Source organism: Rhinolophus ferrumequinum, chromosome 9 (assembly GCF_004115265.2).
Source record: "Rhinolophus ferrumequinum isolate MPI-CBG mRhiFer1 chromosome 9, mRhiFer1_v1.p, whole genome shotgun sequence".
Taxonomy (NCBI): domain Eukaryota; kingdom Metazoa; phylum Chordata; class Mammalia; order Chiroptera; family Rhinolophidae; genus Rhinolophus; species Rhinolophus ferrumequinum.
The window spans coordinates 42,409,692-42,481,780 of NC_046292.1; the positions used below are offsets into that span (position 1 = coordinate 42,409,692).

At 37.5% G+C, this 72,089-nt stretch overlaps 1 protein-coding gene across 2 annotated transcripts; it reads right to left on the reverse strand.

Annotated features, from left to right (window-relative positions):
* Positions 1-22,196: 22,196 nt before the first annotated feature.
* Positions 22,197-57,919, reverse strand: MYSM1 (Myb like, SWIRM and MPN domains 1). Of its 2 annotated transcripts, none has more exons than XM_033114872.1 (20): positions 57,640-57,918; positions 53,920-53,995; positions 52,284-52,354; positions 50,580-50,657; positions 50,464-50,487; positions 49,258-49,336; positions 45,897-45,995; positions 44,692-45,464; positions 40,326-40,456; positions 39,096-39,199; positions 37,403-37,480; positions 35,724-35,812; positions 33,122-33,176; positions 32,725-32,775; positions 31,950-32,024; positions 31,050-31,238; positions 30,125-30,257; positions 25,978-26,083; positions 25,742-25,799; positions 22,197-24,705 (listed from the first exon to the last, which is right to left on the reverse strand). In XM_033114872.1, exons 1-20 carry the CDS (start codon positions 57,780-57,782, stop codon positions 24,538-24,540), a joined length of 2,580 nt encoding a protein of 859 aa, XP_032970763.1. In that variant the 5' UTR covers positions 57,783-57,918; the 3' UTR covers positions 22,197-24,537. The 2 variants fall into 2 exon arrangements, with proteins under 2 accessions (XP_032970763.1, XP_032970764.1); XM_033114873.1 differs by having other exon boundaries at positions 24,465-24,705; positions 53,920-53,992; positions 57,640-57,919.
* Positions 57,920-72,089: the final 14,170 nt, after the last annotated feature.

The following is a 72,089-nucleotide window of genomic DNA, read 5'->3' on the forward strand; positions in this document are numbered from 1 at the left end:
CCTATGCCTACCCCTTAAAACCATCTCCTAATTCCTCCCCTTATTCACCTCATTTCCAGGCACATTGGTCTTCTTTTTCTATTTCTAGAACACATCAAGCTTGTCTAGACCTCAGGGCATTTGCACATATTCCGCCCCCTCTGCTAAGAATGGTATTCTGCCTGATCTTTACATGGCCCACTTCCTCACTTCATCAGATTCCTACTAAAATGCTTCCTCCTCAGAGTTTTTGCTTGACTCCCCTAAACAAAATAGAGCTCTGCCCCCGTGTCACTCTCCATTCCTTCACCCAACTTTACTTCTCTTAATAACACTTTCCATTACCTCAAAGGATATGTCATACAGGTAGCTCGAACAATCTTAGCTGCAGAGGGAGCAGCTCACTGGCCCATGTGGGAATCAAACCAATGACCTCAGTGTTAGGAGCATGGCACTCCAAGATGCTCCAACCACCTGAGCCACCAGGCTGGCCCCTGTCATTGTTCTTAATTACAATATGAGTTCATGATGGCAGGGATTTTGTCTTCTTCACTACCAAATCCTCAGTCGCTGGGACAATGCCTGATACAGAGAAGACCCTTCAGTCAATTTTTTTTCAGGTGAATGAATGCATAGATGAATAAATTAATGAATGAAAGGAGGCAGACCTGTTAGGGGCTGGAGAAAGAGTCCAGATAAGAAATAATGAGGGGCTGAATCAGATCAGTGTAGTAGGGATGCAGAAATGGGGAAAGGGAAATTAGGATGACCAGGGAAGAATCATTGAATTAAAATACCTGGCTTGGGTGACTGGGTGTTTGTTTATATCATATTTCAAAACAAAAAGGTGTCTTGCAGACAGTTGGGCTCATTCGTTCTTTCATTTATACATTCATCTGGTCCAACCACCTGTTCCACATATAAGGTACTTGAAAGCCAAAGAAATGAGAAGATTTTCCTAGATTCACACACCAAATAGTTTAATTTGTCAGTTCATTTTTTTTTAAATTATTTCTTTGCAAAGTAATACAGTTTTCTTGATTTCGCCAGTGCCCAAAATAGTTAAGAAAGCTTGCAAAGGATTCAGCATGTGAGTGTCAGTTAAGAAAATGCTCACAAGTTCCCCAGTTCCTGATTTTGGTCTTTCCTTGTTACTTTCCAGAGACTCAACCCTTGTCATCACCATGCAGGTAAAGCCACGCTTTCTCCTCCTGACTGTGCTGCTGTTGCCAGAGCTCAGTTTTTTCCTCCACAGCAAATGGGCTAGTGAGGCTGTGGGTGGATTATGATGTATATCTAAATAATCACGGCCCAGAAGTCTGGAAAAGCAAAAGGCTCAGTGAATTATTGTTATTAATCCCTCTTCAGAAGGATGAGGAAAAGGATGCTATCTCATTGGAGAAGTGTGGGCTGTACCAGGTGATTGTCAGAAATGATGAGGCAAGCCCTACATAGAAGAGATTTCTTAACAAGTGAAAAATCTAACATGTCTTTACTATGCAGTTTGAAAAGTGTTTTAATGTATATTGTGCATTGGAGCCTCACAGCTACACTTTGAAGCAAATGTTTTTATTACTCCAAATTTGTAGCAAAAGAAACTGAAGATCAGAGATACTAAATTACTTCCTCAAAGGCCCAATAATTTACAGACCTAATAATTTTCAAACCTATGTCTTCTGATGTCTAATTGTGGGTACTTTTCTCTAGGACAGTAGGTTCCAAACATCCGAATCGAGCTGTCTAAATAGAAGAAATTTATGAAGTTTGGTAAAAAATATAGATTTCTCCACCCCTATAAGATTCTGGTTCAATAGGTTTTTGAAGCCTCCAAATCAATATATTTATAAAACACCTATCTTAGTTAGCTCAGGATGCTGTAACAAAATACCATAGATGGAGTGGCTTAAACAACAGACACTTATTTCTCACAGCTCTGGAGGCTGGAAAGCCCAAGGTCAAAGTGCCAGCAGATTTGGTTCCTGGTGAGGGCTCCCTGCCTGGCTTGTAGACATGAACTTTCCTCTATCCTTGTGTGTGGAGAGAGAGAGAGAGAGAGAGAGAGAGATCTTTGTCTTCCTATTCTTATAAGGGCACTAATCCCCTCATCAGACTCCCACCGTCATGACCTCGTCGAAACCTAATTACCTTCCAAGGCCTGCCTCCAAATACTACCTCACTGGGGGTTAGACTTCAATCTATGAATTTTGGGGGACACACATATTTAGCCCAGAACAACACTAAACAATCTCCGGTGCGGCCAGGATGATAACTAAGCTCCTACTATGCATACTGAACTATGCTGGATATAAGAGCTATAGGAAGGGAAAAAAAAAGCAGGGAACAAATATGACATCGTTTCTACCCTTATGCAACTTTCAGTGTCTTCAGTGAGACACACATACTCAATAACCATAAGAATAAATGGATATTTTTAAATTGTAAACATAGGGAAGGAATCAAAGAAGGTGATTAGAAAGTTAAAATACTTGCTTTAGATCGGGGCAACAGGAAAATTTCCTGTAAGAAAACGACATGTAGGAAAAGAGCGAAAATGATGAGATGGGTTAGATAAGCCAAGATGGGAGCTATGCGTTGCTCAAGGGAAAGAGAAGAGTAGGTGCCCATGACCTCCAAGTGAGAAAGAACGTTGTGTGTTGCAGAAATTGAAAGAAGGCCAGTATTGCTAACAGCTGATGAGCAACAAGGCAATTACAGTGAACGGAGGCCAAGTCATCCGCGGCCTCCAAGGTAAGAGATTTAGACATTTAAGTGCAATGGGAAGCCAACTGAGGATTTCAGGTAGGAAAATGTCAATCAAATTTGCATTTTCAAAAGATTTGGATGAACTGATGGTTGCCAGGTAGGAAGGAGGTTGGCAGAATGGGTTGGAAAGGTGAGAGGATTAAGAAGTTCAAATAGGCAGTTACAAAACAGTCACAGGATGTGAAGTACAGCAGAGGGAATATAGTCAATAGTATTGTAATAACTATGTGTGGTGCCAGGTGAGCATTGGACTTATTGGGGGAAATCACTTCCTAAATTATATAAATGTCTCAGCACTATGCTGTATACCTGAAACTAATATAAAATAATATTGAATGTCAACTGTAGTTGAAAAATAAAATAAATCAAGTATTGCAACAACAGAAAAGATTTGGATGAAGAACAAGGAAGGGAAGAAGGATAAGAGGACATTCAGGGAGGCATGTTAGGTAGTTATAGCAGAAGTCCAGATGAGAGACAGTGATGATTTAGAGCAGAGTGGTTAAAGTAGAGGTGAAAGGGAGAGGATGGATTTAAGAACTATTTTGATGAGAGAATGAACATGATTTGGGCAGTAAGTGAGGGGGAGTTATCAAAAATGGTCCTGGGGTTTTGTCATGAGTAACTGGGGTAAAGGAGTGGGTTGAGCTGGGCCAATGTGGAGAAGCAGTTTATTTAGGGACATAGAAAGATTAGAGTGTAGTTTCTGACATACTAAGTGTGAGATGTCTATTGGTTATTCAAGTGGATATGTCAGGTCTTGGCCCAAGATGAAATTTTTAGAGTTGTCATCATAGAGGTGGCATTCATGGCCATAGATGTGGGTGAGATGTCTTGGGAAGAGAGTGCATGGTAAGAAAGGTAGAGCCATGAGAGACCGCTGAGGAATGGGGCTAATGGCGGAGGCCAACAGGTGGCCACCCAGACTGGGGTGTCATTGCTCCTTGGTCTACCAGAGGCTAAAGTAAAGAACACTGTGATAGCACTTGTAGTGAAGTGTCTGTCTAAATTGCCCAATAGACAATAAGTTCTTCAAGGGTGAAGGATGGGATCATAGTTCATTTACCCTGAAAACCCCAATACTTAGCACACTGGGCACCTAAAAGGAACTGTGCATGCTGCTCAGAGCTTTACATTTGTCATATCAGTTAATGCTCCAAAATGATATTATCCTCATTTTACAGAAGAGAAAACTTGAACTCAGAGAAGTTACATTATTTGACCAAGCTCACATAGCCAGAAAATTGCAAGGTCATATTTAGAATCAAAGTCTATCAGACTGACAAACGTGACCTTCAAAATCTAGTGGAAGAGAAATTTTTGACAATAGCCAGTGATAAGCATCTTTTGTTGTCCATTTTATCAATCTTTATTTTATGACTTACGCATTGTGTCCTATTGAAGTAATCTTCCCCTACTCTGATGTCATACAGATATTCTCTTGCATTGTCCCCAAGAGTTATAAGGATTTTTACCTTTAGTGCATCTGGAATTTATTTTTGTAAATGAGGTAAAGCAAGGAATAAATTTTATTATTTTGTGTATGTATTAATAGTAAAGTTATGCCAGACCCATTTGTTACAGGTTCTTTTTAAAAAATCTCACTTCGTCCGCTGCTTTACAATGCCACATCTGACTTTCAACAACTACATATTAAGAGCCTACTATTTTGCCAGGCATTGTTCAAAGCACTGGGGACAATGCTGAAACCCAGAAGGCTAGTTAAATCTGGACACAGTTGTGGAAACTGGAAGGATTTTAATATACCAGAGCAGTTATAAGCATTTTGAAAAATATCTTAGATCCATTTTTAAACAATATAGTACATAAACAAATAGACATGCATTCTCATTTTCTTAGGCTCATTTTATGCAGTCCCAATTCTAGGAAGCCTTCTAAGAGCTCCCCAAGTTGGATTAAGTCCTGTATTTTTGTTGTTTGTTTGTTTGTTTGTGGTCTTCATTTTGGTGGTCTTTTACCTCCTTATGAAGTTTCTACTATCTACTGTAATATTGATCACATTATGTCATTGCCTGTTTATATATTTTCCCCAACAACAAAAAAAATACCTTGAGAGTAGCATCCCTGCCTTTTTGATTTCAGATCCTTGGACAAGGACTTTGGTTCTAGCTGATTTTTGTTAAATAAATGGATTAGTATGTAACACTTGGTTATACCTGTTGAACTTCAGGAGTGTAAACCACCTTATTAGGAAGAAAGCCATTTTGCTATTTGCCAACCCTAAACACATATGGATTCCAGAGGATGATGCAAAGAGAAAACTTACATCCCGCCCCACAAAGTTCCCTTTTGAAGGATGTGCTTCAGCAAAACTAGGGAGAGAAAAAGACATGAAATACAGGCAACAAAGGATTCTACCCACGAGAGCATCAAAGAGAATTCCCCAGATGGTAACTGTACAGTTGGTCTAGAGAGAGCCTGTCTGGTCTGGAACAGGAGGACAGAAAGTCCTAGAGAGATGTCTGCATGTTGGAGGTATGAGATCAATAAAGTATCCAATATGAGAATGTTTGAAAGCAATAATCAAAGGATAGGTCACTGGAAATCTGATGAAGAGTTTGAAAAAAATTAAACAACTATATTTACACAGTCATTCTAATGTAAGCCCTTATTTCCAATTTAACTAAAACCATGGGGAAGATTGGGGATGAAAAGGCGGTCTAAGAATGCTAAATGTTTGACTCATAATAGAAAGATAATAGATGGTGTCTAAATTTGATATAACAAAAACTAGTAAAGTAAGCATGTTGCTTAGAAATATGGACATAACTGTCTGGTCAGATAGCTTAAATGTGGAACCAAGGGATGAAGAAGGGCTCACCGTGTTTCATTAGACGCCTCAGGTATTCTTATTCTGTCTCCCTTTTTAAAAAATTATGTGTATGTATAGTTTGATGAAAAAATTTTGTCAACTATGTGAACCCCTAATTTATAAGGAAAAGAGTTTTAGGTAAATCAATTTTCCATCTAGTGATGTGAAAGCAGACAGACAGAAAGTTTGCTCATTTGGAGAACTGGTTCATCCTGAAGTGTTCTGGCCCAGGGAAGCTGTTCTTCTGACACCTTACTCCTTGTTCAGAAGTAGAAAGAAAGTCAAGTGACCACTTTGGGCTAATGACATTGTCCCGTGAACAAGTGCCTGAAGCGATCCCGTCTCACCTTGACAACAGCTCTTCAAAGCAGGTATTATTATCTCCATTTTACAGATGAAGAAACAGATCCAGAGACATTATCTTATCCAAGGTCTATCAGCTGGTTAGTGGTAGAGCAGGGACCTGAACAACTCAGATTTGCTGACTCCAGAACACAAGCACATCTGAATAGCATAGTGTCTCTAAAATCCCATCCAAATATGTTCCCTGCACAGCCACCCACCCCATCACGCCTGCCCACAACCCCTTCTATGCCCATCTCCTCAAAGCAAGGCCAAGTCCAGCTCTGCCGGGCCCCCCATTCTCCCTGGTTGATGCCTGAAATCAGAGTCAACACGTTGATGATATAGCCTTCCATTTATCTTCTGATAAAAATACAATGAGATGTCTTTCAAAAATAAATGATATCGCACGATACATGTTATCATACCCTTTGTTGTTTTTCTTCTATGTGTTGTTCTCCACCTCAGTTCAGGTTGTTCCAGGTCATTTAATTTTTCACACATGATCTGCACTATTCCCCAGTATAGATGACACTAATTCTCTTTATCACCGTTATATTTCTATAAGGTCGCTTAGCACCATTTTATCATTCTCGTCCTTATAGCAACACTTTGGGCAGAAATATCATACCCTGGCTGGTAAGATAAAGAACAGATGCTTAGGCAGTTAATTTTTTCACATCAGCTAACAACCCTACAAGAGAGGCTTGACAGGAAATACCCCCGTCCAAAAACAACACCCAAGACTCCAAAATGTGCCTCGTACTGGGCATCACCATTGGCCACAGTGATAGCCAGGGGACATACAAAGGCCTGGCCCCGTTGCCTCAACTGGAGCCCCCTGAAGAGTCCTCTCGATTGCAAACTCACTGTAGTATCCACTGAGGGTTCAGATGCAGTCACATTATGGTTCAACTTCTGTGCCCAATCCTGAGCTCCTCATTTTCTTACAGGCCTATTTCCTGACAGTACTTTCCAATCAGTCTTCTGTGAGCAATCTCAGGCTCAGAGTGTGCCCCCAGGGAATTTAGATTAAGATACTACTGCTTTGGAATGTAGACGCATCCATTCTTTAAATAGTGCTCCCTACACACGCTCTTTACCCTTGTCCATCGCATTTACCGATACCTGATATAGTACATATTTATTCATTACTTTCCGTCCTCTGTCCCCTGGGCATATGCTCCATGGAAACAGAGATGTTATTTGTTCCCTAGCATATAGCCAGCACTTACAATAGTGTCTGGTGCTATTTAACAATAAAGAATTTTTAAATTAATTGAATAAATGAATCCTTTGAGAACCGTGGAGGCAGCATTGAGAAATGGATCCAATCATATGCTCTTTGGTAGCAGAGAGACTGTTGTAGTTCAGCCCCGTTACCAGGAACAGCTTTGGGCAAGATTCTTAACCTTAGTTTCCTCATTTATAAAAGCAGGCAAATAGGCCCTACCTCCCAGGGTTGGTTTTTGAGATAACCAAATGAAATAATGTATACAAAACCCTTTGAATAGTGCCTACACCAAAGTTATTTCTCAGTCCTGTTAGATGATAATTACAATTCTGAACAGACCCTCAAAAAAGGTAATTATAAAAATCACAATTCTAAATTATTTTTCCAGATCATTGGGTTAAAATACTGGGGGAAAAAATACAATTAGGCAGTAATTATCTCTCCAACCGGCTGCAGGAATATTCTCCCTAATTACAATGTACATTTCATGGGCTGGTTCTGCAGCATTCAGTCCAGGACACAAAAAGCCCATTGGACAAATTACCACCTTGTACACACTAGGCAAAGAGCTCTACATCTGAGCACCTGGAGCTCTCAGGGCATATTATCATCATTTGTAGTAACATGCAGTGACAGGTGTAATTTGGGGAACCTGGGAGGTTGGAGAACTGGTTTTCAAGATAGGTAATGCAGAAGTAAAAATATGGAAAGAAGGTTTAATTTTGAGTTTTTGTTACACCATCTGCTGGCCATACCATCTTGAACAGGGAACCTGTTCCATCCATCCATCCATCCAACGTTTACTAAGCACGTACTATATGACAACCACTGTGTTAGATACTGGAAATAGGGATGAGTAATTTCAGCTCTCAAAGAGCACACTTCCCAGTGCGAAGGAGAGAAAAACAACAATTTCGTATCCAAGTAGCAAGTATTGGAGTTCGGTTGAACATGCTACGGGACTTAGTCCTGTGTTGGGACCAGGGAAATCAGGTGAAACTTGCTGGAGAAGTTGATGGTAAGTCAGTCAGGTGGAAAGAGTAGGGACAAAATTCCAGTCAAAGGGAGTGATACATGAATAGGGATGGAGTCTTGAAAGATAGGGCACATTAGTGAACTATGAATAGCTGAGTAAGACAGATAGAGAACGCAAGTTAGGAAATAAGGAGTGATGAGTACAAAAAGGAGAGCTGAGTTGAAAACAGAAGGAGCTGTGATAAGCTAAGGAATTTGGAATTTATCTGAATGATAATAGGACATTGAATGGTTTAAAGGAGAACAGGAATATCATCAAATTGATGTTTATAAAAACCATGCTGTCAGTGCTGGGATGTGTTGTCTAGAAGGGAGGGGAGCTAGAGCCGGGGTGGGGTAGGAGTGAGATTGGCAAGACAGAAGGTCGAAATAGCATCTAGGCTAACACATTAGCCCAGGAGAGATGATTAGGACCTGAACTAACACAGGAAGAGTGGTTTGGAGAAGAGGGCTACCTATGGGAAAAATTACACACAAAAATAACTTGTAAAATATGAGAATACATATTTATGAGCTTAGAGTAGAAAATCAGCTTTTCCCACCTAAAACCACTTACATCATAAATTACAAAATACTTTCAACTATTTTGAAATTTTAAAGTTATATATACAAAGAAGTCTAAGAAAATTGTGAGAAACTAGAGAGGGAGGTAATTTTGCTATGCGTAGGACCAACAAATGATCTCTATTTAGCCCAAATATAAAAGCCTCCTAAATCAATAAGAAAAGCCAAATGACCTAATACACGAATGGGCAAAAGTATGAACAAGTAATTCCCAGAGAGGAATATGCCACCATCCTCCACAAAGACAAAAAGATCCTCAAGCTCACTAGTCACCAAGCAAACAAGGAAAGCAACGATGACATGCCATCTCCCTCCCATCTGATTGGCGAACATTTGAAAAGTCTGACAGTACCTAGTTAGGTGTGAGAAGCAGGCACTGCGATGCACGGCTGGCGGGAGTGTCAATGGATAACACAACTTGGAAGAGAAAGTTGGTAATATCTATAAACTTGGGAGCTGCAAGTATCTTTTGAGTCCGCAGATCCACTTCTGGGTACACATCCCAGAGAAACTCTCACACGCGCTCATGGAGCTATCGTTCCAGCAGGCTCTAGTGGTGGCCTCAGCCGTCCTAGCAACTTCAATTAGTCAGTAAGAACCACCCAGTGGTCATTCCTCGACTAGAACCCACACCTTCACTCCTTTCCATTGGTTTTGTAAGCATCTAATTTCCTGTGCTAAATTCCCTCCTGCATGAAACACCTGCAGTAGTTTCTGTTCCCCACATTGAAACTTTACCAGTGTGGTGTTTAAATAACGATACTAACAACGTTACTAATCATAAGAAAGATAACAGCAATAATGATAGCTAACATTACGGAGTGCAGGCTTCATTTCAGACGCTATTCTAAGTACTTTGCATTCATCCTTGCAACAACCTTACAAATGAAGTACTATTAGTGACTCCATTTGACATACGAAGAAACAGATGCAGAATGAACGCCCCAAGTCACACACACGTAGTGAGTGGTGGCAGGGCTTTCAACCTGGGCAGTCCTGGCATTAATACCTCAAGAATACCAATAGCCAGGAAGGTGCGTTTCTTAGATGTCTTCTCTGTTTCTTCCATCTGACCCGAGGACTCCAAGGCCCCTCACCGTCTTTAACATGCTAAAAGCACTTTATTAATTACTAGTAGAGAACAAGTGAGATATGATTACAGAAAATGCAACCCCACTGTTATGACTCAGATCCAGTCTCTCCTCTGAATTTGAATTGCAAAACCAGCTCAACAAGTGTCATATAGGGCCTTCCCAAAATCAGGTCTAAATTGGACAACAGGAAAATTTGTCTATTGCTATTGAGAAGCAACCATCAAGCTTTTAAGTACCCCAGAAATCTCCAGAAAGACAGGCCAGGTCTGGGCTTAATTGAGGGATTGAGATCTATTTCACGGTAAATCTGGAGTAGCCATCTCAGGTGAAACGTTTCTTCGTCTTACATCTGAATCATTACCTCAAGCCTCCAGGAGTGGAGATGGTGCTGGCTATTTTAACTACCTTTTGATCATGAAAGGGGAAAGCAGCACTTTGCTTCTGGATGGGTGGTGGGGGGGGTGTCTTGAGAAACATCAAAGAGCTTATTGTAGAGGATTAGTAGCAGGTAACAGGAGTCTAGCTAAAGGTTTGGGTTCTGGCTTCGATTTCTTGGACCTGTTGGAAGGTCCAACCATGTCCAGATTAAAAAATATGTTTGGGTAGGCAAGTGCTCGAATTGGGGTTTAAAGTGGGGCCTTACCCACTGGAGGATTATTAGGATTGAGGTGTGAGTCAGAGAGGAACTCTGTGGCTGGGGTTACTGAATGTTTAACACTCCAGAGCTTAAGGTGTCTTATATTTCACTCCACCCCCAATAAAGTCAGAACTGGTCCCAGAATGGAGAGAAGGGCTGAGTCTTGGGAGGAGAATCAGCAGGGTGTCAAGTGACTCTAGCTTCCAAGGTCAGAGGCGCCTGGGGCGTTGGGTCAGGCCTTGGTCACTCTGGAAACTCAGTCTTTCCCTTGTGGTCATAGCTCAAAGACAAATCCATTCCCTAAGAACAGAGCAAATTAAACTCTGGCTGATCACCATCGGACCGGTTTCTGGTCTCTGAGTCCATATCATTGCCAATGGCACCCCCATCCCTCATTGCTGAGTTCTACCAGACTCCTGCTTTGCTTTCACATCTCTTTGCAGTTTCCAGGTTTTTTTCAGGTCAATCTCCAAAATGCCACAATGTCCACCTTTTCCCTTCCCATTTTCCCCAATTATAAAAATAATGTATGCAAACTGAAGGGAGTTTAAGGAAGATGGGAAAGCATGGTGGACTTTGGGTGAAAGATGAAGCATGGAATATGCAGGTGTGAGGATGCCGCACTCATTTTCCCCATTGTCTGACAGAGAAACCCCACTTGCCCATTTCACTTCCTGACCTCAAATTACTGAGGCACCTTTGTCATCTTAAAATGGATGCTACCTCATTGCCTGCTTTTTCATTCCTAGTAGTTTTCTCCACCTGTAGGTGCCATGGAAAAGAACACAAGGTGATGGATCAAAATGTTTGAGCATCCCCTCCCCCAGCCTGCAGTGATAAAAATAGTCCGAATGGAGAGTGGTGAAGCTACGGAAGCCTCCTAATTATCTGAGTTATGTCACACTTCTGATGAGAAAATGAAATAATGTTTACAGTGTTATAATCTCACCTGCCCTCGTGTTTTGGGGAAATTGCTGGAGAATATATTTTCTGGAGCGAGCTGTCCTTGCTAGTCAGTCGATTCACGTCTCCAGAAGCCCTCACGCACTGACGCAAATGAAGAGATGCTGCTTCTCCTAGGCTTTCAGCTCTCACCCAGATGCTGGGGCTCATTTTTCAGGATGAACAATTCTGCCTCAGTTCTTTTCTCCTCCTAATAGTGGGAAACAAGACAAATCTGCCATCTGAATGTAATAAAACCTCTTTTCCCCCAAAGGGATCTGCCTTCCATTCTTTCTGTTTTCCTTTATTCATTCAATCATTTATTCATTCCATCCAACTGCTAGTAAGTGCCTTCTTAATGTATGCTAGGTCTTCCATTAGGCACTGGGGATACAAAGTTTTAAAAGGCAGGGTCCATGCACTTCAGAAGCTCACGGTCCTGTGAAGGAGGCAGGAAAGTAAAGAGACAAGCCAGTGTAACTGGGGCTGTGATAGCAGTAAGACCATGGTTTTAGAGGGCCTCCACTGAAAGGCTGTAACCCAGTCTTGGAGTGAAGAGTGAAGAGGCAAGACAGGCTTCTAGGCAGAAGCAATGTTTGAATTTTGAAGGTGGCATAGAAGTAAGACAATGGTGGGACCAGGGAAGGTGTTCCATGCAAAGGGAAAGGTGTGTGTAGGCCTGCAGGGAGGGAGTCCATGTGTTAGGATTCACCAAATAGTTCAGTATGACTAGAACAAAGAGTGCAAGTGTGTGTGTGTGTTGGAAGGGGAGGAGGATTGGCGAGAGGTGAGACTGGAGAATGGATATAGACACATAAGGGTCTTCTAAGCTTCCGTGTTGGACTTGGTGCAGAAAGCGTGACTACATCCCCATAACCACTGTATAATGACAAACTTGTATTTCTTAATCCCTTCCCCTTTTTCACCCACCCCCAAACCCCCTCCCATTTGGCAACCATCAATATGTTCTCTATATCTGTGTTTGTTTCTGTTTTGTTTGCTTGTTTATTTTGAGCTTTAGATTCCACTTATAAGTGAAATCATAAGACATTTGTCTTCCGAGCTCTCTGACTTACTACACTCAGCACAACATCCTCTAGGTCCAACCATGTTGTCGCAGATGGCAAGACTTCATTCTTTTTTTACTGCTGAGTAATACTCCATTGTAGTTATGTACCACCTCTTTGTTATCCATTCATCCATTCAGGGACACCCAGGTTGCATTCATATCTTGGCTACTGTAAATAATGCTGCGATGATGAACTTATAGATGAGCATGTCCCCTTTAAGTAGTGTTTTGGGTTTCTTTGGATAAACACCAGGAAGTGGGATTACTGGGTCCTTTTTGTCACTTGTTATAGCCTTGGTTTTAAAGTCTATTTTGTCTGGAATAAGTATTGCTACCCCCAGCTTTTCTTCTTTTTTCGTTTCTATTTTCATGAAATATTGTTTTCTATCCCTTTACTTTCAGTCTTGTCTGTGTCTTTTGATCAAGTGTGTCTCTTGTTGGGCAGCATACGTAAGGGTCTTATTTTCTTAACACGGAAGCTTAGAAGACGCTTATGTGTCTATATCCATTATCCATTCAGCCACCCTATGTCTTTTGATTGGAGCATTTAATCCATTTACATTGAAAGTAATTGTTGATAGATATGTAGCTATTGCCATTTTATTATTCATGATTTTGATTTTTTTCCTTCTTAACATTCCTTTTAACATTCCTTGTAATACTGGTTTGGTGGTTATGAACTCCTTTAGTTTTTGTGGGGTACTTTTTTTGTTTTTCTTTTTTTTCCCTCTGGGAAGCTCTTTGTCCTTTGATTTTAAATGATAGGCTTGCTGGGTATAGTAGTTTTGGTTGTAGATCCTTGCTTTTCATCACTTTGAATATTTCTTGCCAATCCCTTCTGGCCTGCAAAGTTTCTGCTCAGAAATCGGCTGACAGTCTCATGGGGGCTCCCTTATAGGTAGGTAACTGCTTTTCTCTTGCTGCCTTTAAGATTCTTTCTTTGTGTTTAACCTTTGGCAATCTAATTATGATGTGTCTTGCTGTGGGCCTCTTTGGGTTCATCTTTTTTGGGACTCTCTGCACTTCCTGAGCTTGAATATCCATTTCCTTCACCAGGTTAGGGAAGTTTTCAGTAATTATTTCTTCAAATAGGTTCTCAATCCCTTGCTCTCTCTTCTTTTTCTGGTATCCCTATAATGCAAATGTTGGTGCACTTGATATTGTCCCATAGGTCCCTTAAACTGTCCTCATTTTTTTTGGATTCCTTTTTCCTTTTTGCTGTTCTGAATGGGTATTTTCTGCTACCTTATCTTCTAAATCACTGATTCAATCCTCTGTTTCATCTAATCTACTGTTGATTCTCTATAATGTAGTCTTCATTTTTGTTATTGTATTCTTTGTTTCTGACTGGTTCTTTTTATGTTTTCTGTCTCCATTTTTATGATTCCTATCTCTTTGTTGAAGTTCTCCCTGAGATCACTGAGTCTCCTTATAACCAGTGTTTGGAACTCGATGTCTGGTAGGTTGGTTGGTAGCCTCTATTTAGTTTAGTTCTTTTTCTGGAGCTTTGATCTGTTCTCTTATTTGGGACATGTTTCATTTTCTCCCCATTTGGGCTGCCTCCCTGTGTTTGTTTCTATGCATGAAGTAGGGTTGCTATGTCTCCCAGCCTTAGTAGAGTGGCTCTAGTAGATGTCCTGTGGGGTTCAAGGGCGTAGTCTTCCTGGTCACCTGAACCTTGTGCTCCAGGTATGTCCCTTGTGTGGGTTGTGTGCCCTCCTCTTGTAGTTGAGCCTTGGATGCTGTTTGCACTTGAATTGGAGCAACTGATCCTCAGGCTGACTGGTGATGAGGACTGGCTGTGACTACAGAGAAAGAGTTGCTGTGCGGGGACTGATCCTACAGAGCAGAATCTGCCTGAGCAGGGCTCTGGTGCCTGCCCAGTCTGCTCAGCTTGGTGATGCTCCAGCTCCTTTCAAAGTGGCCAAATCCCAGGGCCTCCTGGGAGGGTACCTGCTGCAGGCCAAATTCAGCCTCAGCCAGTGCCCCACCCAGCACCAGCGACAGGAGCCACAAAGAAATCTGCAGATGGCCACCACCTGCACAGTGTTTGGAAGTGCCATGAGAGGCCAAGCCATGAACAAACGGCAGCTGCTGCTAGTGCCGGGCTTAGGCCTGCTCAGCCAGATGTACAGGATAAGCTCAAGCCAGATGCTGCTTATCTGGGTTCCGTGGACCTTTGAGAAACCCTAGGAAAGTCTGCAGCATAAGCCAAAGCAGGCAGTTTGTATGAAATAGCCACTAGAGGTGGCTTGGGTGTGCCTGAAGGGTATGGCAAACTAATAGTATCAGCCAGCTTGATGGAGACTCAGATATGGCAGCCACCTGTGTCTGCACACCAGGAAGGGGGAAGGCTCAACAAAGAAACAATGGCTTCTGCCAGCTCCTCCATCCATGAGAACACTGCCCCTCTAGCCCTGGCCCTGAAGACAGCTCAGTCCACCTCCCAACCCCCACCCCATATGTCCCTGTCACCTCTCCACCTGCTACCCCAGCGCTGGAGCTCAGAGCGTGTGATTCTGTTGGTAAGTCTGTGCGCAGTCCCTTTAACAGGAGCGCCTGGGACTCCAGCTGCCCTCTGTCTCACTCAGCCAGAATCTCCAAAGGTTTTTCTAAACAGAAATTATGGGGACTTCTCTCCCTGGCACTGGAACCCTGGGCTGGGGATCCGGGTGTGTTGCTGGGATCCCGTACTTTTTGGGGGGACTTCTGCCGCCAAGATATCCCTCCCATTTTTTTAATGGTCATACGTGTGTGTAGGACCAGCCCGCTCCGAGTCTCTGCCCCTCCTACCAGTCTCAAGGTGGCTTCTTCTGTATGTCCGCAGTTGTAGTGCTTCAATTGAGCAAGATTTCAGGTGATTCTCAATGATGGTTGTTTTGTAGTTTCGTTGTAATTTTGATGTGGTCGTGAGAGGAAGCAAGCGCAGCAGTTTACCTACTTCGCCATCTTGACCGGAAATTTGATGGATGCTATTCTTATAAAATGCCTTCAAAAATGAAAACGGCTAACCTGGAGAAACCATGTAGCAAGGAAACTCACCCCTAAATCATCCAGTGCCAAGGAACTAGACAACTGAATGTTTTACAGTGTTTACAAATTCAGCCACACATACAATCTTTTCTGACTTTGTTAAGCCAGGCAGCATTACGAGGAGGGGATCATTGTACTCACACACTGTGACGGAGTGCCCTCTAGTGGCTGTAGATATTAACATTTTCATTAAGATGATTGAAAAAATGTAGCTTTGTGGATTTATAAGCAAACAGCAAGCATTTGGGGGTTCGTTAATCTTAGATAAAGCTAATAAAGCTAATCTTAGATAAAGCTAGTAAAGTGCCATTAATTACATCACTTCTAGTAATTCCTTAGTCAACTTTTCCATAAAAGTCATGTTCTGTGTATTTATTAGATCTTGCAGTCCTAAAAGACAAAATTACATTTTAAATTAAAACATAAATTATATTGAACATCTGAATTGCACATAAAATCTTCAGAGTAGTTCTTTATCCCATGAAGTCGAAAATAATTTGGAATCACTCAAAAGGATGGTACAAGAGCAGAACTGGGTTTTTTCCTAAAGGTTACCTTGTTACAAACTTGGCTGTGTGACCTTGGGCAGGTTGCTGATTTCTGTGGACCTCAGTTTCCTCATATTAGAATATAGGACTCTAAGCCTGAACATTTCTAAGGTCCTTCTGAGCTCTAAGGTTCTTTGATTTGAGGGGGATAAGTTATCCATTTCCTTTTAATATTGGGGTTCTGACTTCCGAGAAACTTGATGTCATGCAGGGTCTCATGTCCTGACCCCCACACAAGAACGCAGGATATGGTGAGTCCAAAAAGGAACACCAGCGGAGCCATAGATAGGGGATTCATACCACTGTATTCTCGCTGGCGGCTGGGTGGGAGACACAGGGAGCAGGAGCCACACGATGCGCAATCCCCTGTCTGCTTCTCTGCCAACCAACCAACTTGCTAGCTGCAATCCGTGCTTGCTAACTCAGCCACAGCAGTTATATTAGTGGCCAATGGCTAACTGGTTACAGCTGACGGCCATCTACTACCCGAGCCAGCACCCTTCCACATGAGGTCGAGAGCCTGGAAACTGCTCTCTGGGACTCTGTCCCCACACTTGATGTCAACTTTTCTTTATGAACTGGGGTCTCAAGCACAGTAGTATAAAGCCCATTTTGAAGATGAGTTTATAACATTTTATAAAACAAACCCTAGCTAACTGTAACAGAGGTAGCTAGTCACTAACAAAGATTCATATTCTATCCCCATAGTATAGAGTTTTGCAGAGAAGCAGCTACCCAATCAGGACTATATTTAACAGCCGCTTTGTTTGCATCCAGGTGAGACGATATAACTAGTTCTTGACTGTGTGGAAAGGACTGTTGAGCAAAAAATGTGTGTACTATTCCAAGCCACGGTTGTTAAATACCATGTGTGATTTTCATTCTTTCTCCTTCACTTTGTCCTCAAATTGATGATGCTTGGGCGACGTGGAGTCACAAGGTGGCAGAGCCACATGTGAAAGGAACCTGGATACCTAAATCACCCACTAGAGACTATCTGCCCAGGAGAGTCACTCAAGCAGAATATCTGCAATGGACTTTGTGTGAGCGAGAACTTACACTGTTAAAGCACTGAAAATTAGGGGTGCTTTGTTACAGCAGCTAGCTTTAAGTACCCTAACATACTCCAAGTCCATGATGCTGTCATCTGAGGCACTGGACCAAAGCAAACTGATTTTATAAAAGCAAATTCTCTCTACCCGCCCCGCCCTTCTCCCCAGGTAAAGGTGGGAGGATTAGTCCATTCATCATTTACATTTTGAGATTAATAGTTCTGTTCTGAAAAAGGTCTTATCAAGATTTCCTTTACCTATTACATTTTGTGACGCAAAGGGAGACTGAGGCAGACAATCTCTGTAGGTATAGATGCCACAATTACTGCTGGGGGATGCTATCAGGTATTTTGGGAACAAAGAAATTTCAGTAATCGCTGATCTAGGTAAAATGAACTACGCAATTAACGTCGTCGCTTTCTGACACTTTCCCATTCTTCTGCATTTTGAGAAGGTGGACCTTGTTAATGGGGAGAGGTGGGAGATGAATCGTTGCTTATACCCAGTAACAGGTATTGTTATTAATTGATCATTGGCTTGTTTTTTTCATTTACAGTTGCCATTCAGTATCATTTTTCTATTAGTTGCAGGTGTACTGCATAGTGGTTAGACATTTATATAATTTAAGAAGTGATCCCTGAGTAGTCTAGTACCCACCTGGCACTATACATTATTACCATACTATTGACTGTTGATAATTGTTTTTGATAGCAGGAAAAATATTGGAAGACAACACACATTTTTTATTTAGCTATCTCTCTGCAAATCCTGACAATATTTTATTTAAGCTAGCATTCTATGGGAAGATAACTGAGAATCAGTGATGTAGAAACACACCAGCAATAGTAAGAAAAACCCATTACAGTACAAATAGGACTGTGGGGCAATGCTGGTCTGGAGCCATAAGCTGAGTATGACACTGGTCAGAAAATTACAGCCAATGCTTCATTAGCAAGAACCCCTAACAGCTGTAGAGAGGAATGAACTTCCAATGAAAAGAAATCCCTCGTGGAATTAGAACTCGGAGGATTTTATTGTACTTTGCCACCTAACTTTTTAGGCGCCTGCGTTCAAACAGGTTCTGTAAACAAGATGAGTGTGGCTCTACTACTAACTGTGAGGAAAAGAAGCTTATAGAAACGGACATTTTTTTCTGCAGATACTAACAAAATTTAAAGGGTACATAGATCTTGTAGCAACTAAGCTTCTAGGAATCTAATAGAGAAATACTAACACTATGCAAAAACGGTAGATTTTTCATAGAAAAACGAAAACATAAAGTTGATTAACTGAAAAGTGATCGATTCAATTATGGCAAATCTGTACTACAGAATGCTATGTACCTCTTGTAAAAAATAAATAAATGTTTGTGTTGATGTGGAGGGCAGTCCTCAAAGATACATAATTATCCTGTTGTTTTGTAAATTGATAGGTTTTGTATATACTAGACTGAAAGACTAGAAAGTTCAAGATCAGTTAATGAGTTAATTTTGGTTTTAAGGTGAGATTTTTCTTTATACCCTCTGTATCCTCAGTTGACTGAATGTGAATTACCTTCAAAATTAACATCTTCATATACTTTTATCTTCCGGCCCAACACTCTCAATATTTCTCATTCCTTACCTTTCTGCCCATGCTAAACTTCCTTCTGGAACACCTTCCCCCAGTCTGCCAGGCTGTTTAAAGGTAATCTCTTCCAAAACATTGATCTCACTGCTCACATTCCAGAGAGTTATTTCTCATTTGTCTAAGTACCTATTATCCTTGAAGTCTTTCCCAGGCATTTAGAATCAATTCCAGTTTGTACCCTAGTCTTTGCTATCCATGTCAAATTTCATGTGTTTCCCACTGACTCGGTAATAGGCTTCTCCTAGAAGAAACCAAGATTTGCTCAACTTTGTGACCCCCTACAATGCTCGGCATGATAGATGCTCAATCAATGTATGCCGAATTAATGGGACATTTTTGCAATTCAGTGCTGCTAATAATTTATAAAGAGATCAAATAATTCACCACTTTATTTTCAAAACTTTATTTATATAGAATCTTCAGAATGTTTCTCTTTAATTTTGACGAGATAAAATCCCAAAGTTTAAAATCAGACATTTTATAATATGTCACACTTAAGTATGGGGAAGAGAGTTCAATCATTTTGAGAAAAAGCTTTCATAATTGTACAAATAATATTTACAATATTCTTTAATATAGATATAGACAACATGGCATCATTTTTAAATGTACAAAATAGTTTAAATCATTGTATTGTATTACAGAACATTTCAATATTTATATAAAAGAAACCCAATTAATATTGGTAACATTTAGGGAAAACAACAAGTTTATCAATAATCATAAACTTATACATAATACACAATTTACATGTCAAATCCACAAATTTAAAGATGTGAGCTACCTATTGAAATCATGCTAGAATCTAAATACTATTTAATTCATAGGTTGAAACAAACGTTCTGATATACCCTATGAAACAGGAATACAAACTATGAAAACATATTTAACATCCTTAACTTCTAAGAGACTACTTTAGGAAACCTCTAAGATAGAAAATCAGGCATTTCCCCTTGAAATTAAAAGTCCTTATGAATATATTCAGAAATATACTCAAAGAAAATAAAAACAAGCTATCATGACTTAATTAGGGGGATACAATATTCTGTCTTGTTCCAGAAAGGATTTAAGGTGGCTTAAGAGATTCAGAAAATATCAGAAGGCACAAATTACAGATTAGATGAAAAAAGAGAAACAAAGAGTTTGGAAACGGCACACATTAAATCATTTAAGAAAAGGTCAGGAATGAAGCTGAAGTATGTTACATTATTCTCCACAGTGATTTCCTGGAAATATTGCAAAATTTGGTATTGATAAGAAAATTATCAACAAACTACTGGTAAACTGGAGATGCAGATCAAATTTGTTAAATTTTATTAACCCTGATAGATCAGATGATGATAAAAATGTATGTGCTTTTTTCTGTGCTCAGGTGAAGTTAAGTTTTCCTAACTACCGTAATATGTGACTCTAGATTTACTTCTAGTATTGGCAGAGAAGAGTGTGGATTTATAAAAACCCAAAGTTTGGTACCCAGACTTAATTCCTACTGAGAAATCCCTTAAGTGGGTGTCTGCTGATGACTTAAGGATAGGTCGCTACATTTCAGGTGTTCAGGTGTCATATGGCTCTTATTTAGGTACAGGAAAAGCATCAATCCTAGGGCGTCCTGACTATATCAATTCTTCCAGGTCTTAACAGCTCACCTCGTTAGGACCCAGCGAGAGAAAGAGGATGAGGTAAACTGAAGAGTGAGAGGTCTGCTCAGGTTGGCATGTTGAGGCCACAGTCTCCTCTGCTGCCCAGACAACTGCAAAGGCTCTGACCCTGCTTTCAGTTTGCACATCACAAACCTCACCCGACTCCTGTGTAGGAGAAAAGTTACAGAGAGAAGGCTGGGCAAGCTTTAACCAGCTTCTGGCAAATCTGAATGGGTCTGTTCATCTCCATTCTTCAGGTCCTGCTTTCCACAAATGGTAGAATTAATGACCTGTACCTCTATGCTGAGAGCTAAGAAGTATAGGGAATGGGGATGAAAAAAAGGACTCAAGAGAAATGAAGGGAGAAAAAGGGGTAGGATATGTGGCAAGAGTTTCAAAATCACGGATTAAGGATCAGAACAAAAATACCTACCTAAAAACGAAAACTAATCACTGCCTGCTATCTTGTTTTTTGAGGATGAGTGGTCCCAGTAATACTCCTGGATTTTAAGAACGAAGTTCAATCTATAGAACTAAAGCTGCGGGAACTGCAATGTTCTTGGCTGGGGTGGCAAAGCAACTGTAGGGTTTGTGAAGTGGGTTTTACAGGGGAGGGACAGTGACTGCCGTTTTCTAACCACACCCTTCAGGGTCAACTTATCTGTTAGGCACTATGCTTCAGGCCCACAATACTTTTAGAGGCCATTTTTAGAGGCCCATTTTTAATTTCAATTTCTTCTAAATTCAGAAGAAGAAAAACCAAACTTTTGGATTGAAGGACATGTTGATATATAGTAAATTCATTTTTATACAAATACAATTGTAATTTTTATTTTTTTTTATGAAAGAAGAGGTCCAAAAAGGCAAAACTGTCTAAGGCCCATGAAAGTTATAATGCGTCTTTGAATGATTAATGGGCCAAGGCTAGAATAATGGAGGGGGAAGGAGTCTGATTTGTTGACTTCATTCCACTAATTTTCCTTTTTCTGAATGTTACTTTGAGGTTAGATTTTTAAAGAGAGCTAAATCTAACAATGGCAAAGTACTAGTGTCAATTTCTCCTAGCCAAGCTGGAAAAAGAAAAAAGTCAAGTTCATTACTTTATTGTCATTGTGTAATAGTAAGACTCAAGTCAGGTCGAAGAGACCTGTTTAAGACCTATCTCTGCCCTGTAAACATCACTGGAGGTAGGTTTCCCTTTGAGACCCTGCGCGGGAACTTCCCGAACTCCACAGCCATTCAGTTCTAGACTTCCTCTAGGTTCTCCCAGGCCCTGGCGTCAACTACCCTCAGTAGCCCAAGGCTGGCAGTGACAGGAATGTGGGTACCTGCAGTTGCAAAAATGTTTTAAGAATATGGTAAGAGAAAAAAGGAAGCAGGGAGAATGAATGAGGGAGGATGGGAGGAAAATATCACAGCTTTTAATATTCTAAAATTACACTATCCAAAAAAAAAGGGGGGGTGGGAGGATTTATACTAAAATGGTAACTGTAGTTTTCTAGACACCGTGTTTTCCCGAAAATAAGACCTAGACGGACCATCAGCTCTAATGCGTCTTTTGGAGCAAAAATTAACATAAGACCCAATATTATATTATATATATTATAATATATATATATTTTATATATATACCCAGTATTATAATAAGACCTGGTATTATTACATTATATATTATATTATATTATACTGTGTATAATATAATGTTATACTGTGTATAATATAATACTGGGTCTTATGTTAATTTTTGCTCCAAAAGACGCATTAGAGCTGATGGTCTGGCTAGGTCTTATTTTCGGGGAAACACAGTAGTAGAATTGAGATATTTTTATTTATGCTTGTTTTTTAAAAAAGTATTTTACATGAAAAATGTACTTTATCATCAGAAAAAAAAAACTACTCAGTAATATTATTTGAAAAATTGTGCTCTCCAAGCTCTAAACACTGAGGATTACCATGATTGAGTTCCTCATAGTATGGCTTAGTAAATATGGTTAAATACTGGCATGCAGAGAACCCAGATTTGAGAACAGAACTTTTAACAATTTCCATTATTTTTCATCACCCAAACTCATCAATATTACAGTGAAATGTCAGTCACACAAGTTATAATTAATACCATTTTCTAGGATCTGTTCCAATGTACAATGAGGAAAATATGTCAAAAGGAAGAGTACAAATGAATGAATTACTACCTCTTACAAAATCACAGACTTTTGTACTTAGAAGGAAATACTAAATCACAAAATTACACCCTTGAATTACAGGTGAAGAGCCTGAGGTTCTGACAACTTACGTGATTTTTATCATTGTCACACAGCAAAGCTGGTAACAGAATTAGGGTAAGAATTCACATTTCCTGATTTTTGGTCTAGAGATGGTCTAGAGATTTTTACACCCCTGGTTCCATAAGTAATTGCTTTGTAAGTTACATTTCAATGTTTATCCTAAATGCATATAGAGAAATAGAAAATACGACCAGTTTTCATTAAAAACACTTGCTAATTTGGGAACTGTACCATCTCAAGACATAAAATTCCAGATGAGCAGTCCAACAATTAGGATGAACCATAAGATCTTAGACCTGGAAGGATGCTAGGAAAGCAACTCAGACCTCAGTTACATAAACATATAGGCCCAAAGAAGGTCAGCTTATCCCCCAAAATCACAAGGTTGAGTCAAGACCCAGGTCATCTAAAAATGCCTTACTGCTCATTCCAATTCTGCCTTATTGTTCCTTGGCGACTGATTACAATCCAAAGTAAAAATACTGAATTATACCCAGATTAGATGTAATAAACCTGTTATTAATAAGAATGCTTAGAAAATGGCTATATATCATTTCTGTAGTTAATAGAAATAAACTAAAATCTGTTAGGATAAATCAGGAAGCATGCCTGCTTACTTTTATTTGAAAATGTACTTAAATGTAAATCACAATTCTGAGTTTTGTTGTCTGAAGATGATGCAAGAGACCTTTCAGCGTCTCAGGCTCATGCATCTGAAAATAAATTCTAAACGTCTGCAATTCTCTGGAGCAGAGGTTGGAAGATAATGTGCAGCAACATGTTCTTTGGTGAGGGTTATGAGTTAAGAATGGTTTTACGTTTTTAAAAGGTTGTAAAAATAACATAAAGAGGAATAACTGATAGACACAGTATGTGGCCTGCAAAGCCTAAGTTACTGGCTAACTGCCCCTTTACATAAAAAGTTTGCTGACCTGTTTTAGTTTCAGAAAGTATATGAAACTGGGCTGTATATGTAATGTGTCCTGGAAGGCTTTTTTGTTTTTTAAATTAAATCTCTGATTTATTTAAGCTTCATTTTAATTTGCCTCTTTCTCCTGATAGCAGGTAGTAGGAAAAAAATCTAGTGGGATGATTATGATTACCTGTGTTCCAGTTAAATGAGGTTTTATCACACACACTAATGTAAGTGGAAATATAGTTGAAGCAAATTATTTTACGTATCTGAAATCTATACAAAATGTTTCAGATAGCTGAGAAAGTGCCATATCCTGTAGTATCATTATAAAATAAAATGGAAGCAAATACCTATTATTATAAAACTGGCAATTTGATTCTCTCCTTTGGGTCTCTTCTCTGTTTTGAAGATTTTCTCCTTATGTCTGCCCTGGCGTCCCAGGGCATATTGTTAGATTTATGAAATCAGTAGCTCTCACCCACGTTAATTACCTCAGTGACCACCCACCCACATCTCACTTGCAACCATAAGCAAATCTCACCAAACACATGGAAAGAATGGAAGTGCTCCTAATGAGACATGAGATACCCAAAATGGAATGACTAGTTCGGGAGAAATAAAAATTAAAAGAAACAACCCTCTTATTAACAGAATACAGCGGTAAGGCAGACAGCCCTTTGAGTCTACAGCGCTGCTTCCTGGCCATGGCAGGACCGGAACACCGCGGCAGACCCGACTTGACACAACATTGATCTTCACTATGTGAAAACCAGTCCATATGTTTTTCTTGTCACATGACTTATGTTGCAAAGTTTGGATTTTATGAACTAGAGAAAAAATATCAAAATAGGTGCCACTGCTAACTATATTACAATAATTTCAAGGTTGTAACTGAAAGAAGGATCTATTGTGTCAAGATTAAAAGGTCTTACTTTAGAATAATTACATTAACAATTCCGTTGGACCCGCAGAACAGTTCTCTTCAGCCACTCCATTCTCTTGCTTGCTTTTATAATTGGAAAGGAATAAATTTTCTATTTGAGTCAAGAATTCTTCAGCAATGAAGGAATTTGTCACTTTGCTCAGAGTTTTCCTCAGACACTCCAAAAGCTGGTTGAAAGAAGATTTATATTTAAATACACAAAAAGTCTTAGAAGAGGGTTTGCATTACTATCCTTATTTAATGACAAATCTCACGTTTTCTAAATCTTACATTTTCTAATGCTCAATTAAGAAACAGTCTCCTTAAGTGTGGTTGAAGGTAAACTTGTGTGCAGCTGGAGTGTAGGAAGTCACTGTTGAGGAGTCCTTGGGTTAGTTCCTCAGGAAACCAACCTGAGGTTGTATGTGCATGTACGATGCTTTCTACTTTGGACAAATATGTGACTTTGCTCCTTTTTTTCAATAATTACAAAGCAAAATAATCCTGTAGGATAAAAAAAAGAAGTCTGTGTACATACAAACACAGGACTCTACCATTTCAAAATCAGGATGCGAGAGTCTATTTCCTGAGAACTGTGCGTATTAATCTTCCAACAAAACAAAGATAAAGTGGTTAAAGATAAAGATAATAGAAGGGGGCAAAAATATTAAAAGAAACTCAGTATGTTTAAATTTTCTACTTCTAAACTGCTACCAAAAAAAAGAAAAAAGAAAAACGAAACACGTTGCCAATCTGCTGTTATTAACTCATTATACTCATAAACAAAACCAGAAGCAAAATAATTCAGGACTCTTATTTCCTACCAGAAAGTTAAGTAAGATGACCATTTAAATTTAATTGCTAGATTTTTATTACCATTCTTAAAAATGATTAATTGTTAAAGCTAAATGGAAACATGGCGCTTCTGAATTTTAATAAAATGAGAAAAATGTTCTCTATTGTGTACAATAATAATCTGCTAAGAAATTTATCAGCCAACACTGACAAATTTATTCTAAAATAGTATTATTTCTATATGCAAGTGTGGGCAACAAGACACATTACTAATTATCTCCTAGAAATTAATTTTAGAAAGAAAAAAGCAATAAAGGAAATACACAGAAAATGTATCTACAAAGCATTAGGCATCATGGGAAAACACATCGAGATGAATAGCTTCAGAATCTATGAACAATGGAACCAATTAAAATGAAGGCAGCTTACTTTCTGCAAACAAGTCAGGTCAGAATCCCGGCGAAAGATTTTATCCATGGGGACACTGCTGTTAGAAGAAACAGGAAAACAAACTGATGAAACCAATGCTATAAACTAATCAGTTCTGTAATAAACTATCACTGATGCCATACATCACAATTTTATATTTAACTTGGGTTTTCTCTAAAACATAATTTAATGAGAAATACTGCAGATGTGCAACCGTCTCAAACCACAGCACATACCTATGGGATAGCCGGTATTTTTCTATTATCCATCTTGTCTTTTCAAACACTAATCCCCACCGAGGTTCTTCTAACATCTGTTGTACTTCAAATTTGTAAGGTAAACCTAGAAAAGCACAAAGAAGCACATTTTCATCAACTATTTCTTAAAACTCCAATCTCCTTTTAATTACTTAAAATTCCCTTCACTATTTTCCAACACAGCTTGGCAGACCCGCTGAACAGCACTTTAAACATAGTGGGTATTCGTTAAATATTTATTGCCTTGCTGAACTTGGTCCACCGAGCATATTAATGCCAAGCGATTACTAATAATAAAGAAAAGTGAAAGTGCCCTTTGCATGACAATTCTATTCAAGGAACTGTGAGAGGTAAAATGATCATATAGTTTATTATCCAAACCAAGAGACTTTTTGAGTGAAAGGGGGTACTATTAGTAACTGTGCCAGAACCACAAGCAAACCAAGACATACTCCATTACAGTGATTTTTTTTTAAAACATATTACTAAGCTTACAACGCTATGAAGTAGGTAGCATTATTCCTATTTAACAGATAAGAAAATTGAGGCTGAAACAGGTTAAACATCCTGTTTAGACTAGTAAAGTGGAAGAGAGTGAATTTTAAATCCTAGCAGGATTGCCTGACTTGAGCCCACAAGCATTCCACCTCCCTACAGGTGCTAATCTAAGATTAAGACAGGAACTAGGAATAATTCTGGAGAGCTAGCAACTGCACGAGTCAAAGCTGTCATGCTAAACTCTAAAAGAAAGGACCCCAAGGGGTGGATGGCATGTACACAGGTAGAAAGGAAAAAATACCAAAGGATAAGCCTACTTAGAAATTTCTCACATATCCTTCAAAATCCCCATGTAACTGTACTTGAAGTGTATTAAAAAAAAGCTCAGCTCGTTCATTACCAAAGGCCAATACCATAATAACAGTTACATAATGCTTACTATGTGCCAAACTTAAAGTGCTTTACATATATGTAAGGCCACTTAAATGAACCAGCTGCCAATACTGTCTCCCCCCCCCACCCCACCTTTTTTTCTTTTGATGAGGACACTGAGACATAGAAAAGTTAAATAACCTGTTCATGGTCACATGTAATTAGTTAGCTCTCCCCTTTCATGCTTTTATTGAAACTTGATTCATTCATTCGTTCATTTATGACATTCAATATTATTTTATATTCATTTCAGGTGTACAGCATAGCGGTTAAATATTTATATAATTTATGAAATGATCTCTATGATTAGTCTAGTACCCACCTGGCACTACACGTTACAATATTATTGGTATTTCTCTATGCTGTACTTTTTATCCCCGTGGTGATTTTGTTACTACCAACCTGTATTTCTTAATCCCTTCACCTTTTTCACCCACCCCTAAACCTCCTCCCATCTGGCAACCATCAATATGTTCTCTGTATCTATGAATCTGTTTCTGTTTTATTTTGTTCTTTAGATTCCACATATAAGTGAGATCATATGGGATGTCTTTCTCAGTCTGACTTATTTCACTTAGCATAATACTCTAGGTCCATACATGTTGTCACAAATGGTAAGATTTCATTCTTTTTTATGGCCAAGTAATACTCCATGGTATATACGAGTATGTACCACCTCTTCTTTATCCAATCGTCTATTGATGGGCACTTTGGTTTCTTCCCTATCTTGGCTATTGTAAACAGCACTGCAGTGAACGCAGGGGTGCATATATCTTTTCAAATTAGTGTTTTGGATTTCTTTGGATAAATACCCAGAAGTGGAATTTCTGGTTCATAAGACAGTTCTATCTTTAATTTTTTGAGGAACCTCCATACTGTTTTCCATAGTGGCTGTACCAATTTGCAATCCTACCAACAGTTCACGAGGGTTCCCTTTTCTTCACATCTTCACCAACACTTGTTTGTTGATTTATTGATGATAGCCATTCTGATAGGTGTGAGGTTGTTATCTCACTGTGGTTTTTATTTGCATTTCTCTGATGATCAGTGACATTGAGCATCTTGCCATATGTCTACTGGCCATCTGTATGTCCTCTTTGGAGAAATGTCTATTCAGGTCCTCTGCCCATTTTTTAATTGGATTGTTTATTTTTTTGGTGTTGAGTTTATGAGTTCTTTATAAACTTTGGATATTAACACTTTATTGAATGTATCATTGGTGAGTATCTTCTACAACTCAGTAGGATGCCTTTTCATTTTGTTGATTTCCTTTGCTGTGCAAAACATTTTTAGTTTGATATAGTCCCATTCGCTTATTTTTACTTGTTTCCCTTGCCCAAGGAGATATAGCGGAAAAAATATTATAAAGAGCAATGTCAGAGAGTTTACTGCTTATGTTTTCTTCTGGTTTTATGGTTTAGGGTCTTACATTTAAGTGCTTAATCCATTTTGAGTTTATTCTTATATACAGTTTAAGAAGGTGGTCCAGTTTCTTTTTTTTTTTTTGCATGTATCTGTCCAGTTTTCCCAGCACTATATTTTGAAGAGACTGGTTTTACCTCATTGTTTTTATGCCATGCTGTTTTGATTACTGTAGCTTTGTAGTATAGTTTGACATCAGGGAGCATCAATGATGCCTCCAATTTTATCCTTCTTTCTCATAGGAAATGAATTTTAAATTCCATTTAATTCTAATTAATTTAAATAATTATATGTGGCTAGTAGCTACTGTAGTGAACAGCATCAGAGTAGAGGTTCACTCCCAAAATCCAGCAGAACATGAGATTAAGAAATTATTTAAATTGAGAACAAGTCGTGATTCCTCTTTTCGTAACTTTTTGTAGAATTATACTAGCTAAAGAATGATGTATATATATGTACAACGGACGTTTTGGACTAAAGTTAATGTCAATACTATTCATTCAATAAAAAACCTCAGGAGGTATTGTTAATCAAAGCTTTAAAAAAATAATCCCAGAATCTCACACAAGCAATAGCCTGCGTTTTTTTTTAATTGAGATATAATTGTCATATAACTTAGTAAGTTTGACGTGTACAAGGTGTTGATTTGATACATTTATACATTGCAATATGATACCACCTTAGCACTATGGCTAACACCTCCATCATGTTGGCGGACCTACAGAAGGCGGACCAATTCCTAGGTGGAAGGCAATCAATTATGTGCTACTGGACAAAGGACAAAGCAGACAGTTCCTGCTCTTTGGGGCTCACAGTTTAGTGAGACGTGCTATATAGATAAATAACCATTTACCAAGACAAATTACCAAGACAAAGTGACCATGAAGGTAGGAAACAAGTGTAACAGATGCACAGAGAACTGAGTAAATAATAGTAAATGACATGGAGGTAATGCTGGAAAGTTTTTACCATCTGAATGACATCATTAAAAATGAAGAGAAATTAATTTAATAAACAAACCTTCACTTAGTACCTACTTTATGCCAGGCCTTGTGCTAGAAAATTAGTATAATTATAATATCTACCTTCAAGGAGCTCATGAGCTAATGGGGAAGAGTGAAATGTGCAGTGACAGTATCCAGAGGACAGAAAACTAGAGCAGTGACAGTAAGAATGATGAAGAGAGAATAAATATCCTAGAGATGTCAGTTGTTTCCTCCCATCACTTCCTTTCCATCCGCACTTCCTTCTCCTAGTTGGCCACACTAATTCACAGAGTTGATTGGACCACAAGTGGACATAAATACCAAAGGAACCAAATGATGGGCCAAACCAACCAAATTCTTTCTTGAAATAGAATGGAAACTAAGAGATATAAAAACAGAGTTAAGCATTGTTAACCCTAAACTGAGAGGTCACGGAGAGCTGGCGGTAGGATGGTGGTTTTTCTTTCTATTTTTTTCACTTGTATGCCACTGCAGAAAAAGCCAGTCTGCATTTATTTTGCTTGTTATAGTGTCTCCAGTACCTAACACACACATTGCGTGGCTGCACATTGTAATCATTTTGCCAACACAGTGGGGACTTGAATCTAGAAGGATATCATAAAAGGGAAGAGGGTAGTTGAACTACATGGTATGCAAATAGTGATTCCCTAGTTGAGGGCACATACCTTTCCATCAAATAGTTCTGCATAGTTGTAAATTCTCTGATTTGTAAGATTCAAAGAAATGAAGATAGAAATAAGATGAAGTTGTTTTTGTTGAAAACTTACGGTAAGAGCCATCTGGGCTAATTTCATCACTTATAACCAGGCAGGTAATCTGGGAATAAGGTAAAGGATTGTTTCGATTATAGGGACTAACAATCATTCCAATGAACTTTGCACCACCTCTGGAGAAGTAACTCTACAATGAAAAGTAAAGTAATACATTTAAAAGTCAGTACTTATTCATACCAACATTTTAAATATCTAATGGAGGAAAAGGGAACAAAAAGGTGTTAAAAACTTCACATCCAAATAGCAACTACATAAAATGTCTTATACATTCATTCTGCATGCTAAATTTTTCAGGCCAAAACACGTTCAACCCAACCTTAAAAAGATCACCTGGTCTGTAAAATCTATTATTTGCCACGAATATATTTACTCATTTACTATTCATCAGCTATAATCTTTATCAATATGGCAATAATTTATTGCAAAAGTAATTGTGATTTTTGCAAATATTTTTAACCTTTTAAACCACAATTACTTTTGAACCAACCTAATACAAACAACTGCTTATACAAAAACAGTCACATATCAAACATAAAATTGCAGAATAAAACACAACTTTGTTTTTCCCAGAGATGCAAAACATATAATACATTTCTGATTATTTCAATTATCCCAGGTCCCTGCTCTAATTGTTCCCATCAATTTTTAAAGGCTCTAGGAATAATTATCACTGTTACTTTGATAAGGCTTGTCCGTATTAAACAAAGTAGTTAATTTTCCAAATGTTTAAATAAACATGCATTATTTTTATAATCAGAAAAAAATGCAAGTTATTTCTAAACTCCAGATATAAAGAATATGAGAAATGCAATACTTTGCTAGAAATGTTAAAAGTACATTTATGTTACAGAAAGCAAGGAAGGGGAAGAGAATGTGCAACCATTTACAGAACACATACACATAAGACTTACACACATACCTGGTATTTGGCTTGAGTATCAATATCTCGTAGGGAAGGATTAGGATCAAAGGCAGGATGAGAATGATACCATCCAATAACGCTATAGCCTCTTACAGCTAAGGTTTCCGAGGCCTGTGTTTGTGAGACAGGATCCATCTCACACTGCAGTCCTGTACTCAGACTGTTACATGGTTCTGCTGCACAGACCTAAAAAAGATGAATTCTTATGTGATTATACTGAAATTCTGCTAATTCTATAACTTTAATGTTTTAGTTCTTTCATACATAGATTCAGAAACTTCTTTAAGCCAAGTCTTTTATTTTACTACATCATAGGCAGCCTTTAACTTGCAAATGAATTATATTAGGTTGGTGCAAAAGTAACTGCAGTTTTTGCATTTATTTTTAACCTTTTAAACCGCAACTACTTTTGCACCAAACTAATACTCCAAAAGTGTGATTATGTGCTAGGAACTCAGAATCCATTTAAACAAGGTCATAATTGTTAATTTTCCAGGTCAGCCCATATTAATACTTGTATAAACATACTCTTTCAATGACCCCCTATTATTTATGATAATATTTTCAACAGAATGATCCCTAAACCAAGTTTCAACTGTAAGATTAGCACATGCTTCCTGGCCTCATGGGAACTGCAGCCTTTTACTGGTGAAGGCAATGAGGAACCAAGGCCTGACCGTGTTCCCTCTTTCTCGGTGGTAAAAGGAAACAGGTACTTAATATATGGAATGTTAAGTCACTTTTAGGACTATGTAAGTGTAACTTTCTGTATTTGCATAGTCTCATTCATATTATAGGTGAAGTCTGTATTTTAATTATATCCATTGAAATCTATAAAAAAAATATTTGGTATGGCAGGACAAAATACGTTTAAAATGTTTTAAATAGAGAACTTACCTCAACTATCTTATCAACTTCTGAGTATCTCCCTCCTAACAGACCAATCACTTCTGCCATAGAAACATGAGCATGCTAAAAGAAATACAAGATAGACTTAGTCCAAACAAATAATCCACCTGACAAAAAAATCAGAATAAAACTCACTTATCATAGGAGAGTCATTTACAAGTGTGGTAATTGTGCTTTTCTAATATAAAGTAGCATAGTAGAGGAACTGGATGCTAGGCTCAGCACACAGAGACTAAAGATTTCAGATCTATCTTCATTGCTGGCTGAGAAGCTTTGATCAAACATTCAAATACTCCATTTCACTAACAAAATAAAGACACCATTTGCTCTTCCTATTCAGGGAAGATATAAGGATATAAAGTAAAAATCGCTCTAGGTTCTCCTACAGGAAAATATTATAAACAAACATACAACTATCGGAGGTCTCAATAGCTTAGTGCAAACAAGGAAACTCCAAATTATAAGAGTTGTGTTTGTTGCAGTTATGTGGAAGGCAGCAGACAAAGGATACTAGGAAATGAAAATAGGATTAATGATGATAAACAGTCTGCAAAAACTCACATTAATTTATTTTCTCTAAAATATGGAAACATGCAATTGTTTGGCTTTTCTCCAAAAGAAAAGACTTATTTTTAGATTCCTTGAAAAAGAGGATAGTTAAGATCCAAAATACAGGTCTTCCATACTCTCTCTTACTCCTGCAATAAAAATACACAAGAATACAAATCAGAATAACTAAGTAAACACAATAGATTATCCTTACCAAATCCATTATTAAAAGTGCTTCTGAAGCCACTTTCACCTGAAATGGCTCCTGAAATATAAAAAAAGAAAAAAAAAATAGGGGAGTAAAAAATAGAGATTTTGTTCTCCCTAACTGGAATGTCCACCCTTTTCTCCTTTACCTTTTATATCAAGGTCTCACTAATCAAAGCTCAGCGGGAACCGGTCTTAAAAACACATATATATTATCATTTAAAACCCTAGCATAGAGAAATTCCCTCTCATTTTCCATGTGTATCACTCATCTGACCGTTAATGTACCAGGCTTTGCCCGATATTTCATACACATATGCCCTGTACACACAGAAAAAGAAGAAATATTTCGTATCTGACAGGAGGGCATTATCTATGGTCATTTAGTGATGCATAAGTAGTACCTGATTTTCTTCACTGAAAAAATTACAAGGTATCAGTTGGAAGGGATCAAATGAGCTGAAAAGAAAAAAAATATTTCTAATATAATCTCAACAAGATTAGGAAAATAACATTTATTTACAAAATTGAAACGTATCAATAATTTAAACCTAAATTCTGTCAGAGAGAGAAAAATGTTAAATAAGGAGAATTTCTTAAAACATTTCATACAAACTTTTTGAAATCAGCATTGTTCTTTTGGACCTAATATTGGGAAAAAAAAAAAGGTAATGACAGGACCTTTGGGAGAAAGTAACTCTGTTGTGTTTTAATTCCTAAAGAAGAGGATATTATAAAAGGTCAGATATGTCCTACAATGAAAGCAGATTTCAAAAAATTCAATGAGGATGTAACCAATTCCCTAATATGAGACCTGAAAGTTCAAGAAAGATGGAAGTTTCTCAAAAACGTTTCTGTCAGTACAATAATGTGGTCAGCAAAGAGTAGGGACTCAGTATATATTTGTTAAATGAATAAATGACAAAATAGTTCTGCTGAAGAAATTAATGTATACACAAAGTTCTATGGTAAACTCATATTTTAAAATGAAAAAGTTACAAAAAGATGGGAAGAGGGGTACCTAAGCGAGGCTAGATACAAAAGCATGTGTAAACCTAAGAGAAATTTAGAAAGGCTTTGACCAGTAAAGAACTGAGGTTTGAGAGAAATGTAAAGAACAACAAAAAGGGTTTTCAGAGAAAGGTTTCTGAGAAAGGAAAAAAAACCCAAAAAACACCACAAGTATGTTCATGTTAACACAACTGAAAAAAAGCAGGACTATTTAGTTCCTATTCTGAGACTATTAGCTCCGGAACAGACACTTAGTTGCTGAATACTGTGTTTCAAGGGCCTAGAACAGTGCCTGATATTCAAAAACCATTTGTTGAAAAAAGATTTTCAAATTAGAAAGTGCTTAACCAACACGAATAAAAAGAACCTAAGGGCCAAGATAGATGAGAAAATAGCAAGGGAGCATATGCATCCCACAACAATGAAGAACCATGATGTGAAACTACTGTTAACATATTTTGAGGAGCTGCAGAGAATGGGTAAATTATTGCAGGCCTAGGAATAGGCAATTATTGGGCTTGTTTTAAAACACATAAAAAAGCAGATTTTAGAAACAGAGGAGTTAAGACGTTGAATATTGGAAAAATTCTAGAAAAGATTTTTAAACAGCTGATTAGTGAGCCTTTGGCAAATGAAGAGGTGACTACCAAGAATAATAATAGGTTCATGAAAACGAAAGTCATGATAAGTAGACCTAAATTTCATTTTTGATAGGAATAATCTGCTAAAACTAATAGACACATAAAGACTCAAGTAATATTTTATCCGGCTATCATTACCTTTCTGCATAAGATGAAATATGGGTTAATTGTGGTAGTATGTAATTGAATAATGATGTCTGAGGTTTATGTTTAATCCAGTTAAACATTTGAACCAGTGATCGATGGCAGAAATGGCAAGCTTACTGAAATGTTCATGAGTCAAAGCTACAAAGGCTATTATGTGAGAAAAGTAAATCTGGATTCAAAAACACCCTGACAAACTGGAACAATGACTTGAAAAATAGTAATAAATATGTCTCACATTTAGATTCAGAAAATCAAATGTCTGGATACTAGATGAGGAGTCCTATACTACAGATGACTGTATTTTTTATATAGTTTATCTCATTTAATTTACTCTCAAACCTATTATTTTTGATTTTTATTTTAAGGAGATTATATAACATACTGTAGTTTAATGATTAGGAGTATGGATTCTTAAGACTAATACCTGGGTTTAAATCACAGCCCCACCACTAACACATATGGGCAAGTTACTCAAACTTCTTCGTGCCTCTGTTTCCTCATTTATAAAATGGGAATGATAACATTAATGTCTGCAGAGTTGCTATGGGGATTAAATGAGTTAATAATGTGAAGTGCTTAAAATATCTCTAACAGTGTTAGCTATTATAGTTATTATTTTATAAAAGAGGCTTTAAGTAACTTACCCAGGAATATATAACTGGTAAGTATCAGGGCTCTTTCCATTGAAAATGACCTAGTAATATTCCTAGATATCTCACTTTAATAGACACTGACAAATAGAGACAGTCCACTCAATGGGGCATCTGTACGAAGTAAGGGGCTCTAGAAAAATCAAGGCATTTAACTTATTTGGTGACCCTTAAGGTTACAAGTTACAAATTTTTTATTGTAAAAGCATAAACAAAAACACTTTGCTAACAATCAGCACCACCCAAAGAGAGAACCAGTCATTTCACGAGGCTACCTGTTCATAATGTCTAAGTTGAATGACCACCTGTCACAAACAAGGCCCCTTTACAGCACAGTTTAGAGCCTATATTCACTGAACCTGAACAAATTTAAAACCTGAGTTTAAGGTCTCTCAAATTGATAATCAGTGGAATAAAAAAAACTCAAAACTTTTAGCTGCATTTTTTAACTTAATGTGACCAACACAATGCAGTTATATCAAATATTTTTTCCATACATTTTCTAATCATTTGGGATAAATTTTTAAAAATTACATTTATATAATGTAACATTATACCTTTTTGTTGGTCTTTGCACTTTTGAAGACTTAAAAGGTTTACATTTCTCCTCTTCTCTTCTTCTTGCCAACTCCTCAGCAGAGAGATGCTAAAATACAAAACACCACTTGATCAAAGAATCCATCAACCACAGATAGGTAAAATTAATAAAAATACTCCATTAAAACCATATTTAAGGGCACATGAGAACAAGACAAAGTTGATAGATGTGTGTCCTTCTTGCTACTAACAGAAATGCTGGACAATATGTTAAAAAATTGTTGCAAAACATTCAGCCATACCAAACTTCAAATTTACTCCTCCTGCCTTACCAATTAGTGGTACCCAGATCCAAAACCCCAGGATCACCTGAGTCTTTCACCTTTCTTACTTCCCATTTCTAGTCATCAAGTCCCACTGTACTGAGTTTTCTTTCACAACTGAGAGATGTTGTAGTGTAATGATAAAGAACACAGATTCTAGAGATAAAATGCCTGGCTTTGCTACTTACTAGTTGGTGACCCGAGGCAAGCTTTCTGTGTTTCAGTCTCCTCATTTTTAAAATGGGAACAATAATAATAATAACAACGTCTGGTATTATTGTAAAGATTACATGAGTTAATGTTTGTAAAATATTAACAACAGTGTTCAATACACAGTAAGTCCTATGTAAGTATGTTTCATTCCATTTCTCCTACAAGTCTTACACTCTAGCCCAAATGAACTGTGCACCTTTTTCCAGAACATGTCTAGTATTTCCCCATGTCTGTACTTTTGCTTATGCTGCTCCCTCAGCCTCAAATGCCCTCATCTACTTTTCTACATTTTGAGATTTTCCTGCTCATCCTTCATGTCATAGATGAAACATCACATCTTCGGTGGAACTTTCCCTGATCACATCCTTTGGGAGGAACTTATATTTCTCAGGACCAATGTTATAGAACTTACCATAGGCTTTATCTTTCCTAATAGAAATCTAAGTTCCTTCTTGGCAGGCACCACATATTACTAATTGCTGTGCCTATAATAGCACTCAGGTGTGAGGCTGGGGACAGGGAATGGGGAAGAGAACTAACATTTATGGAGTACCTGTACATGCAAGGCTTATTCCAGGATCTTCATATACCGCATTTCATTTATTTCACTGAATACTCCCAACAATCCTTCAAGGGAAGGATTATTCACACTTTCACATTATCCATTCTACTGCATTGGTTGTTCACAAATTATTTATGTAGAATGTGTGTGGATGTTTACATATACACAAATTCATCGCCTATTTTTTTTTTTAGGGCCATAGTTTTTATTAATAGAAATAACACTTCAATATTTGTAATTCAATTTATGTCTAACGCATGGAACGATATTTTAATTGGTGTGTCAGAACATCATTCAATAAATGTTTACTGAAATGAATTGGGTATACAAACTTCCTAGCACCTTGGAAGATATTCTTGAGCTAGAGAGCAGAATGTAGAAATAGAAAATCAAAGTTTTGAAAATGAGTCAAACTCCTACTTAATTGTACCACCAATGCCTTCTACTTTGTTTATTGTAACTTCTACACAAACAAATTAACATGGGAATGAGACATATATATGTATATATATAAAAAGTGCAACATATGTGACATTGATATTCAAATACGTACTGACAAAATAACTTTCACTAATGAGCCATGTGAATAGGTCAAAGTTACCTCAAACGTTTGTCCTTCTAAGTCTTTTGCATCACACCAATTTCCCCATGGGTCTCGGACCCTACGTCTCCTTGTGCGCTGAGATGAAATAAAGCAAAAGGTAACAAGATTAATTAACTTGGAGAAATCACAGCACATTAATATACAAAATGAAAATGGTAATTTTCTAAAAAACAATTTCTCCATTATAATATTGTCATCCCTGATCAGCAATGCCTGACTAAATTTTATTTTATTAATTTATGTTCAATAGTTAGTATTCTGCTCCAAAATAAATTAGTGATTATTTTCTACATTTTCTAGGATTTCTTCTTTAATTTTCATTTCCTTTCACCATTTGGAAGCTAAAGCATTCACACAAAAAATATTTTTAAGACCAAAAAGAACCACAAAGAGGGGCGGCCGGGTGGCTCAGTTGGTTAGAGCGCGAGCTCTGAACAACAGGGTTGCCAGTTCAATACCCACATGGGCCAGTGAGCTGCACCCTCCACAACTAGATTGAAGACACCCAGCTGCCACTGAATCCCCGGAGGGGTGGCTGGATGGCTCAGCTGGTTAGAGCACAAGCTCTTAACAACAAGGTTGCCGGTTCAATTCCAATTCCCGCATTAGATGGTAGGCTGCGCCCCCGGCAACTAAAGATTGAAAACGGCGACTGGACTTGGAGCTGAGCTGCACCCTCCACAACTAGAATGAAGGACAACGACTTGGAGCTGAAGGGCCCTGGAGAAACACAGTTCCCCAATATTCCCCAATAAAAAAAAAAAAAAAAACCCACAAAGAAAATGACTTCCTGATCGATCACTTGTCATAGAAAACTTGCAAGAACACGTAACAAGAGGTAAAATATTGAAAACTAGAAGCAAATTAATTATATTTCAGCTTTAGAAAGGAAAAGATTGCTTAGTTAATACAAATAGTAAAAAAAAAATTACAATGCTGGATAACTGGATTACTAATATCGTTTTGCAAACCTCAATATCAAAGCCTTTAAAATGGATTAGCTGCCATAGGCCACTGTCCAACTAGCACCACCTATTTCCAACAACTATATTTGAAAACTTCCTTTTAAAAGTAAATTTAGGTAGAAATTGTTTGCAGCCTAAACACTAAGAAAGGTACCCACTTTATCATCTATACTTTTTATCTCACCCATTACCAATTTAACCTATTTTACTGGTTCATAATATGATCCTGCTTTTTAAGTGACTTGTTTGATCACTTATTTTTTAAGTAAGATGATGAATTTTAAAGTACTGTAAAACTCACTGATCTCAAGAATTAAAAAGATAAAGGCTAACATTATTTTGGATAGCTATTCCAAAAAGTTGAATCTTATGGTAAGAATTTTAAACAAACAATAATAACTGGAAAAAAACAAACAAAAAAAAAAACGGCTTAAATGTATAGTTTTAGAATCAAAACCAACCTAACACCATTTTTAGCAAAACATTACATACGCTTCTGTGTAAAGTTTGCCAGTGAATTTTGAGGTTTATTTGATTTGTTTGTGCCTTATAAAGTTACATGAAATTAAATGGAAACGACAAAAGTGAATGGTGAAATACAAGAGGAAACAAGTTCTTTCATTAAATAGCCATTTGTTAATTAAACAGCTGAGAAGTAGGCATACCTTACTTAACAGTGTAAGGAGCAATCTGAAGAGATCATTTAGTGAGAGGTGACTGCTTACCATGGACTGCAAACGCTGGGCAAGTTGGTATGCTTCTACGGTATCTTTTCTGTCTCTGATTCGTACCTTATCAACTGGTTGTGGCCTGTTATATACAGCCTGTTCTATTGGAATTCAGGAAAAACAAAACAATCTATTTTTTTATGAAACGCAGTTGTTAAACAGGAAGACACATCTACACTGACTATACACTGTAAGCCAATTTCTAGGTTTCTTTATACCTGAGCTTCTATGATTCTATCCTATTCCACAATCACAAAGTTCATGTGCCGCTTAGTAGTTCTTACCTAAAAGTAATGCTACTGTTATAAAGAAATCTCAACAAAATGTGATACTTAGGAAATGGGTAATTTGTTTAATTTCTGATAAAATGAGTGCCAAGTCCACTTTGCTAACTTTCGGAGTCTAATACAGAAAACATTTCATTTTTCTTTCAGTGGCTGAGGAAGCTATGATACATTAGTTTTCCTGAAAAGCCAGTCCCAATATACAGTGCTTTGGGCAAACAAAGACACTAAAATGGAGAGACCCCAGGGCAGACTGTAGATTCTCTCTCTCTACATATAAAATAAAATCATCTCTGACAGGAAGTTTTCTGGTTAGCTGTCTTTTCAGACAAGGAATACAGAATACTCTTCTCACAACATGAGTTGCAAGGTTTTAATTACCTTATCATTTTACAGCTATGGCTATTATCTTTCTTCAAAAAGTTTGTGTCATGTTAATAAAAGGCTTGAATACATCTACAAATATGCATATTCATCAACTTTTATATTTGAGAAAAACTAGGATAAAAAACTTTCTTCCATGAAAAACATTTTGGCACTTTTATCACATTTAAGTGTAGAGGCTCATAAATTATTTCCTTTATTTAAACACTGCTAGACAGTATTTCTAGCATGAATACAGTATTTGCAAATTAAATGGGCTATTAGACTTTTCATAAAATAATTTTATTTGACAAAGAACTGCATTCTTAAATTACTTCTACTTACACTGAATATATATTTTTTAAATTACACTAATTTTCTCAAAGGGAAATATAATTTAATCAACAGAAATCTGTTTTACAGCAAAATCTCAATATATTTATTCCATAATGTTATAGTATCTCTCTGAATTCTGTATCTATACCTAAATCTACTTGCATTCTAATCATCAAAGAAATTAATAGGTGCCATAAGGATAAAAAATGTTGAGCGAAAGATATTGTTGGGTTTTTATTTTTACCACATCCAAAATTGATTGCTCCTATCAACTCGAGGTATGTATGAATCCGTCCAATACAATTAACGTCCCCACAGTTCTTCAGGCCAGGACGTACTGAGGTCTTATTTAAGTATTTCGGTTTGCATATCTCCCTAATTAAGAGATGGAAGTACAATTATTTTGGATAAATAAAAACATGAAAAAGATTTCTGGGGAAAACTTTTAATATTTGAAATATCTTAAAAGTTCATCCCCTCTTAATATGTAAATGTGTAGTGAATACAATGCTAACACATAACATCCAAGTGTACTTTTTTCTAAAATATTTTTAAGCGATACAATAATTTACAAGTACAGTATGATTTTTACAAGTATCATTTCTTCCCCAGTATTAAATTCAACATATTCCATTTATCCAAGGACTTTTAAGTGAGAAGCTTATTTATCTACAGAGCCAAATTCTAGCCTGAATCTGAATAAAAAGGACAGTTTGAATTATATATTGAAAGCATTTAGTATTAGACTTTTCTAGTTTTTAATATATTACTTAGGTTCACCTAGTTTTACTTTGCTGGACAATATCTTCTAATTATAAACTACCTTATAAATGCTTAAAAGCTTTTTATATTAGTTTTTAATCATTATGCCAATAAATAAGTGCTTACTCTTGGTGGTAAACAGAAATAGATATAGGGGATCCCAAAGGAATAAAGAAATGCCCAAAGACTATAAAAGAAATGAGGTTTATATAATCAAACATATTTACTGAAGATACTTAATTTACCATGCTGGATGGTACAATATAAAGTTTAACAGTACTAAAGAACTTAATAATAGTAGCAAACAATTACTGAGTGCTTATGCCAGATGCTGTACCAAAAGTTACACATCCTTAATCCTCACAACTCTACAGGATAGATTTTATTATGATGAGAAAACAAAAAGGTCAGAGAAATTAAGGAAGTGACAGTCAGAATTCAATGACAGTCAGACATTATAAACCAAGTATTTGGGTAAATCATGTAACACAGGCATTTCTTATTCAATCTTGATTTTATCCTACAAATATTTTGTATGTTCTACATGAAGCATTGTTCTAGGCACTAAAGATACAGACATGAATAACATAAAGTGCCTGACCTTACAATTTAATGGGGCAGACAGTCAATAAATTAATGAATAATATCTACTGTATTGCCAGGTAGCAATAAATGCTAGGAAGAAAAAGTAAGAGGATAAATGGATACAGTAAGAGATAAATAGGCACAAACTATTTTAGATACGGTGTTTAAGGAAGGCCTCTTTAAGGAAAAACCAAATGTACAATCATAAATCCTATAGAACTTCAGGGAAGATAAAAAGTAGTTTGTGATGTGGGTGGGTATTAAAAATTCCATTGAAAAGTTGAGATTTCAGAGTGGCTTGAAAGAAAACAACCTGTATAAACGAAGGCAAGAAAGCAGGAATGAGCATGGTATAACTAGCTACCAAAAAAACTGCAGGAGTCTAAAAACTGGATTGATATAATTAACGAATACCCAAATCAAAAGGCTTTAAGCAGAATTTAGTAATCTAATGCAGTGCTGAACAAATGTTAAGACCTCTAAAAATATCCGTTCATGATGTAATAATAATGATTCATTCATTCAGTCTTCTCCCCTTAACAGAGTGCTTTCTGTATTCTAAGCATTGTTCTAAGCATTAGGGATTTAATAAGGAGCAGACAAAAAAAAAAAAAAAATTTGTCCCATGGAGACTGCATTATCATTGGGAAGGGGAGGAGGAGAAAATACACAAATAAAAATATAATATTTTCAGTGGTAATAAGTTCTATGAAGATAAATAAAAAACAGAGTAAGAGAATGAGAGGAGCTATGTGAACTATATTAGATAAGGCTGTCAGAGAAGGCCTCGAATTTCTCTTGAATGAGATGAGGACGCAAAATTCACCAACATGTGGAGGAGAAAATATGCAAGGCAGAAGGAAAAGTCTGGGTCAAGGCCCTGAGTAGGAAGTGTGAAAATAAAGAGTCCACACTACAGACTCTGGAAATCACCTTTCTCTAATGTGACCTGCAACAAGTTCCTTTTACTCTCTGAAACTCATTTTTCTCATCTGTAAAATGAGGACACGTTGTCAAGAGAATCAGAGATGATTTAAAGACAGTGTATGGCATTTGGTAGGCATTCATTAATGGTATTGGTTACTATTATTATTAAATTCCCCTAAACAGGGAGTTGACTGCATGTGCTTTTATGAAAAGGATCTTTTGGTTACAAAGAAATCTGGCAGGCCTCTTTTTATTTTTAAAACATTAACTTTTCCTTCTATTTTTTACCACCACCTTCAGTCCCTAACCACTCTCTCTTCTATTTCTGAAGAGAACATTTGAGTTCCTGTTTAAAACATTTCTTTTTGCTTTCACAACTAGTGAAACAACAACATTTAACTGGTTTCATGGACTAAGGCAAGTAACATTAGAAAACTAGTACTACCCTGTTTCCCCAAAAATAAGACCTAACCAGACAATCAGCTCTAATGCGTCTTTAAGAGCAAAAATTAATATAAGACCCGGTCTTATTTTACTATACGATCAGGTCTTATGTATGATATGATATATGATATGATATGCTATAATACCAGGTATAATATAATATCATATCATATAAATATCGGGTCTTATATTAATTTTTGCTCCAAAAGACGCATTAGAGCTGATGGTCCAGCTAGGTCTTATTTTCTGGAAAACACAGTACATAATTTATACTATCTATATAAATTATTCTACCTCATAGAAGTCAAAATCCAAAGTAACAAATGAAATTTGATTAAAATAACAGTAAGTACTCACTGATGATTCAGGTAGATGTTTTTGAGTTACTGTTTTGAAGCCCTTCCATTTTGGCCATTCTCTTTTTTCCAAAATCAAAATTAGACATCAAAAGAGATCTAATTTAATTTATCTTTTTTAACAGAATGAATTAGGCACTGTGGAATAACGTCAAGAGTGACTTAAAGAGTGAAGACTTGCAGTGAAGTCCTTCCTCTGTCAGTGACTGGTTGTATAATCAAAGGCCGGTCGGTGGTCCCTAAGCCTCTCCTGACCTCTGAATCGCTCTATCAAATGGAGAAAATACCACCTGCCTATTTTACAGGATTGTTGTGAGCAATCAGATGATACAAAAAAGCTTTCTGTAAACTGTAAAGCACGATGCAAATGTTAAGAATTGTTCCTTATACTTTGATACCACCCTTACCAGGAACTTGCACTTTTAGCAATCTCACCCATCTATAAGATAATCATGAGTCAGGAAAAAATAAAAATCTTTCTTTTAAAAAAATGGCTATCTTTAAAAGCCAAATTACTTAATATTGTATGCATGAAATAAAGGTCAGTGATTTAATAAGCGGGTTATCTGTTTTCCTTTGGTAATCTTCCTAGGTTATAGTGAAAACACTCTGTAAAGATGGCTCTATGTAATCCTGAAGCAATAACAATTATGAATGTTTAATGATGTCTTAATTAAATTATGAAAAATTCAAATTAATTTCAGAGCACTTTGGCTAATAAGGTGGGAAGGTTTTTTTTGGTTTGTTCCCCATCACTCACTAAATAACTGAAGTAAAAGGTACTGAGCATTTAGAGGATAAAGTTCATATATCAGAAAAGTACTATATGTGGATGAAGAGGGATGAAGGAATTATTAACACATTATGCCATAGGTTCAAAGTTGAAAGCATTTAAGGCAGCTATTTAGGAGAATGGTTTCTGCAACCTAGCCACATTTAATGACACTGTTGTCATCAAAGTGTTCTATCTTTGTACTTTAAAGTACATTATAAACTAGGAAAGATACTTATCCCCCTTTTCCAGTGCAATAATGTTTTCTGCATCTTCCTAACACTGTCCTAAGAAACTGCTTAAGGCAATCATTGAACCCTTTTTTCCCAAGCCCAAACACGCTTAATGAACAGACAGATGTTACAAAAGCTTTCCAAAGAAAGTTTCCCTATGAGAAATTTCAAGTCTTGGCTTATTGAAACACAGAGGGTGCCAGAAAAATGTATACACATTTTAAGAAAGGAAAAAACTGTATTAAAATTACGCCGATGGTAACCGCTATGCGCATCTCTTGTAATTGCAGAAATCAAACGTGACTTGTATTCATCTTTAGTTATCAGTATATATTGAGTATTACAATTTTAATACAGTTTTTTCCCTTCTTAAAATGTGCATACTTTTTTTTGGCACCCTCTGTATATTAATGTGTCAAAGCTCTCTGGATCATCAGCAATGTAAAATACTAAATTTTGCATAAGCCTACTTAAAATACTCTAGAGAATCATAAGTTTTAAAATAACATCTAAAATCCAATTCTTCCTTACCACTGATCCAAAATGTAATTCCTAATTTTCAAATAGCGTTCTGGTGTTTTAGCTTGGCGCCCCTCAAAAAACTCAGGAATTGCTTGTTTTTCTTCTTCTTGAATAATATTTCTATCTATTTCTACTTCTTGCTCTGGTGGCTTAAGATCTTCTTCCTCATGGCTCTCCTCCTCCATTTGGCAGGAAGAATGAAAAAGCATTTCATTATCACTCAGATCTTTCTGAATAGCACAAGGCTCTGGAGAAGGCAACCGCCTGGTATCATCCACTATTCCATTTCCATCATGCTTATCACAGCTTTTCATCAGTTTATTACATTTCTGATCATTTAATTCAACTGATTTTTTGTCACTGGTGCTCTGTTTTTCAGTCCAAAATGTAGTTTCTGAGCTTGAAAGTGTTTCCATCTCAACCTGCTTTATATTCTGAAGATATTCCTTGGAAGGTTTAGAAATGGGATCTTCCTGGGTGTCAGAGGCAATAAATTCTCCTTGATAGGTTTCAGGACTTTTACTATTAGGGATGTCTAATAAGAGATCACTGCTAGGATTCTCTTGGGGCGCTTGAGAAGTCAACTCATCTGCCTCATCTGTGATGTCTACTTCTTCATCATCAGATAACTTTTCAATTTTTACAGCATTCAAGTTGGGATCAGCACATCCCCTTAACTTTGATGGTGTCCACGCCTTTGTGCCTTCATCTTCATTTTTAATCTGAAGATAACTGCTGTTCTTCTGGTTTGGTGTTTCCTTCTCTGGACCATCTAATTTTACCTTATTAAAAATGAAGATAAAACCCCCATACTATTAAAATTTTAAAATTTAATCACTGGCACAAAAAAACAGGATGACCACAATGTTATTAAACTGAGTACATGTCGTTGATATACTGTACCTTTATTGTGCTGTTCTTTAAAGTATTTACAACTGCATTTTAAATAAGCAATTAATATTTTGTTCTACTTAACTATGAAATTAAGTAGAATTACAGTATCTATTTAATAGGAACACTCAAATCACTGATGATATGCTTTGAGATTTATGAAGATAAATATTTGTAGAGCACTATATGAGTATGAAATATTTTCACTATAAAATTTTTGAACATTAAAATTTTAATGCCTGAATTAAAAACTGTTTTTGCTTACTCATTTTATGTATTTAAAATGTTATCATTATTAACTAGAATATTTATATTCTGCTTACCTTATTTTTAAAGTACTGTCTGGCATAACTCTTTACTTGTAAAACAGTGCGACTTCCAATTAGTTTTGCAATTTTGGTCCACCTTCGGCCACATTTAGCCTATATCATCAAAATTGAAAAGACATTGCTTGTGTTGAACTAACTTGTTAATATTCCAAGGAACTGCCATGTTAAAAAAAGCAAACTAAAAGAACACCCTATTGTTATTCAAAGCCCACATTCTTGTTTTGGAATCTGGACTTACAAAAACTGACCAAAGCGATTTAGAAATTAGTTTTCTTTTCATAGTTATCTAAATGAAGTTCCATCACTTTTATATATTCCTAACAGTATATATTCATATTGTACATTATGATGTTCCAAATCTTAAGGTAACTTAAAAAAAAAGTACCTGAAAGGGAGGCAGGTTATATTTTTCATTTATAGAATCAACTGAATATGTTCTGACACTAATTTCAAAACACTTTTTTTACCCAGACTCCATCTGTTACAATATCCATTACATAACAGATACTACTATAACTACACAGATATCAGACATGAACTAACTTACAAGAGTGAATCACAAATGAAGTGACCTATACCCAACGCCTCCCTGTACCCTTCTTTGTCAAAGGCTGTCCATCTGCTAACACTGAAACTGTGGTGAGAAAAAACAGGCAACTTGAGGGAGCTCTGGTGTGTTCTGAAGTACTAAAAGGAATGCATATAATTTCAAAGCTAAAAGGGATTTTTAGGCATCATCAAGTCTGTCATTTGATACATACATAAACCTCCTTTATAATATCTCCATCACAAGATACTCTCTAATTGCAAAATTACTTCAACAATTCTATTTTTTAGAATACTTAAAACTGAGAAAAACAAACAAACAAACAACTCCAGCCACAACTCAGGGAAGTTGATCCCAGGGCAAATTTGCAGGCCAGGCAATTATGACTTACAGTAGCAAGTCATCTTCAAAGATCTGACCCAAATGATAAACCTTAATTTATATACTTATTTCTGGCTTTCATGAGGAAATCTTATATAGGGACAATTTCTTAAAACTGAAAGTACTTCTGGGAAATTTACTAGTAAGTATAAATTAATTATTTATATTGCTGTTAACTCACACTTACTGAGATCAACTTACTGAAGAATTCGTTATCTTTATTGTGGGATCAAGTCAAATAGGTAACTTGGTAGCGTGGAGCACTTTTGGAGACAGGACAGATCCTGACAAAGTGTGACCAATATGGACTGTAGGGGTTGGGGCACTATAAAAATTAGGGAGGAGGCACTAACAAGAGGAGCAAAGAAAACATTCACCAATTTCAAAATAGAGCAAAGACAGAGCCCTATGCCCAAGAAAGGGAAACAAAAATCTTCCTTCATCATTCAGTACCACGTAATTCCCTTCTCTCAAACCTGAGAGAATTCAGTCTATAAGCAAACTATATCAAAAGGTCAAAAAAGGCTGAAACACAACCAAGAGTTACATGTGTTTTTATGAGAAAACATTCTAAGTTTAAAATATCTGTTTATGTACATAGATTATCTACATATGTATATAAATACACATTTGTTTATACAGAGATAAACACCTCTGGAAGGATACACAAAGAACAGATGAAAATGGTTACCTCAGGCATAGAGAACTGATGGCTGAGACAGAAGTTAGACTTAACACCCTTTAACTTTAGGTACCTTTTGAATTTTGAACCATGCAGATGTAGCCCCTATAACTATCATGAATGTCAACAATAACCTAAAAATTCTCAACCCACTTGCATATGTGTGTGTGTGTATATATATGGTCTTTATGTATACGAGGTGAGATCGAAAAACATGGTGAATGTTTAAATAAAAAAATTTTTTACAGTAAAAAACACATTGCCACTAATCCCCCTCAAAATAGTCCCTCTCGAACACACTTATCCCACCATTCTTTTCACTTTCTGAAGCAGTTCTGAAAGTCCTCTTTTGTGTTTTTATTTTATCCTCTATCATGACAACACTTCGTGTCGCACATTCCTTCTGGTACCACAATTTCTGTCAAACAAAAACATTATTGTATGTCCCTATATACCTTATTCACTGGATCTGGCACCGTGCGACTTCTGGCTCTTCCTCAAAGTCAAAATGACCATGACAGGCAAATGTTTTGAATCAATTCTGGACATCAAGGCAGCCATGACAGCAACTGAAGACATTCATGAAAGAGGACTTCCAGAACTGCTTCAGAAAAGTGGCAAGAACGATGAGATAAGTGTGTTCAAAGTGACGGGAGTATTTTGAGGGGGATTAATGGCAATGTGTCTTTTACTATAATAAATTTTAAAAAATTTAAACATTCACCATATTTTTTGATCACTCCTTATATATGGGGCAAGATACCAAAGTCGTCAGCAATCTTAAATAAATGACTGGCTAATTAAAGTTAGATTATGTAAATGATAATCCTGAAACAGACTGAAATACCAATATAAAAAAACATCAACAGCATAGGAGAAAAACCTCAGCAAGAAATAAAACCCTCAAGATAGTTTATGTATTTATATAAAAACATCACAGAATATATGAATGTCATGGTGATGGCTAACTATAAAAAAAAAACACATTTTACTACTGATAATGTAGAAAAGTTACCAGTATTTCAATTAGCATTTATGAATCCTACATAAATATTATATATTCTATATATATAATACATAAACATGTAATTTCAAAAATTAATTAGTGTAATACTGGGTAATATGTACCTTAATGGAAAAGATGTAACTTAATTCTTAATAGTTAAAAAAATTTTCTGAATGTTTTATTAAAAATTTCTTCATATTAAGGAGTATTTTCAGAATTAGAAATTGTGCATTTTTTCCCATTATGTAACTTGCAGATATTTATACAGATCTCATTAAAACATTCAGGCAAAACAAATGTTTTTAGTCTTCAATTACATCCACTAAAATATTTAGACTATATACACAATGCCAAATATCTGGAAAAAAAAGAACTCAGCTGATCACCCAGACAGTTCCAAATATGCATGTTTTTTCCCCAAAGAAAACAGCAGATAACCAAATAATTTTGTCTTTTAATCCAGGTAAGCTCAACATCTCAGGTGTTATTAATATAAAAAAGGGTGAAAACTATCCAAATTATTAATCCAAATCTATTTTAATATTTTAGTAACTTAAATGAGTTGAATTCTCTTGTACTACCCTACAAATATCATCAGTCTAACTATAGAAAAACTATAGATATGATCCCTGTAATTAAAAAGAAATTTCTGGTCTCTACAAATTAATTTAACCTTGTAATTCTATAATTATTTGCTACTAGAATTATTTTACTATAAATCAAAAATTGCTCTATTTACCAGCCCTTGTTCAAACAGTTCTTTTTCTTCTATCGTCCACTTTACTGAGAAACTGGCTGGTTTTGTAGGAGATTGTACCCTAAGGGGAAAAAAAGGAATTGCAAAAAAATTTCTGAAATGGAACATTCCATATTTACACAGCTAAAGGTTATAGATAGCCATGGGCTAATAAATTCAATACTTTGACTCTAAGAATTAAAAAATAGAAAAGGAAAAGAAAAAGAAGGCTGCAGCCTCTACCTGGAGGGACAGATTTACCCTGTCTCGCATACTTCTCTAGCTCAGGATAGGAGCCCCAAAAGACATAATCCTTGGGTCTTAGTGAAGATAACACTAAAAGACATCAAAGGAAGTCAATGTGATAACAAACAAATAGGCTTCCTTAGGTTGGACACAAAGTAGCAGACGTTAATACATTTCCAAATCCTGGAAGGCACGTAAGAGTTTAAACTGGCTCCAGAAATATTATCTCTGATTCTTTCAGGTTAAGTCCATAAGAGTTTAAACTGGCTCCAGAAATATTATCTCTGATTCTTTCAGGTTAAGTCCATATAAATATCAAGCCAGAAAAGTCCAAAAACTACGGCACTGTGTTTATTACTTTTGAAACGGCAGTATCTTAAGAAATTAAAATAAAATAGTGATGAGGCTCACTAATTTAAGCAAACCATTAATCTTTTCATTAACTTCATTTTGATTGTTCTTGTTTATTCAGCAAAATGCCAAAGCCAATCTATTCAGTGCTCAAACTCTGGAAAATCTGTAAGCCATACATACCCTCTAAGGGTCCATAAACATGGACGTTTATAAACACTAAATAAAAGTTAACAGTTTCTCTAATTTTTAAAAGCTACAAATTAAAATTAAATTTTTGTTTGAAATGATTGAAAATTAACTGATAGGGCAACAGAAATCAAGTCAATTTCTAATATATTAAATAGCAAATTTAAAAACTCCTCACAAATCCCTAGGAAACTATATTTTCCATAATCAGGTAGAACCAACTGAAAGCGAAATTCTGGCAAATAAATAACATCATAAAACTACCTTGGGGCATTCCAGTTATCTGTACAAGAAATTTTGATTTTATATTTTTGTATAACCCAAGATCAAGAGGACTTTTCCACAGGCCAACTATAAGTTTTATTTTCCCATAATTTTTCACTAATAAAAAAAGGCTTTAAAATAGAAAACATAAATACATACGTGATTTTTGCTGTTTTCTGCAGACTGCACCACATGAGAAAAGAAAATAAAGACGCGTGTGAAGAAGTTTTTAAAATATAATTCAAATTTTTCGAAGTATTATAAATTGATTTTACCTCTTCATGTATTTTTTATCATCTTCCTTTTGATCGAGCCAGAATTTTTCTGGAAGTGATTTTTTAGATAAATAATACCTGTATAATTATTAAGGAAACTTTTCAAACAATAATAAAATCAGAATGTTTATGTGGCTTATATAAAGCAGGCACTCGAATACTCGTTAAAGATCACTCAAATGCTAGCTAAACGAATTCTTCTCAAAGCCCTTCTCAGGTTTGCAAAAATGATAAAATTTGTACCTCACAGGGTTGTTATAATGGATTAAACATTACATGTGAAATCATACAATACGGTGCCTACAAAGAAGGTGTGGTACGTACATGCCAGTTTCTCTTATCTTCCTGTTTAGAAGTGGCTAAGAGAACATCATCAATATTTTAATTCTTTTTGCTAAAACACACATGTGTATGTCAGGCACTATTCTAGGCAGTAGGTACTGAAGACAAAGATACAAAAAAACATTACTCCTGTCCTCCAAGAGCTCACATAGTTTTTATTCTCATTATTTGTTTCCAAATTTGGAGGCGAACCAGTAATCTAGAACTGTACCGTTCAATACATTAGCCAAGACACATGTTTAAGTATTGAATGCTGGAAATGTGGCTAGCATGAACTGAGATGTGTTAAGTATAAAATACACACTGAATTTCAGAGTATGAAACAAAGAACGTAAAAGAGCTCAATAACGTTTTTATATTGATTACATGTTGAAATACTGAGTCAAATAAATTATTAAAATTAATATCCTCAGTTTTAAATGAGGCTACTAGAAAATTTTAAATGACATATGACTCCCACTATTTTTCTGTTGAAAAGCAATGATATAGGCTATAACTGTAATGTTTGGGGAGAATTAAAGAATAAGAAAGCTTAAAAGGGGTTAACCTATAATAATTAAAGGTACCCAGACACTCTGAAATCAACACAGCAGTAAATGGGAATAAAGGGAATAGAAACATTATGGCTTAGAACAGACAGAAATCCACGAAATATAGATAAAAAGAGTTAAAAACAAACTACTTATTATACTATTAATAATCTTTATAAATCATAAAATCAGAAATAATTTTGTTCAATCCTCTCATTTTACATATAAGAAAACTGAGTCTCAAAGAAGTTAAGTTACCAACATCAAATACTGCTAAAAGGAATGACAAGAAGCCAGTAGTTGAACCATGGATAAGGAGCCTCAACTTTGGGGGGGGGGGAAATCTTCATCCTATTGTATTTGTTTTGTGCTTTTTACTTAGATTTTTCCCATGTAACACCTGTAAATTGACAGAATAGGAAGTGAGAAGAACTTTTACATATTCTAGTTCTGTGTCCTTGGACAAATAACATCTCTGGACTTTGGCTTATGTAACTGAAAATGGAGGACTGAATTAAATGATCTTGGACTTGGACTAAAGGTTCAAGCTAACTTAAAACATTCTACGATTTCGACTCACTAGTCACACAGTATTAAGTGTTGGCTGACAACAGCAACTCAAAAATATTTGGTCATATCTCAGATTTAGCAGTAAAATGGAACCAGAGGAATAAAATGCAGCTTTTTGCATAGGTAGGTAACATTACATAGTAGCAGTCTGCGGCCAAATATAATCCACCCAATAATTAACAGTGGTCTCTTTTGCAGGTTTTGCATTTAGAGATTTTTTAACCCTGAAACCTTTTCTTTCTTCATAATCATTAAAGGATACTCTTCTTCCAACAACATTTTCTCAATGACGGCTCTGTTCTCTTCACTGATGGTGCTATCCAGTGTCCAAGGCTATTAAAAAAGAGAATACATATTTTTTTTCAATTAACTACTTTTTGAAATTACCTTCTGTGTTTGGTTAAATACGTGATATAGTGATTACAAATAACAACAGCTATCATTTACTGAGCACGCAGACACATCTTTGATTCCCACGATAATGCTATGAGATAGGCATTGTTACTTCACACATGCATCCATAGCACTGCTACTAGCATTGCAGATGGAAGAGCAGAGACTTGACACACAAGTCTGTTGGATTCCAGGGCTCAAGCTCCTACCCGTTATAAAGTAATAATGGCTATCATGTATGAAGAACTATTGGGTATCAGCATTTTCCTAGATACTTCACCTATTTCCAAAACTCACAATTCTTTTTTCCCTCAAGCCACAATCTCTCCTTCAATAATCATCATACTCATTTCCAACTCTCAAAACTTAAAATATTTTCAGCTCAGGTCTCCTCTCCAGGCTCTGTCTAGACTGTCATTTCCAACTGCCCACTCAAAATTTCCACTTGCATATCTACTGGGCCTCTCAAACTTAACATATTTAAAACATAATTCATCACCACATACCTCTTTCACCTGCTTCTTTCCCTGCCTTCCTGACTCTATAAATGGCACTTGTCCCCAAGTTATTCTCAGCTAGGAACCCAAGAATCATCCTGGATTCTTTCCTTTTGCCTCAATCTCATATGCAATCTACCAAGCAGTTCTACCTCCAAAAAATAATTCAAATCCGTCCACTTCTATCTCTTCTGTCACAATCTCAGGCCAAGCCATCACCAAATCTTTCTTAGATTATTACAAATGTTTCCTAACTGGTCTCTTTGATTCTACTCCTGCTTCCTGCAAATATGATAGAGTTTTCACCTGCCTTTCTAACCTGTCATAGCTGTCACTTTCCCTTTGATCCACTATATTCTAGACATTTGTTTCCAATCAGAGCCTTTGTGCTTATTCTTTCTGCTTAGAATGTGTTTCTCAACTTTTCACATATCTACTCCTCTCTTTCTACTACATTTCAACCTAAATGTCACCTCCTCAGTTTCCCTTACTGACTTACCTAAAGTAGGTTCCCCACCCGGTTACCCTCAGTCAGCATCTTGCTTATCTCCTTCATAATTTATAGTCTGTCTACTTGTTTATCACCTGACTCTCCTTTAGAATGTAAGCGCCTTGAGAGCACGACCATGTCTGTCTTAATCATAGTTATATCCCCCAAATCTAACCGAGTGTCTGACACATAGTAAGTACTCAATAAATAATTGTTAAACGAGGAAGTGAATCCTGCATACCCCCATTTTTTAGATGAAGAAACTGAAGGTCACAAATCTGGTAAGTGGTAGGGCAATGATTTGTGCCCAAATCCTGCTGGCTCCAAAGTCATCTCCTAACAGGCCATTTTTCAAAGTCAAAAGAAGTAAGAGTAACTTTCTTCTATTTTTAAAATAAGAAAAATGTTTCATTATCTTATCTTTGTGATTGCTGAGAACTAGCACCAAGTAAAAATAAGAGGTACTCTGAGTAATGAGTAATAGCTTAATGTACCATATATATTCATAAAATACTTACAATAAGACCATTCTCAGTTCTCCAGGATGAATCAAGATAGTGATCTTGCAAAACAGATGCTGTATTATCATTGCTTCTGTAATAATTAAAGAAATGGTTATAAAAGTGGTATTATAACAGGTAATGGATATAATCTGCACAGCACAGTGACTGGTGGATTGAGATGTTAAGCAAATATGTAGTTCCCCTCTCCCCTTAACAGATTTAACACTACAGAAATGCCTGTTCTACCTCTTTGGCCTGTGACATATATACTAGCTTTAAGCCACCCTATCTCAATTGCTAAACATCAAGTCTGTTCACTTCTTTTGTTTCCCAAGAATAAACAACTTCATGAGGGAAAAAAAAAATACCCCAAAGCAGCAACAACCACACATGCTCTGTCGCCATGAACCTACACTTCATGGTTCTTTTGAGGAGTATTCATGTGTACATAGGAATTCAACCTCACAATTAATTCTTTTAGCTATTAATATGTCTAAAGCACAAAAGTCACATCAATAAGCACTACCCTCAAAAAACAAAAAAAAGGAGGAATAGATGGAAGAACCAAAATAGAAAATACTTAAAGAAGAACAGTACAGTGAAGAGATAAGAACATGTAATGACATTTTAATAACTCATATAATTTAAAAAATTAATTTGGGGTCTTTTCTATGTTCGTGGGGGATTAAACTTTGTTAATCCACTCCTTTCCTAAGAACTCTCTGAAGTCACACTATTCACTTCATATGCAAAAAGCCTGAATGAAATAGCTAAGTTTGGGGAGGTCAAATCTATGATATAATTAAATTTTACTTTTGTATGTCCTGAAGTTAAAAAGTTTCCTAGTTAAGTTGTAGACTTTTCCCAGACCTACTCTAGTGGTGAGAATTTTGTACCTCTTAAGACTACAAAAACCTATATACCGCTTTATATTTTTGAACCTTCAATTAGTCCAACAGTGGTTATAATAAATTATGGGATTAACAGATTATCTACAATAAACTAAAAGCAATAATGTTTCTCAACTGTTGATGGCAAAAAGGTTTTAATTCAAATGTCAATTCTGACTTGACAGGATCTACCAGGAACGCAAAATAAAGGATTCTTAGACTCATATCAGCAGAAGGAAACCTTTGTTTAACTAACTAGACCTGCCAAGGGTGCAGGAGGTGGGACTAGAATCACTTCAAGTTTACTTCAGAAATCTTTTTACATAGTATTCCTCAGTAAGAATTAGCAACATCCACACCGCTGGTGTATGCATCAAGACACCTACCTGGACATCCACAGGTACCACCAATTAATGTGTTTAAACCTGAGCTCACTTTCCTCTCAAATATGCTCCTCTTCCATCGTTCCCTATCTCAGTCTATGGCATCTTCATCCCCTTAAAAGCCCAAGCCAGAAATCTGAGCCTGTCCTTATTTCCTCACAATGCACATTCAATTTGTTGCCAATTCTGTTGCTTCTCTCTTTTTCAAATCCAGTTCTTACACAATATCCACACTGACCAGAGGGCCTGTACTTTCAGACCTTATACTTTTCCCTGGGTAAGTGCGAGGGATAAAGCTGAGGAGCCATCCACCTTCCCTCCTTTTTCTTTTCCCACTTATCTCCATTTGAAATATATATAGGAGGTTTATTGTCTGTCTTACCTAATAAAGAATGTTTGGTTCTATTAGAGCAAGGGTTTAAGTTTTGGTAACTGCTTGGTATACAAAAGGTGCTCAATCAATATTTGTTGAATGATTGAATGACTGAAGTAGGTGAGGCATGGATCACACAGATCTCTAGGAGTTAAGGAATGAATGTTTTATCAAGAAGTCAATTGGGAATTGAAAGGAATAACACAATCAGAGACGGATGTAAGAAAGGCGGCTCTAACTTCAGGGAAGTATAGAAGGGGCCAAAGAGACAAGGAACAGTTATGAAGGAGTGATTATATAAATACTAGAAAAAGGTGACAGTAATTTAGACCAAGGGCACAAGCAACAGGAAGAAGTGAACACATCTGAGAGTATACTTAGAGTCAACAGACCCTTAATAACTGATAGGACAGAAAGAGTAGAAGGAAAAAGTCAAGGAAAAGTGTACATGTAGGTCTGTGCCTTGTGTGACTGAGTAGTTGGCGCCATTTATTGAACTGGGAACCTAGAGAGGCACGTTTGGTGGAGAAAATTTCTAAGCTCAGACTGAGGGGCTTGTGGAACCACCAAGAGCATATAGTTTCGGAGTGTTGGATAAACAGATCCGAAGCTCAGGAAAAGAGATTTGGGTTGGCAACATAGCTGCGTCCTACACAGCTAGACCGAGAAACCACGGCTTGAACCGGAGAGGGAGGGGGGTGGCGGAAAAAAGAAAAAAAAAGATTAATTTCATCTACTAATGTGAACAATGATGGTTATTAAAGGTTCCCTACTCATCTGTAGAGCTTTGGACTGATTTGCCTAACGATTTGGGAGAGAATAACTATGAATTTAATTACTCCGCACATGTTTCCAATGCTTTAGAATTCACAAAAACTTTAAACCTCTTATGTTAGTCCCTCATGGGCAGGGTCAGTACTGTTGTCCACAATTTACAGAAACCCCAATGTTAGCTTGGATCATATGAAATTGCCATTTTACAGGTCAAAACGTTCTAAGACTGGCGCTTTCACATGGTTCAACACAGTAGATGGAGTTCTAATGAAGTTGTTCCCAGTTATGAGCAGCACAGCTGGCTGAGTTTAGTATGGAGGTCTTTTGATTCCTCATCCGTCTTGGCCTCTTCCACTATTAAAGGGAGACTCTGGAGGTACATTTTTAAAATGGTATGCATCAATTTCTATTTCAGACAGCAAAGAGTCAAAGGGTTAGATCTCAAGCTGGATGGTGCCGTTTAAAACGACACTGGCCTATTATGCAGAAATTGGTGTTAAATTCATCGTGACCCCTCACTGAGTTCTCACCATACCATCCTCGAGGGTAACAGAACAGTCAAGAACACGACAGTTACCGAGCACCTAACATATGCTAAAACACACCCAACAATTATATTTCATTGGATCCTCACCGGACTCGTACAAGGTACATTTCATGATTTGCCCGTTTACACATGAGCTGTCTGAGGCGGAGACAAGTTTAACGTCTGGCCTGAGGTCACACTGCTAGACACTGGCAGGGCCCGCCAATGCAGGAGGAGAACCCCGAGCTGTCCAGCTCCGAAGTCCTACCCCTTTCCCTTAAGTCAAGCTGCCTCTCAGGAACTTTTTCACAACTATCCCTACGTGGAAGAGGAAACCTGCGGCCAGTCGGACTGAAACGCCCAAGGTCACACGGCTTGCCAAGCAAGGAACAAGGATCCCTGACCTCGGATCTCGTCCAGGGGCCGCCCTTGTCGGAGTTACTGTCGGGCGGGGGTGAGGAGGAGGATTCTGGCGAAATTGGGGGGTGGAGGGAGTGGCAGAAGGAATTGTTCGGAAGAGTGCCTTGCGCTAGGCGAACTCGGAGCCCTCACGGCATCCAGATAAAAGGTGCGACAGCCGTCCGACACTCGCTCGGGGTCCCCGCCCGCTGGGCTCAGGAGTGGCCGGCTGGCCCGATGGGCGCGGCCCCTCACCGGCCGCTAGGAGACCCTGGCGCCGCGGTTTTCTTCCGCTCCCCTGGCCCTTGACCGACGCGCCGCCATTCTGCGGCACTCTCCTCGCACCCGCCCCCCTCCGCGTCCCGGCGAGACCCGGTCCCTGTGCCTCACCCTGGCTGTGCTGCCGCGGCCACCACGTCCCCTTCGATATCCACATCCGCCTCTTCAGCCGCCATGATGGGACCTGACCCCATCCGTCCTCCCGAGAGATCCCGCGAGAGGTGGATGGTCGGGGGTGGGGCCGCATGCGTCATCGGGCGGAATTGAAGTCTCGTCCAGCGCTGCGCCTGGGGACGCTGGGCTTCCGGAGAAACGATGCCCCCTGCGGCCGGGGGGTGGGTCTTTTTGACTTTTGTTGACGTTTAAAGACGTTGGGAGGTGGCCCAGGCTTGGGTTTTGAAGAGGTTGTGCTCTTGGATAAATTCTTTGGCACTCACTTCTCTCATTTGTCTAATAGGGATAGTAATAAATATCTTCCTGGAGTGTTGAAAAAGTGAAGCCAGACGTGCTTTAAACAGTGAAGGTGACTACAATGAAGGACCTTTTACCGACTGGTCTGCTTTTCGGTTTTTTTTTCTTCTCTTTTTTTTTTTTTAAAGAAAACGTTAGTGCTGAACAAGTTCTGTTTTAAAATTCAAAAAACATTTAAGAATATAACTTATGATTGCATATTTTATGTTGCACAGGTCTTTACAATTAATTAAAAAGTCACTCTCGTGACCATTGATCTTTACAATAACCCAGTCTATTGGAGGACTGGTATCAACAGTTTAACTTTACAGATGGGAAACTGAGAGTCAGAAAGCTGAAATGACTGTCAAAGGACACACAGCTGGTCAAAAACAAAGCTGGGATGAGAATCCAGGTTTTTTGACTCTTTACGGACTGCTCACCTTATACAAATTATGTTGTTAGGAACTGTGAAAGATAAACACCATTTCCAAGAATTTATGTCTTCTCAAGAAATTAGATATTGGCCTTATGTATTCTTCTACCTTCTACCTCACTCACATTACTGTAACAGTTTCTTCACTTGCCTGCCTCTAACACAGGACTGTGACTTCTTTAAGGACAAAGGCTGTCTCTGCGAGTCCTTATACTACCAACATTCAGCCTGGTGTCTGACACATAGTAGGTGCTTAAAATTAATATTTAACTGATGAATGAATCAATCAATTAATGGAATGAATTCACTTCCCACACTATTCTTAATTTGTTTCGTCTCACTTTTGTTCGTGCTCAGGGATAAGATGAGCTGTACTATAAATGTGATGGCAGAAGATGGAGAGAAAGATTTGTAAAGAGGGAGATCCAGGGCTCAAAAACTGAATATTGTCCCATCCTTAGGCCACTCTGGGAGTGCTGCTTCTGTTGTTTAAGGGCTGATCCAATGATAAGTCCCAATGGTAACTGGAAAGCCTGGCACAGAGTAGGAATTCTAAGATGTTTGTTGAATTTGGTTTAAAGCAAGGTTAGAAAGATGTACGTGGCCAGATAGTCAAAAGAAAATAAAGAATAGAGTTGCCTTTCATTGATCTTTATGTAGCAGGCTGAGATGGAACCCTGGTCGTGCTGTCTGCATGTACATGATATCAAATGCCTCCTAGACAATAACACAAAATATCATGTGAACAGTGTCTCTTGCAACTCTATACTGGATGAAGGCTTTCAGCTCCAGTGCCAGCATCAGTAGACATTAAAACATATGTGGAAGGAAGGAAAAGCCTGCACAGAATTTAAATATGCCCCGAGACCTTTAGACTAGTCTGAACCCTTTACAAACATATCCCACACAATGCTCCCGCTTAGTTGGCTTACAAGGGTCAAGGCCCAACCCGCCTGACAGGATAAGATTATAACCTTACAGTCAAATGAACTCCTGAGGCCTGGTCTATTTAACATTTCCTGTTCTAGAGGTCTGCGGCTCTGCGACTTGTTTAAAGACCCACTTTCTCACCAAGCAGTTTGGAAGCAGAATTCAGAATTCATATTTCATAATTCCTTGTTGTACTCCTCCTGTGCTGTATACTGGGGAAATGGCATTGAACAAGACAAACGTAGTCTCTGCCCCATAAAGTCTATCAGATATGCAATTTCAAGATGATATAATAATTTCTACGATAGAGGAGTTACAGGCAGTTGTGGGAGTACAAAGGAGGAGCACTTATCCCAGGAAGAACCTTCTCCTGTTTCACATTTATGAGGATGATATTGATTAGGCAAAATTTGAGAGCAATGCTCCAGACTCTGGGGAATACAAAATAGAAGACCTGTTCCCTAAATTGAAGAAAGAACCAACGGAAAAACATTGGAAGGAATAGCGCAGTGCCTGGTACTCACACAGAGCCCGGAATAGTGCCTATTCCTTCTGGCCAGACTGGGAAAACTGCACAATTCCTGGGGCATTGGGTAGATAACTCAGAAGGGTACTGTCTAAGCAGTTGAAAATAATTAGCTCTAGGTGGAGCACTGCGCTGGTACTGCCGAACAAATCTTAAATACAATATCTGAAAGGATAAAACTGTTTCCATGTAAACTTAACTGCATCTCCACGTCTCCTCCCGAAAACACTCAAGAGTATTTACAGGAATACAAAAATATCCAGCACCCAGCAAGACAAAATTCACAATGAGTGATGTCCAATTTACCAGGCATGCAAAGAAGTAGGAAAATATGACCCATAATAAGGAAAATCAATCAGTCCATTGAAACCCACCAAGTACTGCTATGGATGTTAAAATAAGCACATTAAACAGTTATTATAACTGTATTCTATGTGTTCAAAAAGTTAAGTGGACACATGAAAAATATTTAAAGAATGAAACTGAATTTCTAGAGATAAAAACTATAATGCCTGAAATGAAAAAATACACTGGGTTGGATTAATGGAAAATTAGACATGACAGAAGGAAGGATTTGTGAACTTAAACATGCAATGAAAGAACTATACAAAATGAAACACACAGAGAAATTTAAAAATTTTAGAAATAGAAAAGCAATGAGCTGTAGGACAACTTCAAGCTTCCTAATATATGTGCAATAGAGTTCTGGAAAGTAAGGGATAGGGATCAGGAAAAAAACATTTGAAGAAATAATGATTGAAAAATTTTCCAGCTTTGAGAAAAACTATAAACTCATAGATCTAAGAAACTCGAGGAACTCCAGACAGAAGAAACATAAAGAAAATTACATTAAGGCCCATCAAAATCATATTGCTCAAAAATGGTGATAAAGAGAGAAACTCTCCAGAGAATAAAGGCATGTTACCTACAGAGGGAAAAAATAAAAATCACAACAAAATTCTTGTTGGAAACAATGACAACAAGAAAATGTTAAATCAATATCTGTAATGACTGAAAGAAAAAAAGTCAGTGCAGTCAGAGAATTGAATACCTAGTAAAAATTTCTTTCAAAAATGGAGGCCAAAAGATGTCTTTTTAAGATATAAAATCTGAAGGAACTCATCATCAACCTATTTTTACTACAAGAAATGTTAAAGGACATCCTTCAGGGAGAGGGAAATGGTATCAGGTAGGAAAAAGAAAGAGTGCAGGGAATGGTAACTACTAGTACATGGTAAATATGTAAGTTTTTTTCTTAGTATTTAAATCTTGTTAAAAGATTATTAACTGTTTAAACAAATATAATAACAATGTATTGTGAGCTTTATAATATACGTATAAATTAAATGTATGACAACAATAATACAAAGTCCCGAAAAGGAGAAATGCAAGTATATTATTGTCAGATCATTATACTATACACGAAGTGGTATAACTATACTATACATGAAGTGGCAATTGAATACATTATCACTGTGATCTATTGAAGACGTACAATATGAACCCTAAAGTAACCCCTAAAGTAATAAAACCAAGTTTGAATGTTAATGAAAATTTATGCGTATATTACTTGTACTATTTTTTTTTAAAGCTATAAAAGTAGGTTTGCTACCTTGCTAAATTACGTAGAACTAGGAACTAAGTATTAATGGAGCAGGAATTCATACCAAAGCCAGCTTCAAAGCTTGTGTTGTTTTTCCCACACCAGACTGTCTCTCTTGTTTATATATGTATCAAATATGAATGTATTCAGTTCTTAGGGTTACAGATAATTGACCCTCAAGGACTGTAAATAAAGAATGTCAGGTTGTCTTCAAAGGTAAGTGGTGAGATCAGCTCATCAGAGAGCAGTGATATCCAAGTAAACTTAAAGAAAAGGAAGGACATTCAGGCCCAAATGAATTCATACATCTAAGTTCACAGTAGTAAATGCTGTCAGTACCTTTCCAAACAATGTCTAAGAAGAAAGAAGCTGGAATATTACACAGGTGTCCAGTTCTAGTATGGACAGAGCAAGAACGCAATATTTTTCCATCCTGTTAGCCAGACCACCTATATACCATGATAAGGTAAGTACCATGAGAGGAAGGACTTTGTTTTATTCATTGCTTTATTCCCATGGCCCATAACACTGCTGGCTGCACAGCAGGGTCTCAACAAACATTTGTTGACTAAATGGTCACAAAAGGCCATGACTAATGGCATGAAGCCATTACATTGGAAACACACTTAACTCTCCTTGGTCTGACTCCATACTCAGAAAGCAACCTTCAGGTTTTGTGAGTTATATTCCCACAGAAACAAGAGAATGGACTGACCATACTGATGTGAGTTTTATAGACACTTCTCAATGCAGTCACAATTCTCAATGCAAGGAACAACTTGACAGACTATTGGCCACATCAGTCTTGCAACCCTTTCAGGTAGTGTGAGTCAAGTTCTTGGGATCTGACCACTCTGCACATTGAGAGGATAAGCCAGTTTATAGACATTTAAGTGTGCTCCAGGCAGCTTTTTACCTGTCCCAGGCAGTCTTCCCACATATCTCCTCACACCACTTTTTGCTAATTTTGTACAAAGAACAAAGGACCAAATGACCAAATTTAACTGAGATATCTCTACAGTTTCATGGTATGTTAAAAGGGAAGTTTTTAGGTGATCATATTTCTCCCATCAAAATGAACTTTTATATTCCCTTTAAAATTTAATGATATATTGAAAAACACACAACACAGATATAGGGAAGAGGATTTTAATTTGTTATGGTGCTCTGCTTTCCTGTAAATTGAATGAATGTCAGAGTAATTTTACATGGGAAGGAGAGGAAGATGTACAGAAAGGGTGGATCAGGGCAAATATGATCACCTGTCGTACCCCAGATATTGTGTAAGGCAGGATCTCTTTTGGGTCAGCCTATATTTACTACAAGAAATGTTAAACGACATCCTTCACGAGGAAGGAAATGGTATCAGATGGAAATACGGAGTTGCATAAAAGAAAGAGCACAGGAAATTCCTCCCAGGAATCCTGCAGAGTAAGTATTACCATCCCTAGTTTATTTTATTTATTTTTAAGATTCTTATTAAAATGTAGCTAACATACAAAATTATATTAGTTTCAGGTGTATCACTTCAATTTTAGAGGTGAGAAAAACTAAGATTTAGAGAGTTATGGCCACAGAGCTAAGTACCAGACCTGGGATTCCAACCCAAGTTTTTCTTGCTCTATACTTACTCTATTCTATTTTCATATTACAACAGAAAGAATAGGGTATTTTTCAATACTAGGTGAACTGGTATTTTCTCATTTGGTTTAAGAATAAATCACAAGCACAGTAAATCACAGAAAAAATTAATTTTCTCATTTCTTTGAGGTGACTAAGTCTAGAAATGAGTAGAAAGTGTATTTTGAAGGTTGGAAACTTGTCTTGGGTTTACAAATTCCTTTTCCCCCATGAATATACTTTATTTCCTTTGTCGATGCTAAAACAGAATTAGCAGGAGGTGCCATACCTGTAAATCCTCACGAATGTTGTTAGGGGAACATTCAGTCAATAAAGCATCTGTCTCATATTTCAACTACATTGTGTTTGAATTCATTGGAGAGACAGCTTATTCATTTGTTTTTCCTCATTTCTGGTGGAAAAAAAAGATTACTTCATTTTTATTGAAAAAGCAAAGTATAATTGCAATATTAATCCATAAAAAGCTGGCATGTTAGCATTCATGCTAATTAGCTCAGATTTGTAAAGTGCTTTAAAAGCGGGAAGTGTGATACAACTGCTCAGTAATGTTATTACTACGTTATGATCCAAACTGTCAGCTAAATGATTGCCAGGGATTCAAGAGAGTTCCCATTTTAAAAATAAAATGGCCAGTGAGTGGGGAGGAAAACCACTTTATCTACATAGAGGTGAGATAATAGATAAATGCAGACATAGACTTATACGCTACACTTGGCAGGCATTGGATATGGCTTGAATTGTTCCAGGAAAGCAAGCTGCATTTTATTTTGTTTTCTCTCCCCAATTCCCTGAAATCACATAAGGTAGCTACTGAAAAAGCTGTTCTCAAAATGTTGGAAGTAAAGCCTGCCAATACACTTCTGACATTTTAATTACAGTAATGCTACATCTATCTGACAGTATTTGGAAGAGAAAGAAAAGACGCCAACATTAATGAGTTCCTACTGTGTGCCAGGCATTTTACATACATTATTTCTTTACAGCCCTTTGAGGTAAGCAACTGTTATTTCCATTTACAGATGTAGTAACCAGGGTCCAGAATACTTAAACAATTTACCCAAGGAAATGTAGCTTATCTTCCATTACATCATTCTATCTTCGGTTAGGTACTAATAGTAGCATTCAGAATTGTATGTTTTCTTCACAGCATCCCCCAGTGGAATGATTATGCCTTTTTCTCAATAGTTGCAGGATGAGTGTGGTTGGGCAGGATTGGGTCACATGCCATCCCAGAAGCCAGGTAGACTCAGATCCACTAGGACCACACTGAACTAGGGAGGAGTGGTGGCTCCCCAAGCAACATTAGGGTACTGTTTTCAGAGACAGGAGAAATGGATGCTGGGTAGGCAAAACAACAGATGCCCATTACACTGTTCTATGCTGCAATTCCCCTCTGCTCCCCCAAGCCTTCAGTGTAACATGGTAACCACTACAGGCTCACTGTTAGCATTGCATCGGACAAATGAACTCAACCTCTCTAAACAACCCCTCTTTCATTTGTAAAATGACCTTCGAAATAATCTTTTCCAGGGGCAAAATTCTTTGATCATGTTCTTATTCATCTCACAGACATTTACTGAACATTGTTATGGGCAAAACAGGGCAATAAGAGTGTTGGAATTTGCATGGGCTTGTATATGGTTGGTTGGTTAGTTAAGTATAAACCACAAACACAATATGCCCTCTGCCTGGAATCCATATCCCATCACTCATTATCATCCCATCCTCATTTTCAGGGGCACTCTGCCTTCCTCTCTCCCTCCCTTCCTCTAAAAGGGCTGGTTCTGGTTCAGCTCTAAGCCACTGTTGCCATTTTGGAACTCTGGCTCAGCGTTGCCAGATCTTCTGATTTTTCGTTTAAGAAAAAGCCACAAATCAAGATTTAATTTGTGAAAACCAATTCAAGTTTTTTGAAAGAACACTGTTGAACCAAGAACTTATGGGGCTACATCTAACATACCGTTTGTGATTGCTGCCCTAAATCCTTCTTTCATGCCACATGGAATGCTTCAGTGTTCTTACTTTTTTGACATGTCTTCTACTCCACTACAAAAAGTATCATAAGGGCAGGGACCATACTTCTGTTCTTTGTGTCCACAGCATGTAGCACAATGCCTGCCGCACAGTAAGCACTTAATCATTGTTTGCTGAATGAATGAAAAAAAATGAACTGGAAAGAATAAGGCCGAGATTTTTTAAAACAGATAATATACTTTATAAACACATAACCAATGGATATTTTAAATGAGAAAAGTATACATAGAGAGATATTTAAAAAGCAACTGAGTTATGATCCTGACAAAAAATACAAATCCAATAGAGAAGGGAAAAATTATAAACCTAAATAGATTCCCCAAGTCCCTTTCCATTACTGAGGTAGAGAAACATAAAGTTCTCCTGCCTGCCTATTTATTTAGAGTCTACACTTTGGGGGGGAAATATGGGGAGGCAGAAGGCAAAAGTTGGGGGAAAAGTTCATTCTGTACTGATTCTAAAGGATGGTTTACGATGAAATGTAAACCTGTGCTGACTCTCATTTTCATAGCTCACATATAATAGAACATGGATGCACAAAAATCCAGTCTAGTCCCTTTCCCTTCATTGTCTAGTGGCTCCCTTTCTACATGAAAATCAGCTTTAATGTTATCTCCTCGCTTAACACCTTCCTGACCATCTCCACACTCCCCCTCCTCTGTGACCGTACAGCCACTTTGCACGCTGTGTCGGAGTGCCCATCGCTCTGGCCTGCTGTGGCCTGCCTGTTGTCATACCAGCTTGGGAACCTCCTTGAAGACAGGGATTGTGTCTAAGTTATCCATGCCAGAACTGAGTAGGTGCCCAATCAATGTGTGGAGAATGGATGAATGATATGTCCTCTACATTATGAAGCATATTGTTATCTCCTGAGCTTCAAAATAGTCAGTTCAACTCAGTAAGTGTTTACTGAGCACCTACTATGTGCCAGACACTATTCTTGGGATACACCAAGGAATAAAAAAGACAAAGTTGCCATCCTACCCTGATGGAACTCACATCCTAGCAGAGGGGGAGATAAAATAAACAATAGACACAATAAATTAATATTCTATTTGGTAGAAGTGATTGACTAGGGGATCAAATATATGGTGACCGAAGGAGAACTGACAGTGAACACACAGTACAATCTATAGATGATGTATTATTAGAATTGTACACTTGAAACCTATGTAGTTTTGTTGACCATTGTCACCCCAATACATTTTAATAAAAAAAAAAGTGACTGATTGTTATGGGAAAAGAAAAAAAAAGTAGAGTAGAATAAGAAGCCCAAGAGTTCAGAGTGGTGGAGGGCTGCGAATTTTAAACATGGGGCACAAGGTAGGCCTTATTGGAAAGATGGCATTTGAGCAGAGTCTTGCAAAGCTGAGGGAGCTGCCAAGCTGATGTGAGGAGAAAGTGTGCAGGTGGAAGAAACAGCCACTGCAAAGGCTCCAGGAGAGCATGTGCTGGTGGAGGCCAGTGTGGTGGAGGGAAGTGAGCAAAGGGGAGATCAATAGGAGAGGAGGCCAGACAAGTAACAGGACCACACTTTGTAGAGCTTTAGGTGTCATGGTAATGACACTAGTTTTTATTCTGAGGGAAATCGGGGAGGCATTGCAAAGATCTAGTGAGATTAAAGATAGATTTTAGCAATATGAGTTCACTGAAATTTCCTTTGGACTATATACTGAGTGGTGGAGCACATGAAATATGTGATGTTTCTTTTCTTGTCAGGTTTCTTAAGACAAAAACCCTGCCAGATATAACTGATATTTTTGTGAAAATAATTCCTTTTCCCCAGGATCATGAATGATCACATCTTTGGCTATGCTGACTTATTTTCAGTCCACCTGACTTATTTCTCCTTTTTTGCACTGCATCATAAGGTTTCATTTGAACAGTCCTTATCAACTGCTTGAGAAATAGACTGGCTGGCATAACATTTCCTATTAATTCAAAATGTGTGTTTTTACCCCATGGCGGGGTCCTCTAGTGTGTATGCTATATGCTAGTTATTCTGCTGGCTTCAGCAGCCACTGAAGTAAACAAGATCTTGTCACCACCAATAAGAAGTTCATACTCAATATATAAACTGATCATTACAAAGCAGCAGGGCAAATGCCACTAGGCAGAGGTCTGTGCCTGGCTCCATGGAGGTCTGATGGGGCAAGGCTCATACCGTGCGTGTTAGGAAAGCACGTCTTGGGGTCTGCCTCTGATCCTCTCAACCCACCTTTTACTCTAGCTATTGCAATGGCGACCAGCTCCACAGAGGTGTAAGCTGACAGTGCCATGCATCTCTCACTGTCTGCACCTGGTCTTCCCCATAAGGCAACTGATGACCAATGGGGAGCGGGAGCTGATGAATAAATGCCCCTCTCTCCTATCCCACATGTAACAATTCTGAAGTACACCCTACTCAGATCCCAAAAGTATCCCTGTAGGATGGAGTCTTAGATGGCTACAGGAAGAGAACAAAGCGATAACTTACTCTTATATTGACTTTCTCACACTCTTCCCAGTTCTCCTTCATAATCCTTGGGACTACTTCCCAAACAAATCACTGTCTTCAAGGCCTGATCTCAGTCCCTTCTTTCCTGGGAAAATCCAAGTTAAGACCTGGGTTGAAAGTTGAATATGAATTTTCCAAGTGTAGAGATAGGGAAAGTGCATTCCAGTCAAAGGAAAAAGCAGGAGACAAGACAAGGAGGCATGAACAGTACAAGGAGTATTTAGGGATCCACCTGCTGTGGATGAAACACGGATTCATGAAGGTTGTGGGGAGGAGAAAAGTACTAGGGGGAAGGTTTGTTGATTAAGAAATACCTATCAGATATACTAAGCTGACAATATTAATATTGAAAAAAATGTTTCCCCAAAGTTTTGTTTGTTTTTTGTTTTTCATCCTAAGCACCCACATTGTTCTTCATCGCTGGAAAATCAATGTCCCATAGCCTGAAGAATAATTTTGAACCACACAATCAAGACAAAAATTGAATATTTGGGTGAAAGATCACATTCTGGAAAACCTAACTGCTCTTAGTGTGCATATTATCTGCAGATAAAACAAATTTACAACCATCTTATTGTGATCAAAAGAGGAGAATCCTGGAAAATTTCAAGGAAGTAAAGAAAAATAAATGGAAATGAATTGTATAATATTCATTATTATTAATTAAAGTTCTATAAAATAACAGTGCAGTTTCATTGTTTTATTATTATGAACAAAAACGTAAGTGCTTTGTGTAATCACTCCTACCTCATTTACAGTTATTTACCAGTTAGGACTTAAGTTCTTCAGCTACAGATACTTATCCAGGCAGAGGTAGTACATTTAGGTTTGAGAAGGAATTTTGTACCACCTTATTTTAGCACTGTCTATGTTCTGTCTTATGCAATACTTACCATATCTCATCAAATCTGAACTTCATTGTAATTGATAGAAAGTTATTCTATTATTTTATGTACCATTAAGAAAGAAAAGGTGCTGCCAATTGCATTCTGACATATTGTCAATTGTAAGATACATCCTAATTTCAAAAATTTGTGAAAATATACAACTTAAAATTGATGTTTGCAATTTCACTTCCCCCCCATGACTGTGGGGGGTGCAGGAATTTGACTTGTCCAATTTAACTCGAACACTTGGTAAAATTCCTGGTACACGTATGGTTGATATGTGTTCAACAATTGAATTAAACTAAGCAATCTCTATCTATCATTACCCATCTTGACATAGCTTTTTAAAAGCCTACCTCAGAGACCAAAGGGACGATTTCCAGAGGGGAGGGAGGTAGGAGAATGGGTGAAAAAGCTGAAGGGAATATAGTAAATAATATTCTGATGTTTACACAATAACAGGAATTAGTGGGGTGATGACCCTGTAAGGTATAAAAATGTTGAATCACTGTGCTGTACACCTGAAGTTAATATAACTAATATAATGTTGTATACCAACTATACTTAAAATAAAACAAAAGCCTACCTCAGACATAGAACATATCGTAGGATGAGAATGTCATCATCTATCTCAGAAACCTACATAGTATAATGAAATAGACCTACTACTATTCAGCATCAACAAAAAATTATATTACCATCTTTCTTGTTTATACCGAGTCAATAACATAGAATGTGTGAAGAGTTTCCACAGTGTGCTTTATGCATGTTTGTCTCCATGCCACGAATCGTATTCTCTCACGTTTATAAGAAAGCCGAGGACCTCCTTTTAAAAAATCTTTAAGTAAACGTGGTAGTAAAAATCATTTTGAAAGCACAGCTATTGTGTTAATTATTTACATCTGAGGGTATGTTTGCAAGGTCACATGCTCTCCCTAACTCTTCTAACCCTTTGAAAGGATTTACTTTGAAAGAAAAAAATTGGACATCAAGGAATTATTCATATACATTTTCTGTGGTTTTCATTTAAGACAGGAAGGGATTTTTCAAGGTTTTCCACGCTTTTATTTGATTTCATTTCATGCTCACTGGAGCCCGTTTCCATCACAGTCACCGACACCTTGAACTCGCTGTGCTTTTCCTCCGCTAAGCAGCCCAGATGATATTCAGTAAGATTCTTGGCCCCTAAGCCTTATGTCTTGGAAACAGACCTCAATGCATTAGTGAAGATTCCCGGGCATTTTTCTGACTGATCCGACTAAGCCTTTGAAAATATACTATGACCACTAGGATTTTTCAGCCTAAGTCTGGACTGGGCATAAAAGGAGCCGGAGACCTTGGAAGGCTCTGATGCCTGGGGTGCAGTGGTTACACCTCATTAGCTCTAGAGCAGGGGCTCCCTTGCCCCCTTCCCCTTGTGGTCTACATCTTCCTATCCTGGCCTGGGATCTAGACTCCCTGGGCCTCTGGAGGGCAATATAGAGTCACTGAGGTGCTTCCCAGGAAAGTAGAGACAGACACACACCCACCCGTATACTCCTGCTGCAGGAATTTCATCTCTATTTCTATTTTGTCTGCTCATGGCTTATCTTATTTTAAGAACTTAGGAATGGAAAAGGCGATGATATTTGCTGGAGTGAACAGTGAAGGGTAGAGTGGAAAATGAACAGCAAGAAATTCTGGTTTTGCATTAACTAGCGGGGTCGGCGGGAGTGTGTGCATAGGGTCCTGGTTCTCACTGGGGCTCAGTTTCACCTTCTGTAATGGTGGGTAAGGGTCCGTACCTCAGAGGGCTGTGCGAGGATGAAATGATATGAAACAAAATGAAATAAAGATCATGTAAGTGGAAAGACCCAGCCCAGGGTCTGGCTCAGGTAAGTACCTAACAAATGTCACTGCCTCAGGCAGTAGTTTCTCTTGGCTATGGCTGCACTCTCTACAAAAGACTTGGTTTTCACCATAATACGGTACTTACTATAGGTCTTTGTTCTAACCAGCCCCTCCTTCAAATGGGCATGAGCTCTGTGAAATGTGGCTAGGGAGATCCTGAAGACCAGGCCTTGGCTGCCGCCCAGGGAGCAGAGCTCTACGACTTCTGGTCACTGTGGCCCTTGCTGTCAGCTGCAGCCTGAGATGGACACCACGGACTGCCCACTCACCTTGCATCTGAGATCATGCAACCCTGCCCGCATCCTCCCCACTGAATGAGTAGGGCAGACAGACACGAAAGCTGCAGAGTGATTAAAAAAAATAATAAAAATCTGGGGTCTAATAATGTCCCTTCAGGTTATGCAAGCAAGAAGTTTTAAAATCACACAAGAACAGTTTAAGAGAAAAAAAGACACTGGCTTCAGACACAAGCAGCTAATGTTTTGCTCGTCTGGTTTTCTTAAAAAATCTTTACTTACAGAAGGATCCGTTACCCAGAGAGGGTGTTGGTGTCAGGAATCTGCAACGGGAAAGTGACTTGCAGCAGCTCTGGAGTTCCGACAGCTGAGAGCTCAAATGCCTGCTCTGATGTGTCCTTGTCTCCCAAGAGAGGCCCAGGCTTTAGAGGTACCTTTTCTATATGGGCCAAGGTCCACCTGAAGACTTGGAAGTGAAGAAATCAACTATGTGCATATGTTTCCTTCCCTGTAGACAGTATATCCCAGCAAAAGGATCGGGCCTCTGCTGACTACCCCTCGTCTTCTCTTTTTAAATTTTCCCTCAGCTTTCTCTCTGACCCCTTCTCCTTCTTTATCCCACCTCCCCTAGTTGGATAAAATCTGAAGCAGTGTCAACTTCAGAAGGCATAGCTTTCTTCATCTCTTCTGAGCTGTGTGACCTGGAGCAAGTCACTTGACAACTTTGAATCCTTTGTTTTTCATATCGAGAAAATGGAGGGAAAGGTTTTTTCACTTATCGAAGTATTTGGAAATTTATTTCTTAATCAGATATCTACTAAACACCTTTGCATGCTAGGCCCTGGACTGAAAATACAGGGGATGTGCATACAAGGATAATTAAAACGTGGTCCCTACCTGTTGAGCGATCACAGTGGAGTAGAGAATAATACTCAACTCAGAGTGTTGTTTCAAGGATTAAATAAAATAATGCAGTTAAAAGTATTTTGTTAACTAAACAGTTCATTATGAAAAGTAAGGTATTAATACTTCTGTCTTCCTTTCAGTAACTTCTAAAAGACTTAATTTCTGCCAGCAAAATAACTCTCTTTGGTTGACCTAGACTTACAGATTGCAAGATAAAGTCCTACTGGAACTGCTGAGACGAAGAACACCACATGGCCATTATCTTAGGTATGACAGACATCTGATTTCTGCAGAGACCTAAATGGCTTACATATGATAGAAGTGTCTCTCTTTCTCATGTAACAAGCCACGTATTGACAGACCAGGGCTGGCTGGTGTGGCAGCTCCTCCCTAGGTCACTCAGTGGCAGTGACTCCCTAAAGAGTTGTCCTCTTTGGGATGATCCAGATGGCAACATCCAAGATGGCTAGCAGTGTTGCAGCTGAATGTCAGCCAGCAAGGCGGGGAGGTAAGAGGTGAAGTGAA

What these genes read in the sequence shown, in the direction of transcription:
- MYSM1 (XM_033114872.1), bottom strand. Translation starts at nt 57,782, where the DNA reads ATGACGCATGCGGCCCCACCCCCGACCATCCACCTCTCGCGGGATCTC. An exon ending in AGCAATCAATTTTGGATGTG is followed by an intron (nt 39,200 to 40,325) that starts GTAAAAATAAAA and finishes GAATTCCAATAG; the next exon opens with AACAGGCTGTATATAACAGG. An exon ending in CACTTTTAATAATGGATTTG is followed by an intron (nt 32,025 to 32,724) that starts GTAAGGATAATC and finishes TATTTCTTTTAG; the next exon opens with CATGCTCATGTTTCTATGGC.